This window comes from Pinus tabuliformis, chromosome X, assembly GCF_031772625.1.
Source record: "Pinus tabuliformis cultivar Carrire ecotype Pingquan chromosome X, CPIR1, whole genome shotgun sequence".
Lineage (NCBI taxonomy): Eukaryota > Viridiplantae > Streptophyta > Pinopsida > Pinales > Pinaceae > Pinus > Pinus tabuliformis.
Genome location: NC_142308.1, coordinates 1000497646 through 1000569734, shown reverse-complemented (window position 1 = coordinate 1000569734; position 72089 = coordinate 1000497646). Strand labels below are relative to the sequence as shown.

The window sequence follows — 72089 nt, the reverse complement described above, 5'->3', positions numbered from 1 at the left end:
ATACATATTATCAATGGTTAGGATTCCACCCTACTCACAAGTCTGGTAATGCATTCAAACAACGCGGGGAAAGTACAAACCATTCAAGAAATACAGTATAGTGGAAACCCTCTTGGGGTTTTAAGTTCTAACAAAATTAAAACTACTAGCTACAAAGGGAAAGACCCTACCCTTTTCACATAGGGGAGTCTTGGGCTTCGAAGACAACAAGGAGTCACCTAGGTTCCAAACCTGCAACCACGAAAAAATACCCAAGTCAGAAAGCCACAGGAGAATGCAATTGATAAACATAACTGGAAGGAGAGTAAGCGAAGGATTGTGTTGATATTTTATCTGGAGAGACAAGCCATCGAACCAAAAGGTGGGAAGACAGAACAAGCACAAACAGGACTCCATCACAGTAAGGTCACCAAAGGGTTTAACCTGCTCACAAAGGAGCCAAGAGATCAGTAAGACTAAAACAAAACTTGAAGGAAAGAACTGGAACGAAAACCTACCTGTGCGTGACAAAGCCAAGTTGCCCAGGAGCGAAGCCGAAGACTGTTGAACATGCAAAAAAACAATCATAAAAATTACATACAGGACTATGAAAATCTAAGCAAAAGTCGAAGGATAATAATACAAAAAGAATAGTGTACCAAGCATGTGTGTCTCATGAAGACAGAGACCCTGCAAGAGAAGAAGCCGAAGCCATTTCACACAGACAGAGAACCTTCACAAATCACCAGCGGTCACAGGGACGAAACCCTTACCCTCCTATTTTGCTTAGGCCTTACAAAAATAAGGAGGAAGTGACAAATAACCCTAAGGACGAAAGACAAGTGACTTTTAACCGGAGAGATAAGCCCATGGATTCAGCCCGAGATCGCATGAGGGTGACCGCCTAGGGAGGAGTGTAGGTAGGTAGAGTTAAATTCACAAATTAATTATAAGGTCCTTGATATACCAAATCAACTGTATTTCAATTATTGACATTGAAGTTTGCGTCCTCGAGAATCCCCACCAATCAGAGCAAGTTTCTCTTCTTTAGTGAAGATGGATGTAGGAAGAAGAGGTCGGGGCAGAGCCATTATAGGAGTAGTAGATGAAGGGCTACAAGAAGAGATCAGAACTTTGTCTGCACGTTTGGCAGGAGTGGAAGCAGGAAGGCACAGAGATCCTGAAGGTGGAGATGACAGTGAGGAAGAAAATGCAACAACGACAGATGGGTCGGATGAAGAGGGACCATAGATCAAACTGTTGAAATATGTTTTGATGGCTAGCAATAAGCCAAGACCAGAGCTTTATAACTATGATGGCAGCTTATCCATAGAGGCATTTTTGGACTGGATAAGTGAGTTAGATAAATATTTCTAATATGAAGAAATCAGTGAAGATAGGAAGATTAGCTACGTTGTTACCAAGTTGAAAGGACACAGAGCACTGTGGCGGGACAATGTTGATGCAAGAAGGAGAAGATTGAACAAACCATTGATCAAAAAATTGGACAAAATGATTGCAAAGATGAAAATCGAATTTCAACCTAAATCTTATGAAATTTCCCTTTACAGATAGGTGCAAAACCTAAGGTAAAGAATGATGACTGTAAAGGAATATACTGAACAATTTTATAAAATAAATCTAAGAGCTGGGTATGTTGAAGATATCCCCGAGGAGACATCGAGATTTTTAAATGGTCTATGGATGGATATCCTAGATGAGATTAATATTCTTTCCCCTAAGACTATAGAGGAGGCATATCAGAGTGCTTTGAAAGTAGAAGAGAAGATTACCAGGAAACAAAATGCAAAGATAGGAGGTGGTTCCGGCAGAGGAAGATGACAGTCCTTTGGGAGAGGTAGAACTGCCAATAGCAATGAAGAGCGTAGCAGTTCGAAGACTTCGGGACAGAGCAAGACGAATGTGGAAGAGGTAATGGCATAGGCAGAGGAAATACCTATCAATGTTACAAATGGGGACACATGCCTTTTGAATGTCCTGAAAATGAGCAAGCTGGACAGAGGGGAGCTTATGTTGCTCAACCTGATGTAGCAGAGGCACCACCACAAGAGGTGGAAAATGTGCCCGAAACAGGAGAAGCCTTGGTGTTGAACAAGGTTTTACTAAATCCAGCTAAGGAAGTAGCTGATCTGACACAGAGGAAAGCATTGTTCTGGACTGTGTGTAGGTCGCATGGGAAATGCTACAAATTAATTATAGACAACAGAAGTACAGATAGCCTCGTAGCTACTGAAATGGTAGAAAAATTAACTTTGAAGAAGTTGAAGCACCCAACTCCATATAAGGTGTCTTAGCTGTAGAAAGGACACCAACTGTTGGTTGGTGAGCAGTGCGAGGTGGAGTTTCATATTGGCAAGTACAAGGACAAGGTGACTTGCAATATTATGCCTATGGACGTGTGCCATATTCTGCTAGGTAGACCATGGAAATATGACAGGAAGGTCATCCATGATGGGGAGAAGAATTGTTACAGATTTGTTAAGGATGGGATAAAGCATATGCTAGTTCCCATGAAAGAAGAAAATACTACAGAAACTAGTGGAACAAAAGCATTTCTGATAGGTAGAAAGAAGTTTCTACGACAGATTAAAGGTAATGAGGTAAACTATGCAATTGTGCAGAGACCAACAAAAGTATTGATACATACTAAAATTACTAACTTGCCTCAGGAAATACAGGACATGTTGTAAGAGTTTAGTGATATTGTGGTAGATGATCTACCTGGTAAATTACCACCCAAGCAGATCATTAGTCACCATATTGATTTCATTCCAGGAGCTAGTTTGCCAAAAAAGGTTTCTTACTAGTTGAGTCCGAAAGACAATGAGGAGATCAGGAAGCAAGTATAGGAGTTGCGGGATAAACGGCTGATTCAGGAGAGTATGATCCCTTGTGTTGTTTTGACTGTTTTAGCTCCCAGGAAAGGAGGTGAGTCGCCGATGTGCACCGATAACGAGGCGATAAGCAAGATTACTATTATATACAAGTTTCCTTTACCACGGATGGATGATATGATGGATTGTCTCAGTGGAGCAACATCCTTTTCAAAGATAGATCTGAAAAATGGCTATCACTAGATCGGGATTGGAGAAGGTGATGAGTGGACGACAACTTTCAAGACCAATGAAGGCTTATATGAATGGCTCGTCATGCCATTTGGATTGATCAATGCTCCCAGTACATTAATGTGTTTGATGAATGAGATGCTGAAAGAATTCATTGGAAAATTTGTGATCATATATCTAGATGATATACTTATATTCAACAAGATGAAGGAAGAACATTTTTGACATGTCAGGTACATACTAGAAAAATTGCAGCAAAATAAATTGCTGATAAATTTTAAAAAATGTTTTTCTTTCAAGAAAGAGTTGATTTATTTGGGATTTGTGATTTCTAAGAATGAGTTGAAGATGGATCCGAGGAAGGTTGCAGCCATAGTTAGCTGGCCATCTCCTGAAAGTTTGTTTGAAGTGAGAAGTTTTCATGGACTAGAGAGTTTCTATCAGAAGTTTATTAAGAACTTCAGTGGAATTTGTGCACCTATGGTGGACACCATTAAGAAGGCAAATCAACCTTTTCATTGGACAGAGTCGGCTGAGAGGAGTTTTCAGCTGCTGAAAAAGAAAATCACTGAAAAAGCAGTTCTAGGATTACCATATTTTAACAAACATTTTCAAGTTCATTGTGATGCCAGTGGGATAGCCATTGGTGTAGTACTTAGCCAAGAAGATAAGCCAGTAGCCTATGTCAGCAAGAAGTTAAATGAAAGTAGGCAGAAGTACATGTCTTATGATAAAGAATTTTATGCAGTCATCCAAGCACTGAAGCATTGGAGACATTATTTACTGGCTAATGAATTTGTCTTGTTTTTAGACAATTATGTGTTACAGTACATCATGTAGCAGCATAAGTTGAATCATAAACATGTAAAGTGGGTGGAGTACTTGCAGAGTTTTACGTTTGTTTTGAAACACATCAGTGGTCAAGCCAACAAAGTGGTAGATGCATTAAGCAGGAGAAGTTTGATCCTACAAGAAAACGTAGTACAAGTATTAGGATTTGAACATCTTAAGGACTTGTATGAAACAGATGTAGATTTTAAAGAAGCTTATGAAGCTTGCCAAAATCCACTATTGAGGGACAATAGTCCATGGTTGGACTATAATATGTAGGAGGGGTTGTTGTTCAAAGTAGGACAGTTGTGTATTCCAGAATGTTCTATGAGAGAGAACTTGATCTAGGAAAATCACAGTTGAGGTTTGGCCATAAATTTTGGCATATACAAGACTTTGGATTAGTTGAACCACTTTTACTATTGGCCGAGGATGAGAAGAGAAATGCAAAGATTCATGGTCAAATGCAGAGTGTGTCAGCATGGAAAGTGTCGTAACCAAAATACAGGGTTGTATACACCCTTGCCCATTTTGAACAGACCATGGGACTCAGTCAGGTTGGACTTTGTCTTAGGTCTGCCGAGGACACAACAGGGATTTGAATCCATCATGGTGGTGGTGGATCGTTTCACCAAGATGACACATTTCATTCCATGCAGAAAAACCAGTGATGCCACACATATAGCACACTTGTTCTTCATAGAGATAATCAGATTACATGGCTTGCCGAAGTCCATCATCTTAGACAGGGATGTAAAGTTCACAGTCCATTTCTGGTGAACCTTGTGGAAGAAATTAGACACTAATTTGAACTTCAGCTCAGCTTATCACCCGCAGATAGATAGGGAAATTGAAGTTGTGAACCGAAGTCTTGGAAATCTGTTGAGGAGTCAAGTTAGTGAAAATTCCAAATAGTGGGATCATGTGCTTGTACAAAGGGAGTTTGCTTATAGTGACTTGCCCAACATAAGCATGTGAAGAAGCCCTTTCCAAATCCTATATGGAATGCACCCACATGGAATATATGAGTTGCGGGATTTGGGTCAATTAGAGCGCAAGAGTGTTGATGGTGAAGATTTTGTGAAGGAAATCAATGGTCTACATGAACAGGTAAATTGAAGCTACATGACAATAGCCAAAAATACAAACAGAAAGAAGATTTGAAAAGGTGGGAGGGACAGTTCAAAGTAGGAAACCTGGTACAAGCACACTTATGCAAGGAGAAGTTTCCAAAAGGCAAATACAACAAATTATAAATGAAAAATATTGGGCCTTTACAGAATCCTTTAGAAGTTTTCTGCTAACACTTATGAGTTGCATTTACAGGTATAGGAATCTCACCCTTTTTTAATGTGGCATATCTATACTCTTACATTGTTGTTGATGCGAAAGACAATTCAGAGAGATGAACACGGGACACCCAGAATGAGGAAGAATCGTGGATTAGACAAATGCCTCCAGCAAAGCCTTTGGAGATTGAACAGATTTTAGATACACAGGTGGCCACGAAGACTCGAAAGAAGGAATATTTATAGTATCTGGTTAACTGGAAGGACCGTCCTATTGAGGACTGTTCCTGGTTGGACATTGCCCAAATTCAAAGCGCTGGGTACTCTATTGAAGAACACATGGACAAGAGCCATGAGTTTAATTTACCCTGGGAGCCTGATGCAGTAACATCCAACTGAAAGGTGTCAGTTGGAATTGACTTGTTCTACTGGACAGAAGAAGAAGTTTTTGAATTTTATTTCATTTTATTTTTAAGTTAAATTTGGGCTCACACAGTTATTGTAATTTGAAATTAAAAGAACAGTTATATTACGATTAGTTAAATGTTAGGAATTAGTTTCAAGAAATTGTTCTGTAACTAAAAGACAATTTCTCAACCATGTGGAAATCCTAGAAATGCATAAAAATCAAACAAAATCCACATTGTGGGGGCTTGCCATCTTACAAAAGAATAATAATCAGAATTAATTGATTTGATAAACTATGTGTGTGAAGTATTTTATTATCATAAATTTCTTGTAATTATATGTGATGTTTTCAACTTAAAGCTAGATAGATTGTTAACTATAGTTTGAGCTCTGTTTGATTAACAAACCAATAGCACAGAAACTAGGACAATTAACCAAAACACACCCGAATTAACAAGGAGGAACAACAACTTATATCACAGTCAAATTGAACCAGGAAGGAACAACGTGCTTCAAATCAAGACTATAGAAGAAACAAACTGAGTGAGAACAACATTATAAAGGAGAAACCACAGGTACATTTCTAAAAAAATTCTTTGGTAAACAAAATTTAAATTTATTTCATTTCAAAGAGTCCAGAATATACATTGAATAAGCTCCAAACAGTGTCGAACAATAACCCAGCAAGGGTTATAAAAGATTATACATATTATCAAACGGCTAGGGTTCCACCCTACTCACAAGTCTGGTAATGCATTCAAACAACGCGGGGCAAGTACAAACCATTCAAGAAATATAGTATAGCAGAAACCCTCTTGGGGTTTTAAGTTCTAACGAAATTAAAACTACCAGCTACAAAGGGAAAGACCCTACCCTTTTCGCATAGGGGATTCTTGTGCTTCGAAGACAACGAGTTACCTAGGTTCCAAACCTTCAACCATGAAAAAATACCAAAGTCAGAAAGCCATAGGAGAATGCAATTGTTAAACATAACTGGAAGGAGAGTAAGTGAAGGATTGCGTTGATATTTTATCTAGAGAGACAAGCCATCGAACCAAAAGGTGAGAAGACAGAACAAGCACGAACAAGACTCCATCACAGTAAGGTCACCAAAGGGTTTAACCTTCTCACAAAGGAGCCAAAATATCATTAAGACTAAAGCAAAACTTGAAGGAAAGAACTGGAATGAAAACCTACCTGTGCGTGACGAATCCAAGTTGCCCAAGAGTGAAGTGGAAGACTGTTGAACACGCGGAAATACAATCATAAAAATTATATACAAGACTATGAAAATCTGAGTGTAAGTAAAAGGATGATAATACAAAAAGAACATTGTATCAATAATGTGTGTCTTGTGAAGACAGACCTTGCAAGAGAAGAAGCCAAAGTCATTTCACACAAACAGAGAACCTTCAAAAATCACCAGCGGTCACATGGACAAAACCCTTACCCTCCTATTTCTCTCAGGCCTTGCAACAATAAGCAAGAAGTGAAAAATAACCATAAGGACAAAATACAAGTGTCTTTTAACCGGAGAGATAAGCCTAGGGATTCAGCCCGAGATCGCATCAGGGTGACCGACTAGGGAGGACTATAGGTAGGTAAAGTTAAACTCACAAATTAATTATAAGGTCCTTGATATACCAAATCAATCGTATTTCAATTATTGACATTGAAGTTTGCATCCTCAAGAATCCCCACAATTTAAGCTACTGAGTTAGATAAAGAATGTTATCTATTCTATAAATAGTAAATTAAAAATATAGTATCAACAATAATTTTATATAGTTGTTGTATGAGTTTAGTAAAACAATTATGTATTAAATTACAAATGGTTATTAATTTATTATATAAATTATCAAATTTAATCATAAAAATATAAAAAAATATAAGTGTAAATTATTTAAAAGTTAAACAAAGGTTATGTGTCTTTCATAGAATGTTAGGAAATTTATAAATAAATATCAACTAATAATGCATTTAAAAGAAAATTTATATATATAAAAATATGTACTTTACCAAAAAAAATAACTCAGTAAACATGATAGTAATCATGATAAAATGAAAAAATGAGAACTGAGTAAACATGATAGTATTCATGATAATGTATTTTGCATGTAAAGTAAAAATGGATTAAAATGTCTAATCCATTGCAATGAAAGTATTTTGATTCAAAAAATCTTGTTCATCCTCATTCTTCTCACTCTCCTTCTTATCGACTTATAATTGCACTTCCTTTTAATTCCATAACTGTAATGTTTAAAATCAAAATCAAGGCAAGATAATATATATATATATATATATATATATATATATATATTACAAAATTTTCATATCAAAATGTATACTATTATAAAATTTTCATATCAAAATGTAAGTATACATTTTTGGTAAAATCTTCTTGAAAACACTATTTCCAGATGCATGATTGAAAACTGTTAATCGAGTTCAAAAAATTCAAACATATACTATTTTATATTAAAAAATAAAAAATAAATTAATATAGGAAGAAAAATATTTTTTTTACATAAAATTGAAAGAAATTTAAAAAAAAAACCAAACTATATATTTAAACATATAAATATAAACCATAATTTTAAAAATTTAAACTCTAAAATTCCAACTTATTTAAATATTAAAAATTATAATATTTTATTATTTTTAAGTATTCAACTATTTATAAAAATCAACCAATTCTTATACTATTCGATACATTAGTCTAGATAAAAAAAATTAGTAATTGGGGATTCAAAATACAAATTAGTGTATAATTATTTTCCTATAGAGGCCAATATCAATTCTAATAAGCATGGAATATAACGAAAAAATAAAATATATAATTAAGATGGTTTAATTGAAGCTATATAAAGGTGGTTTAATTATTGTTTGATGTTCATATTCAAGAGTGACTAATGCAAAGAATTTTGGTGAAATATATGTATATAACCTTTTTCTTATTACCATATTGGAATCCAATACTTTCTACCACAACATTACCAAAATCAATTTAATTTTAGAAAAGTTTTATTTGGAATTGAATTTATTTACAGAATTAAAAAACATCTTCGAAAAAACATGGAACTAATGGAATTAGTGTTTAATGTGATAATAAAATGAAACCCACCTACATTATATAAAACCCGTAAATCATGGAACTAATGGAAATAGTGTTTAATGTGATAATGAAATGAAACCCACCTGTATTATATAAAACAAGTAAATCGACATTTTTTCCATTGAAATCGACACATTTTCAATTGTGTTGCCAGTTTGCATAAAAATAAACATTATTTGAGCAGTTTGATAAAATTAAACAACTACAAAATATTGACTACTATTATTATATTAAATACAAATATTGCAATAGTTACAACAATATTCCAAAAACTTCAACCTACAACTCTATTAAACCAAATTATTTACCATGGGAGACTAAAATCTTTTAACATTACTAGATATAAAATAATTTATGATAAAAAATCAAATAAATTAATATTATCTATTAATTGTTTCATTCTTTTATCTACAAACAAAATTAAACTCCATTTAAAAATATATTTTAAGAAATAACTCTAGGACATTAATCTAAATATCAACGCAAGATACCCATATCCATAACTTTATCATGTAAGGATGTTGGGGATTATTAATTGGTAAATGCAAAAATTAAATTACATGCATAATTATATTTTTAATAAATAATATTTTTGTGAGATCATGACAAGACTGGTTTGACAACATATCCATAGTGTACAACCAAATGTCTTATAATTTGAAATGTGTCATAAAATAGATTTTCCAGATTATATTCCATATAAAATAAATAAAATTCAAGTAAAAAGAATATTAATTGTAAGAGTAATGGGTATAAGACTACAACAAAGTTTAGGATCAGCAGTGACATAACCAAAAGTTTAGGGAACCTGCTAATTTTCAAATTCACAAGATGTTACATGTTCGGATGGAAACCCTACGGAATTCTTTTGCATTATTGTACCATTTTGAAAGCATTTATGTATTAAAAAATTAGGCTAAGAAATCTAGTATAAATGCAAGTACAAATGTAAGCTTGATTTCTAAATTATGCTCCTACTTGAATCCAGTTAAAGCTCTGCAACAAAATCCAACATTACAGAATGATAACTATCCATACAAATAAGTTAGGTTTGCAACAAAATCCAACATTATAAAATGATAACTATCCATAAAAATTAACATAAAGAATTGAAAAAAAGTTACATTAAAAAAGCTCTGTAACCTTATGATGAAATTGTATTAATAATTTCATTCATTTCTAGGTAACATGATTATAATTTTTCTTAAATGTGATTTACTCATTAATTTAGTTTTATTTCATTTAGCTTTACTTTTAGTTTTTAGTTTATTTTTGGTTACTTTAGCTTTTTTAATAATTTAGTTAAGTGTAACTTCATAAGTTTATTTTGATTCTTAATTAATATACTTTTATATTATTACAAATTTAGTTTAGTTTGGTTACTTCAATTTTTATAATAATTTAGTTTAATTTAACTTCATAACTTTATCTTGATTATTTTTTTTTTGCTGAAGCAAGAGACTGTCCTTCTATTCCATTATACCAAAAGTAATGTTACAATATATACAAAAAATTTGACTTTGTCATGGACTTCGGAAAAAACAAGGGCATTCTTTCGTAGAAAAGGCCCTCCACTGACTAAAGGCTAAGCTAACCACTCAAAAGATACCCTTGGTTAATCGTTAACCCATAGTCAAACTCCACGATCCTAACCATCATTACTGCGCTTAGCGGGAAAGTACATGCGGCCCCACAAAAAAAAATTGCCAAATCTGATCGTCGAATCCCTCTATAGAAATGGACGCCTCGGAGAAAAATCGGGAAGCCAAGCTGCTTGAGATTTAAGGTGCGATGGAGGGTGGTATTACGTACTGCACTCTCACCACGTGTTGAGATCCTAGTTAGATCGCTCTCAAAAAACCCAAACCGCTTACCATTCAAAAGCTCATCGATCAACTAGAAACCACTTAAAGCCTGGTATTTCAATCCGTAAGAGGATTGCAGGAGAAATTCTGTCACTGGAGAGATCCCGCTTGCCTTCTTGCGGAGGCTAACTTCGTGACTCTTAACAGAAACAGCCACCGACTGTAAATTAAACCCTACGTTGCAACTCGAAGGAGAAAGGCGCCTGGTTAACTTACACCAAATGAGAATGTAATCGCTCAAACTTTTCCCTTTTTCAAGATTCCAACTGAAGTACTATGTTTGAACTTGCATAACAAGCTTCATTTCATGTCTTTCCCTCTGGCCCAATGTCTAAAAATTTCTCTGTCCTCTATCGCTTGTTCATTGCAGTGAGCTCTTAATCTGCTCTGAGGTGAATCCTACCACTTCATCTCAATCCTGCATTCTGAATTAATCACTCGGTTGGCTAGTAAATCCACCAATTCATTGGCTTTCTGACGTACATGATTGAAGCTAACTGTTCGAAGACTCCGGAGATGATTTTTAATTGTTTGGTACACTTGAATTAGTTTCTAGTGTTTTGAGACCCTTTATAGCACTGTTCCATAGCTGATTCTCTTTACCACATTTATAGATATCTTTGAGTCTACTTCGATAATGAAATTTGAGCTGTGATTTAGTTTGAGAAGATCTAGACAATGTTCCAATGCCATTAGTTCAGCGCTGTTGTTGGTGGCTATGCCTAAATGTCAGTGGAAAGTAAAGATTATAGTTCCTTGTTCATCTCTTAACACCCCACCGTAACCTGCTATTCCAGGGTTGCTTTTTGAAGCACCATCAATATTTCATTTCAGGTAACCTTTCAGTGGAGGATGCCAGAACTCCTTTTCTGTTTCCAAATCTCTTTCCTTTCTGCTAAGTCCATGGTGAATGATCTCTTGCATGCCCAAATGCCTGAGAGTTCTCAATTCATTCGCCGTGGGAGGATTCTTGGGATAACTGCGCACAGTGGTGGAAACTGTCTCCTTAATCTGTTTCAAGATCAGATCCATCAGGCGAAGAGGAGTAGTTTTTTCATCCTTGAAAATTCTTTTATTTCTTTCTTTCCAAACGTTATAGATAATGAAGCTTGGCATAAAGGTCCAGGCCAGATTAAGGATCTCATACTCCGAAAAGTTTTTTCTCCACCTGTTCAGGGTATTAATGATGCTACCTTTATCTCTGTCTATCTGTTGAAACATGGTGTCAAAAGAATCCCACAGCCAGGTGGTGTAGGTGCAGCTGTTAAGAATATGCTCCATTGTCTCCTCTTGTACTTCGCATAACTAACATCTAGAAGGCCCAATAACCCCTCTTTTCCTAATATTATCCCAAGTTAATATTTTCTTGTGATGAACTAACCACATGAAAAGCTTTTTCTTCATCCATCCTTGGTGGCTCCAAAGTTGTTGCCAGGATTTTGCCAAAACATAGGGATCTAGGTTCAGGATAATTCTTTTTTCTTCCTTGATATTAAAGGTACCTTCTTTATTGAGGCCCCATCTTAGCTGATCCTGCCCCTCTATTACCAAGATCTTTCTTTTTTTTAACATGCTCATGAGTTCCTCTGCTTTTGTTTTTATGGGGCTGTCCTCTCTGCAGTCTATTTTCCTCTAGTTTCTCCACTTCCCGGAATCATGAGGAAGATTCCAAAAATATTTAACTTTTATTAATCCTTGGGAATCTGTTTCTTGCTTGAGGCTTATAAAGTCCTCTCTTATCAGCGTTGGTTCTTGTTGCCATTTGTCTTCCCAGAAGAGAGCTAGATCTCCTGCTCTAATTTCCCAAAAACTGTTGTTTTGTACTAGGCTTCTATTTTCCCAGGCTTTATTCCAGATGTAAGAGCCTTTTATGTGTCCAGACATTCTTATAAGATCACTTGTTTGCCAGGCACTTGCATATTTTTCTTTCCAGAGTTTAGCCCATTGAGCCCCTGGTTCTTTAACCCACCTCCACCAGAGCTTGGCTCCTAAAACATTACTCAGAATCTCCTGATCATCTAAGCCTAGACCTCCGTGACATTTGGGTTTACAAATTTTATCCCAAGAAACAAGGGCCCATTTCTTCCTTGTTTCCTCCTTGCCCCAAAGGAAGTCTCTCTGGATATTCCTAAATTGTTGTAAGACCCCTTTGGGAGCTGGAAGGGCTGATAAAAAGAAAATAGGGATAGATTGTAGAACAACCTTTGTCAGAATCAACCTTCTAGCTAGGTTCAATAATCTAAAAGTCCATTTTTTGACTTTGTCATGCATCTTGTTGAGCACTGGTTGCCAAATACTTTTATCCAATGGTTTAGCTGTTAGGGGAATTCCCAAGCACTTTGAAGGGAGGGAATCCCTTTGAAAGCCCAGAATTCTAGAGATATTCCTCTGAATTGCAATGTTAGTATTTAAGAAAAAAAAATTGATTAACTTCCATACCTGTATCCAAGGCAAATTCATTTAGGATTTGTTTGTATGCTAAAGCTTCTTTGACTGTGGGACTGTGGGGATACCCTGCAACATGGTGTCATCCAAAATTTTTTGGTGAGCCATTGCTTGACCATTCTCCATTAATTAGAGGCCCTTGATATTTCCTAAGACTTTGGCTTGATTAATGGATCTGCCCAGACCTTCCATCATGAGGATAAAGAGAAAGGGAGAGAGTGGGTCTCCCTACCTGAGGCCTCTAGAAGGACTGAAGATCTCTGAGGGTGAACCATTCACCAGAATTGAAAAGCTGGAAGAAGTAACCAGAGCCATAACCCATCTGACCCAATTGTGATCAAACCCAAAAGCAATAAGGACCTTCTTGATGTAAATCAAGTTCACCTTCTCATACGCTTTTGCAATATCCAATTGCATGATCATACCAGCCTTCATATTGCTGGTAAGCATATGAACTACCTCGTGGGCTTGAATAATGTTGTTTATAATTTGTCTTCCTTCCACATAACCAGATTGTTCCCCTGAAATTAAATATGGAAGAAGAGGTTTGAGTTTGCTACCAAAAATCTTGGAAATAATTTTGTAAACAACATTGCATAAAGCAATGGGTCTGAACTTATCAAGAGTTAGGGTTGAGTCCTGTTTGGGGATCAGGGAGATGAAGGAGGTGTTGAGGGCTTTCAGAATGGTCCTGTTTCTTCTGGAGTGCTCTACAACATTCAGAATATCCTGTTTGACAACATTCCAGTAGGCCTTGAAAAAGTCCACATTAAAACCATCTAGACCTAGAGCTTTGCCATTCTGCATATCTTTGATAAGCTCACTGACTTCTTCTTCAGTTACTGGTTTATTCAGGTTAAAATTATCCTCTCTAGACACCATTTTAGTGATACTTTTTGTAATTTCCTTAATGCATTGTTCTCTGTCTAGATTATTTTCCTTTGTGATTCCTTTGAAATGTTGTACCAGCATAGCTTCAATATTCTTATGAGAGGTCTAAAGCTCCCCATTCTCATTCATTATCGAAGAGATTCTATTGTGCGCTCTGTTGGCCATGGTAGATCTATGGAAAAATTTGGTGTTTCGTTCACCTTCTCTGAGCCATTGAACTCTAGACTTTTGTCTCCAAAAGATTTCCTCTTGTTTGCATAAATTCTCCCATTGTTGATTGTGTTTATCAGCTTGTTCACATTTTACTTTATCAAAACCATCTATGATCAATGCTTGGTTTAGTTCCTTTAGTTTAATTTCCACTGATTTTTTGTCTACGAAAATATTACCAAACTCCTTGTTCCATTCTTTGAGTCTGAGGTTTATGTGCTTTAGTCTTTTATGAAGGAGGAACAATTTGGTACCCTAGATCTGCAGATGTTCTGATCAACATTTTTCAATGTTGCTGATGAAATCTCGGTGGTAGAGCCCGATGTTCTCAAATTTGAAGGGTCTATTCCTGGGAGAATCGATCCCTTTGATCTCTAATTGAATTAGCCAGTGACCAGAGCCTCCAAATGGGAGAACACTGGCAGTTATTTCTTTATTAGTGAGCATCAACTCCTCTAAGATCAAAAATCTGTCTAACTTGGAGGTGACCTAGGCATCACCTCCTCTTTTGTTATTCCAAGTAAAAAGGTCGTTTTGGATTTAAGAGTCAACTAGTTTCATATCTTCTGTGAATGATTGGAACACTACGAAATCTTTGCTTAGCATTTTGGTACCTCATTTTTTTTTTTTTTTCTGAAAGATATTTAATCATGTTGAAATCTCCTCCCATGACCCAAGGGATTTCTTCATGTCTACTTCTGAGATCAACCAGGGAGTCAAGAAATTTGAGTTTCTCATCTATTCGTTGAGGACCATAAACATTCGTAACCAGGAAGGTGTTTGACATCCCCACTGGTTGAATGATAATGATAAATAATTTCTTGATGCCTCCACATCTATTATGCTAACTTTTTGGGGGTTCCTTAGAGTGAGAATGCCCCCAGCCATGTTCTCTACTTTAACTTCTAGAAACTCAAATCTATTAAGCCATTTGCTATGGATTTGTTTTAATTTCTGAATGGACCATTTTGTTTCTTGAATGAAGATTATGTCTGGCATTGCTAGTTTCATTCTGTTACTTAACATTCTTTGTTTTCTTTTACTTCCTAGACCTCTGATATTCCAAGATATGAACTTCATAATTAACTATTTGTAAAGGAGTAATTGGTTAGATCTTTTATCTTACCGGAATCTATCATTAGCTTTCCACACTCCATCAAGAGCTCATTTTGCCTTTTCCTGCCCCTCTTCTTTCTTGGATTTCTAGTAGCTAATCCTGGAGTTGATTTCATTGTTTTCACCCCTCTGTGCTCCTGTTTGTGAATATTTTTACCTTTATCTAGCCCTCTTTCTTGAGTTTTCCATAAAAACAACTGTTGTATCCTGTTGCATTCTTCTTGAGGTAGTGAATCTATTCCTCCTTTGGTTCCTTGCATCAGGAATCCTTCCAGATCCAGGTTTTCCTTGTCGAGAATTTCTTGTAGTTCATGATCTTCCAGATTTGTTTCACTTTGGGTCATTTCCTAGTCCATCTCCATTTCTGTTTCACTTATCATCACTTCTTTTTGAGAACCAATCTCTTGAGATTGTTTTTTTCCTCTTATTTTTCTTTTTTATTGGTACCTTCCTCCGGATATTGGTTTTCTCTTGTGATTTCTTCATTCTCTTCTAGCACTTGAAACTTGTTCTGATTGACCTTTTCCCCTCGTTATATTGATGCTTAAGCCCATTTTTTCCTCCTTTTCCTCTACTTGCCACTTTCTGAAAGCCTTTTGTGTCCTTTGTTGTATTAAGTTTATCTTTGTTGTCTGCTTTACTGAGAGGGCAGTCTCTAAATAGATGTCCATGTTCATGGCACCTATGGCATCTGAAAGGGATATGCTCGTAGTCCACTGTCTGCACCCACTCCTCATCAAAAACTTCCAGGATAACTTCATCTGGAAGCGCTCCTGATAGATCCATTTCCACACATATCCTTGCAAAGGAGGTATATTTTCCTCTTCTTGTGGCTTCAGAAGCTTTGACAAAACGTCCTAGTTTATTTCCAATGGCAGCTAGTGATTCAGTTTGCCAATAATCAAGAGGTAGAGAATAGAGCCTTACCCACACTGGAACCAAAGAGAAAGTCTCCCGCTCTGGGACAAAGTTCATCCTCCATGGCCTCATATAGAGACCAGCTGCTGCAAAAAAGTAGGGTCCTCCTTTGAATATTCTGTCTTTGTCTTCGATGTTTGAGAATACCACTATGAATAATCCCTTTGACCCAAGATGTAGGTCAATTCTTCCTTTGGGTTTCCAGTGATACTTGATCCACGTCTGTAAATCTTTTTTAGTGGGCCATAGTCCCATGAATTTACAGATAATGGCGTAGGTCCCCATGTGTTCCCTGTGTGCTTGCAGAGTAGTATCATTTAATATTACTCTAGGAGAGATTTCTGCTTTTGGTTTGCAAGGTCCTTTTTGTTTTTTGTCTCTTGAACCCTGACTTTTGTATTCTTCGTCTTTGTCCTTTGTGCAACTGTTTTCCTTAGTTTTGGTTCCATCTACTTCCTTTTCATTATCCTTGTTCCTTTCATTCGCACAACCTTTGCTATTCCCCATCGGTGATTTACTTCTTCTGGAAACAACGTCTTTGTAGGAGGGAGCCGAGCTCCCTCCTCTGCTGCCCTCCATTGGAGATGAACTCTGCTGATTTATGTAACCCTATTCACTTCGCTTTGGCTCTCCCACATTTTTTTCCCTTCTTCCGCCCTAAACCAACTTTATCTTGATTATTAGTTAATATATTTTTATCTTATTATTTTTGGTTTGTAGTTGAGTTTGAATTACTGATTTTTTTACCTTATTTTTTCTTTGGTTGTATTAATAATACATTTTTTATATCATTACATTTTAATTTGTAGTTTACTTTGAATGATTCATTTTTACTTTATTTTTTAGTTTGGTTGTGTTATTAATTTCATTGTTTTAGTTAATAGGATTATAATTTATACTTTTAGTGGTTTTCATTTAGTTATAAATGTTGTTTATAAGTTATTTCTTCAATAATTATAATAATTTAGATTAGTTTAACTTCATAATTTTATTTTGATTTTTAGTTAATATATTTTTATATTATCACTTTTTATTTTGTACTTTAGATTGAATTATTGATTTTTTTAAATTTACTTTTTACTTTGGGTGTATTATTAATTTCATTGAGTTTTAGGAAATATAATTATAATTTACTTAAATATAGTTCTAGTTTCAGTTCTATTTTGATTAATAGATACTAACCATGATTCCCATCAAAATTGGTGAATTTTCAAGGTGATCAAATTTTCATGGTTGGTATGGGACACATGTCAAAAACATTATTTTTGAATTAAAATAAAAGGGATAATGTAATGATTTAAAAAGTTAAACATTAGAAATTGTCATGGCCAATGCTAAACTATTATTGGTCAACAAGAAAATAGATTGGTATATTCCGGCCTTGGGAAGTCAAGGACTAATAAGGGTGCCTGTTCCATTTCGATAGGGGATTCTTGAAGTATATGTCCAACTTATGATGAAATAGCATAAAAAATCCTAATATTTTGTTTCATAAATGTTTTAATTTAATTTATGATATTGTAGAGTAATTTGCTACTTTGTTCTTTTGAAAATTGAGCTTAATCTAGATATACATGCTGATATTTTATTTCACATATTTATATTTTATTATTTAAAATATTTTTTTCCCTTTTCAAATTATATTAGTTTTTATATTAGTTTGATTTTATCAAATCTTGATAACAAATGCAACGATGACTAATAAAAAATGATGTGATAAGATAGACTTGTGATAATAATATCCTTGTTAAATAGCATGATAGATGCGAAGTATGTTAACATTGCAAGAACTATTTAAGATTGCTAATGATTGGTTAGATGTGATATCCTTTATTTTATTTAGTCTGGTTAAATAGCATGATAGATGCGAAGTAGGTTAACATTGCAAGGACTATTTAAGATTGCTAATGATTCATGAGATGTGATATGCTTTATTTTATTAAGTATTTGTTAACAATAGGATAAATGCTTATGGAAAATGATGCGAGGAGATAACCTACTGATATTTAAGATTGCTAATGATTCATGAGATGTGATATGCTTTATTTTATTAAGTATTTGTTAACAATAGGAGAAATGCTTATGGAAAATGATGCGAGGAGATAACCTACTGATATTTAAGATTGCTAATGATTCATGAGATGTGATATGCTTTATTTTATTAAGTATTTGTTAACAATAGGAGAAATGCTTATGGAAAATGATGCGAGGAGATAACCTACTGATATTTAAGATTGCTAATGATTCATGAGATGTGATATGCTTTATTTTATTAAGTATTTGTTAACAGTGGGAGAAATGCTTATGGAAAATGATGCGATGAGATAACTTACTAATGATTCATGAGATGTGATATGACTTATTTTATTAAATATTTGTTAACAATGGGAGAAATGCTTATGGAAAATGATGCGATGAGATAACTTAGTGATAGTAAGATCCTTGCTCAATAAAATGATAGATTTCTAGTACATTAATATTTAAAATAATTATTTAACTTACTTTTTTATTGATAAAGTGTATTGTGTTTTATTTTATGCAATTTATTTCATAAAGCAAGATAAGAATTAAAGTTACAAGATAAATCATATTATAAATAATCTAATCTAATTCTGCATATTGTATTTTCATTTCACAACTTTACAAATTCTAAAATAATAATAAAATGTTACACAATTTCTCTAAATAAATATCTGTGGCTCTAGATCACTGGTCTCTTTCCTTCAGTGAAAAAAATGGTATGTAGGTTGAGTTATCTTCAGTGTTCTTGTATGAGTCGCTATTTACGTTCCCGTCTACTGTCGTTTCACTAACATTAGTGTTTGGATTCTTCTGCAAACATGGCCTAATGATGTTACTTGGCACATTTCAATTAGTATGAACAACTTCGGTTTTCGTATGAATTTTGTGATTCCCAACTCTTCTTTGCGTTGGCTTCTAGTGGATCGGTTTGTGGTAGATCACTAGGGGCATCCTACTTGTGGATTTTAGTGTGACTAATTTTCGTATTCATTATGAAAAATAATAATTCTTATTTTTTAATAATTCTTCTTAAATTAAAGGCCTTGTCGAATTTTTCTAATTTGACAAGGAACTAGGGTCTAAAATTACTGTTACTCTAGTTATTCTCATCTAATTAAAAAATTAGTCCAAAGGGTTGAAGAAGAGGTTAATAGTCAGAAGAGAATTTAAGGAATTGCAACAATTCATTTTTATAGATAATTTTGTTAGTGCTTATATCTTTTTTACCCTAATTCTAATATAATTCCTCTCATTATGAAGTGTGTGGTCCTTAAATGAGTATAAAAGTTCAAGTATATACTTCTCTACCAAAGCAGTATAGTAGAGATTTGTAATGTTTGTTTAATATTTTTATTCAGTCAAATTATATAACATAAAAAAAATACGTAAAATAGTTAATTTAAGGTTGATAAATTTTGAATATAATATGTATAATATAATGTAATGTAAATATTTTGACTCATTTAAAATAAAATTAAAATTAAAATTAAAATATGGTAAATATGTGTAACTTAGTGTAAGGTAATGTAATTTAAACACTTTAACATGGTGAAAATAAAATAAAAATAACCCTACAAAAATTAAATAATTAGAAAATAGAAAGGACCAATGATATTCAACCAGGGTGTTAAGAATCACTCGCATTGATCCAGGGTATTCATGTGGAATATAACTTATTTAAGGGAGAAAATAAACTAGCTTAGATGCATCTTAGTTTCATGTTATATTTTATGAGTTTCAAGTTATATTGAGATAAATAACTAGCTTTAGAAAATCATGGCATTGAATCCATGTAGCCTGTAAAGGTAAAACTTTTTTTTTATGGATATGTAGTTGTTGGAAAATTATTTGAATATGTTCAATCCTCCTACATCTTTTTTATGCTTTCTTTCTATTATTGAATGAATGAATACATAATGTGTAATATATATGTCTATAAGCTTCAAATCTATGCATTTTATTCCTTGGTTAGGTCCCTTCCCCTAAGTCGCTTAGAATTCTTCATTCTAATGGCTTCTTTTCTTCTTCATTCTAATGGGTTCTTTGATAATCATGTTAATAGAGTAACTGTAATATATTCTTCTAATTTATTTATAATAATAATTCTATAGAGCTTTGATGGATCTACAATGGTAGGATTAGAAGTGAATACCCTTAACTATGCAAGTGACCTTGGGTGAGGGGAGGAGGTATGGGAAATATTATAAAAAATGTAATTATTACATTTTACTTAATATTTTTTCCTATCTCCATTGAATCTTTACGAGGTTTATTGGGTAAAATATAATACAATAATATTACATTTGACCAAGTATCTCTCTCAACTAGTCCACTTATTGTATTTTTTGTAATTTTTCATGATATTTGAACTTTAAAAGTAAATAGACTCAATTATAAAATCATGGATTAGGCTAAATACTGAGCAAAATGTAATATTTAGGTTGGGGTGATTGGCATATTAGGTAAAATATAATAATATTACATTTTAATTAGTTTTTTCACCCTACTTGACAAATAAATATTGGGAAACCTCCAATATTATATTCTATCTATGATTTCCCTTCCTCCTATCGATTTTTTATTACAAATTTTCTTTATATTTGAGGTTTATAGGTAAACTTGACTTCTATATGATCCAAGTATGGTAGAGATGTTGTAATCCTTAACATTTTGATTTGATAAAAATAAATTAAAATTAAAATTAGTAAAATAAAATTAAAAAATATAAAATATAAAACTAATAATTATAATTATATTTATATTTATAATTAAAATGAAAAGATATTTGTTTCTTCCTCGAGTGAAGATTGAGTCGGTGTTATTAAAAGTTTGTTATGGAATTAGGAAGCCTATTATGGAATTAGACATTTTGAATAACTCAAGAGTGATAACGCGCTGTAATGTTACATGTTCAAACACAAAAAATTTTAATACAATTTTTTTTGTTATAATTTATTAAAACAGAAAAAATGATATGTGTGTGTGTGATATAAATTGAATGGATGATAAATACTAATAGGGATCAATTCGTAAGAAGTATCAAAATAATTACTAAATCGTACATCTCAAAATAATTACTATATGGTACATCTCATATCACACAAAAAATTAAAAAAATTATAATTTTATTTTAAATTAGTATTATTATTATTAATGGTAGAAATAATTGATATAAGTATTAAATATTTATACATTTAAAAAAACATGGAACAAGATTATTGACTATAGAGATTTACAATATTATTGGGGAATATCATGGTTTATCAATACTACATCATACAATACTATTGGGCAATATCATGACTTATCAATACCACATCCCAAAAAAAATATAAGTAACTTCACATGACACTGGTTGGAGTAACATTTTTTTTAATTAATCAATTTAATTAACAAAAATTGAAAAAACAACCACTTTATATATGAATATCAACTTTTGATTTGTGTATATTAATATGAATAATATATTCTAAAATATTTTGTTTAATCTAAATTTCTATAAAATTATTAATTATTACATTAAAATTTTAATATTATAAAACATATAAGACATTTAAATTAAATATACAATTAAAAAAATAATATTCGCATTCTAATTGTGTTTCTAAACTTTTAAAAAATAACATTCACATTTTTGTTGTGTTTTTTAAATTTAAAAAAATAATATTCACAATCTAATTGTGTTTCTAGATTCTAATATACTTAATGTCAAACCATTGACTTAGATTCTTATCCACTTGATGGCTAATAACCGGCTGCTATTATTTTCCAATACCGACTATGGCCTGACCAAATCATGGAACCACTGTTATGAAGATTTTCATTAAACAATCGAGGTATTGATAAACCAAAATTCTGATTTGACTTGAACACCTAAACACTGTTATCAAGATTACCATTGAACAGCTGAGCGATTGATGCTCGACCAACCAACAAGGAAACACTGTTATTAAGATTAACGTGTGTTTAATTCATAATACCGGCGGTGGCCACGGAACTGCACAATGTATTTCCAAAATTTAAAAAAAGTATATTCACATTCTAATTGTGTTTATAAAAATTTAAAATATAATATTCACAATCTAATTGTGTTTTTCTAGATTATTATATACTTAAGGTCAAACAATTGAATTGGATTCTTATCCACTTGATGTAAAATAATTGGCTGCTATTATTTTCTAATACCGAGTATGGCCTGACCAAATCAGGGAACCACTGTTATGAAGATTTCCATTAAACAAGCGAGTTATTGATAAAACAAAATTCTGATTTGACTTGAATACCTAAACACTGTTATCAAGATTACCATTGAACAGCTGAGCGATTAATGCTCGACCAACGAACAAGGAAACACTGTTATTAAGATTACCATTGAACAAATGTTTAATACATAATACGGGCGGTTGACCACGGGACTGTAAAGTAGATTTGACAAATTCAACGACCTTCTCAATTGACCGAAAGAAGCACACACTGTTATCAAGTTTACTGTTAAGATTACCATTGAACAAGTGTTCTATTGATAATAAGACCAGTGGGCACGGTACTGTAAAATAGATTTGACAAATTCAGCGACCTTCTCCGTTGAACAAAAAAGGAAACTCTGTTATTAAGATTACCGTTGAACAACTGAGCGATTGATTTAAAAGAAAAGCCCGGAGGAGAAAAATATTCAACAGAGTGATTTGAAAAAAAAAAAACTGTTGTTACGAGAATACGCATGCCAATTACTAGCGTTCCGCCTCGATATTTATTTCGCAGTCAGCTATTGAAGACCCTAGCATTCCCCTTTTCGTGGCAACACCAGCATCAACACCAAATTATTAAAGCTGGAAATGAACATGAACGAGTGATTCAATCTTCTGAAAGCCCCGTGAAGTTTGAACTAGTAAAATCACCGACTGATTTTTTTCCTGGACATTATTATCACCCGGGCCTCTTTTTGCGCAAATCATGTGACCCGCCCATGATAAGGGTTGTTCTATTATAAGACTGTTTGGACCATCCTATCATAAGCCAGCCTTTACTCTTTTATTCCATAAAACGACGGGTCATCTATTTCATTGTGATCGTGCTTATTTGCGTCGTTGTAGGTTTGTCTTCAATTATAGACTTCTTGCACGATAACTATGTAAATGAAAATGTCTTCGTGATAGGAAGATAATAAATTTATCTAACTCGATATATTTTACGGAAAGTTATGTTGTTGTCCTTGTTTGCAGATTGCGTACACCATTCTACAGCATGTTAGAAGAATTTCCAATTTCCAATTTTACTTTATTATATATGTGTTATTTTATATAGTATTTATTTTAATAAAAAATAAAATAATTAATATAAATATTGCTTAATTTGAAATTTATAAAGTTGAAAAGTAGATTGTGCTATTATTTAAAATAAATTTTATTTTATTTTATTTAATATGTTCTAAAATTTATCTGATTTTAATTAGTAAAAATATAGTTGTAATTATTATTTAAAAAATAATATGTATATGATAATAATATTTTATATAATTATCATATTCAGAATATATATTTATGATATGAAGACAATTTATTAATAAAATATTAAAAAATTAAGTGATTTATTATATTTACTAAAAAAATTTCTTTTTATTTGTTGCTTTTCTTTTTAAAATTATAGTAATATAAAGCTAAAAGTTTACATAAAAAGGATTGAGAGGACCAAAATGAGAGAGCCCATAAACCAATAGACAAATATGATTAGCATGCATCCTCTAGTCATTATCCATCAAAAAAGGTTATTGATGTAAGGTTAGCTAAGTTAAAACATGGGGTGATTATGCGAATTTACACTCAATGTGCAAATCCATATGCTCCAAACATGCATCCAGGCGGTTCATGTGAGCCTCCAAACAAACTAGATTGTCCTGCATCAGGCACTGGTTTCTTGGCAAATCATTAAGGAATGAAATAATTTCGCTACCGTCATCGTCTTTTTTCTTGAGGACTTGTCCCATCAAAATCTTGAGCTACCAGTGTAAGGTGATCAAATGGTTGTATTGATATCTTCTCCCCCTAGTGTGGCCAGGGTCTAGTAACCAGTTAGGTTCTTCTCCAATAACTTCAAAATCAAAGAGAGATTGGGTGTCCCTGTTCATTGTTCAATCTAGTCTCTGAATATCAACCTGGGTGCCAAGAAAGGTTATGGTATAAAAACCAACACCTACCTCGTAGGCTTGAACCTCATCTCGAGATATACTAGATTGGTTGTAGCTAGATTGCCCATGTTCCCCCCTACTTAGCGACAACGACCTCGTTGACTAGTCATTTTGGTCAAATCGATAAACAAACCTCTAAGCGTGGTATGGTTTCACTCATGACGTAGGTTAAGAGGGGAATTCACTGCAACATTCGTAAATCCTCACTGAGGTTAATTCTTTCAGTAACACTTGTAACTCCAAGTGTCCATCCAACCCCTAGAAAAGAGAGCCCCTCTTGGAAGATGACTACCTAGTGGAAAGAATAAAATTTTGCCCATTTCTCTAGAGGCTAACCCATCCCTACTGAACTAAGTGGATAGCCTCTATTGGAGCTATACACCCTAAAACAAAGGTTGGAGACAAAGGCTTATGATAGATAAACCCCAGTTGAAATTCCAATGAATACCAGAAGAATAGCAGAGCAAAAGACAATGGCACGATCAATGGGTGCACACAAGAAGAGCCAAGCAGATAGAATTACCTCATGAGAGATATGAAACTGCCCTGAGCATTCTGCCAAGGTTGTAGTGTTAAGTGCCCACTAACCTCCCAAAGCAATGAAACCATGATTTCGATGTTTCCTAATAGTCGCTGTATGAGAGCAGGCCCTCTCCCCCCTCCAGTTGAGACTGCACAACAATATGAGCCAAAAAAATCCTTCCTCGAGGTTTTGCCACCCAGAAATCTCCCAACCACGTAATTCCACCACAAACTCCTTCAAAACCAACCAGGGACCATATTGAAAGAAGAAAGCTAGAATCACAGAGACACTAGCCCATAGTCCCAGCAACTAGTCCAGTGCAACACCTTCATCAAAAAAGAATGAGTTAATTTGACAGACTACACCATGTATGAACAATAATCTTACATTTATATGTACATGTGGGAGGTGTGCGACGCCATCCCCCACCTTAGTCATTATGGGAGTTCGTGGGGTGGTGGGCACTCTCACCCTACCCACCATAGATGCCTTCCTCTCCACTCATCTGCCCCCATTAGGGATTTATGTCTTATACCAAAAAGCTACTTAAAAGGTGTTCTAAGAAGAGACATCAAAAATTAAAAATCAATATTTTGATAAGTATTTAAATATGACATTTTTTTTTAAATGATATTTTCTATGTTTTATCTATATCTATATATATCTATATATATATATATATATATATATATATATATATATATATATATATATATATATATATATATATATATATATATATATATATATATATATATACCTGAAATGAATGTATGGGAAACCAACGTACTCCCCCATATTTAGTGAATGGTAAACCAAGTAAACCATTGGCCCAGGATTTTCCATACGGGAATCGAATAGACTCAAACCCATGATCAACAACAACTAGCAATAATATAAAATAACATCCTATCTAGTTCTATATCATTGTACGAAAACATATCATAACTTTGTTTTCAAATCAATAGTGACAATCGTGATTACTTGCAGCTTACAACGAATGCAGACTAACTCATCATCAATGTTCAGGGAAAGCCATGCCACCTAGAATTATTTGCTATTGTTCCATAAGGGGGCAAGATTTCACTCTTTCCATATACCTTTGGGTATTGGGTCTTGGGAAATTAACCTATTTCCTTAAGAGCTAGGGACAAAGCCTCTAAGTCTTATATCTTAGGTCACTAACCTATGTCCTTAAGTCTAAAAAACATGAGTTCTTAACTAAACAAAAATGGTTTTACACATACTATATATATATATATATATATTTTATATATATATATATTTTCCTTCACAACAATTTTAATATTAAGCAAATATTTTTTGTAGTAATCACATAGGAAAAAGATTTGCTGACGCGTTTTGAACCGTCTAGTGTGGTTTCCATTTATATCAAAATTAACTTCTATATATAAAAATATTAAAATTTACCATTTCTTTTTGGTAGGATTTGAACCAGTGACCTATCATAAGGAGTGCCTTAACAGTGCACCCATTCATCGTCAATCCACAGCCCCATGGGCTATATATAAAAATATTAAAATTTAGCATTATTATTGAGTGTAAATCACATTCCTTTAAAACCAGATATGTGAAAACAACATATCTAGTTTAACAAAATATGTACTAAGCAAAGCCTTTTGGTAGGAATCACATAAGAGAAATTTTTGGCCTATGCATTTGGAACCAACAAATGTGGTTCATCATCAGGACCAAATGAAGAGGCAGACCATGGCAAGGGCTTAAATAGAGAGCAATGTAGAGACATAATTTCAAGTAACGGATATATTTGAAAAATAATATTTAAATTATGATATCATTTACTAATATATTAAAAACAAATATTTATGTCTCTACATTTCTCTATATTTAAGCCTTTGTCATGATCTCCCTCTTCATCTAGTGCTGATGATGAACCACACTTGTTGGTTCCAAAGGCGTCCGCCAAAAATTTCTCTTATGTGATTTCTACCAAAAGACTTTGTTTAATTCATTATAGATCACAAAAGCCTGAATACAAAAACATATGTATTATGATGGATTCTATATAATAAATTAAAATTAATAAAAAAATATGGATAACAATGATAAGTATTGGATAAACATTATTATTTTATTTTTATTATTATAAGCTAGCATTATTTTAAAAATATCAAATTAAAATAATAAGTTATAAAATTAAGAATTAATATTTTAAAATTAAAAAAATAATATTAATATAATTTTATTTTATTTTTAAATAATAATTAAAATAATTATTAATTATTTTTACTAATATTTATATATATATATAATTAATTTTCTATATATATAAAATTAATTTTCTTTCCATCAATGTATGTACCACTTATAATTTTTTCTATCATATATATAACAATACAGGTAAGTCCGACGGTATTTGAACACAAATCAACCATGCTACACATCGTCAATTATCTATTTTCAAGGCTTTAATTAAATTTATAGTTTTTCAAGGCTTTAACTTTCAAGTGAGTAGGTGTTTATACCAAGTGTAATTTAAAAGATTTAAAGTTGGGCTAATGTTAACTTCAAAATAAAATGTAGCTTACATAGCCATGATATCGAGTAACCCATGTTTGTAGTGTAATTACGCCGTAAGGCGTTTCCCTCTGAGATCCATCCCCGATTTTGCCTACGTGTCCTCCTCTGACGCCGTACGATGAGATGTTAGACGATTACAAACACCACAACCGTCGATCAAAAATGTCACTGAGGCGGTCCGGGTAATGAAGAGCGCGGAGTGCCAATCGCCGGTCCGGGTAATGAAGAGCGCGGAGTGCCAATCGCCATTCCAGAGGTAGGGTTTCTCCAATGGTGTTCTCCAGGCGGGCGTCAGGACTTGCCTCCTCTGGATCCCTCAGGACTTGCCTCCCCTGCATCCCTCCACGCCGCTGTGGATCCCTCTGAATCATCCATGCAATATCCCTCTCAATCATCCATGCGTTGTATTGCAGAGGTTGGCAACATACCCTTGCGTAGTGCCTTTGTTTGGAAAACCAGTAGGTCTAGATGCAGCCGCTGAACATACGACAATTGAATTAACACAGAGAAGCTAAAACGGTGGTGTCAATGGGATTCACTCACACAGAAAGGCGGCTTTATCAATTGATGTTTTCTGACCGTGACTATGATAAACTCGGTGGAACTGGAGACAGGGCATCTCTTTCTCTCAAGGACAGCGACAACGCCAAGCCTCTTGTGACTGTTGACAACTGTTTGGAGAGGGGGTATTCTGTGGTGACTGTTCAGTGTAAAGACAGACCTAAGCTTCTCTTTGATATTGTTTGCAGCTTGACAGATATGGAGTATGATAAACCTGGTCTAAAGCAGATGCTTTCAAATAGAATTTGATAATAAACAACCGGATCCTATTATCTTATGGTTTTCACATGCCGACCTGCAGCCTGATTTACATGGTTAATATGCCCGTGTGCGCGGTGGATTTGTGGCATATTCATACGAACAACTTTTTGGATGTTTTGATATTAGCAAAATCAGGTAATAAACTTCCGTTACAGGCTTCCTTTGCTCAATGTTTTTTTTCAGATCGAATGTGAGGTCACCTAACTAAGTGCAGGAAAATCCACTGTAGGTAGTATTTCTTGTTGCGTTTAAATACATTTTGGGAAAAATCAACATGTACTGCTGCTTTCACCAACCATTTTCTGTTCTTTGAAACCGCTATCAAAAAAGAGTATGTCCTGTTGAAGTTACACCGTGCAGGGTAGAGAACTTCTGTAGATTCATTTTGTGGTTTTCAATGTCTGAGCTAAATAATAATTCTTTTCAGTACTGCTTGTTTTTAAACTGGTTTAAGGATAACCCTGTTCTATGACGCCATACACCTTTTTTTTTCAGATGAAAAAAGCGATATATTTATCAGTATAGAATTTACATATGATGCAAAATCTGCAGCACAAAGGTGCATATCAGAGTATTTCGTGGCAATGTTGATTTGTTCTTTCTGATTTATAAGATTTCTGTTGTTATTTCACGGGAGGTTGCTATGCGCTGTATCATGTCTCGAGTGTTGGACGTGCAAGGAGCCAAAACAGAACTAGAAAAGCAGTTTCACCTCCTTTTTTCACTTCCAGCCACAGGAAAATGCTCTAATATTGTGTAGGTGATTGTGTAGGTAAAGAAGAATGAAGGAGGTGAAATTGTCGTTTCTCCAATTTTAGTGTTCTTCTTTTATACCACAAAGGTCACAGGAAAAAGGGAAGAACGTCAATTTTGGTGTTCATCCCCTTATCCAAGTCCATCTACCGCTGTCACTATTCTGTCTGCTCGAGGAAAAGCTGTCGGCACTCTAAACCACTTTGCTATAGGAGAAGCTGCCGGCACTGCAAACCACTTTGCTATAACAAGACACCAAGCTCAAGAAAGAACATATCCACCGTATCTGCTATCTGCTCTACTTTGTATTTTGCCATTGGCATGTCTACCTGTAATATTAGTGTCTATGTAATACATTGTGATTTCGATGACATCAAGGGACTCAATGAGAAAGCTGTAGTTCTAACTCCTAAACTACTATTTTATGTGTGTTGATTCTTGAATACTCCAATTTCTTGTATGTTTGATGTAGGAATTAGTTGCATCAATATTAATATTTTGTAAATGTTCTAAATTTTTGAATATATATATATCCTTGTCACATTTTGAATGTTGTTGTGTCCTGTGTTGGACGCTCGTATCCACGTCTCTTGCATGTCCCAAGTCCTGGTGTTGTGCGACCTAGAATCCCATGATGAATTGAATCACGGATCCATTTTTAATTTCAAATCAGTAGAATTGAAAGAACATTTGATGTTGAGTCTCTCCAAGTTGTTTGAATCAGTTGTTTTCTTTTGATGCATTGTATACTTGAGATTCAAAGTACTTGAATAAGTTTAAAAAATTTATATGCAGAAATCTTCCAAACTCATCTCTTAAAGGGGTTCTAGCACCAGAATTGGCCCTTCTAGCTTCGCTGCAGACACTGTAAATGCCTATTACTCAAATGAAGCTTGCACATGAGCCAAGTTTTTGTACAGTTATAAGTTAGTGTAGAAATATGAATATGTTTGCCGAACTGTTGACATGAACAACCTCGAGCAAATTGGTATCTTATGCAAGAACCTTCGTGCAAACAATATACTGGGTACCATACCGAGAGAACTTGGTCAACTAAAGAATCTACAGAATTTGGATCTGGCTTTGAATTGGCTTAGTGGTGCCATTCCCAATGAAATTGGAAATTTGTCAAACATTGCCATAATGTAAGATAAATCCAATCTGGTGCACTTTGATCGAGCCCGACGCTGGATATTATTAACAAATGCATTAGCATGTCTCCCTTTTGATTATTTTAAATGCACTCGCATAAGTATATACCTTCTTGTGCAGATCCCTGGAGGGAAATAATTTGGCAGGCACCATACCTCCAGAACAACAGTTGACTCGGTTTTGGGTGCCAATTCCAACAACTTGGGTAAAAGTGAGCTTACAGTTAGCCATTTGAACAAGCTGTTCCCATGGCCAGATTACACAATTTGAAAACTTAATGTGTACAAGATCAAAATTCATTCAGTAAATAGCAACTTTGAGCATTGAAATAGATAATAAGAGCAAGAATTGAGGTGGGGTGTGAAAATCCCATAACTTCAAGCCATAGAGCTATTGGCTCTGAGCACCATGGATCCCTCAATTATGAAAAGTATGGAAGTAAAGTTAGATAAACTACCCAGCAAAGAAATTTTTCAGGCTCCTGATCTGCGCAAAGCATTCCAAGTAAGTATGCTTTTCTACCCTTGGTACAGACTCCAGAGTAGAACATTGGAGATCTTCAATTTCAAATTTCAATCCCAATGATTTAAGTATTATTTACTGGACCGAGTAGAGAGAATTTCATACTAAACCCACCGCAGTAAAATTTACTTGAAGAAAATGTTGATCCTCCGACTGCTCTGTCTCTTTATATTGATATGGGAATCCCAATTTCTCTCACCTATTAATCTTGATATGCATGCAGACTTTATTCAAAGGCAGATCATTTAGAGAGTTTACCAGTGGAGCTTTGTCCAGGGCCAAGGCTAAAACTGCAGTGGGTCCTTTGGAAACTATCTGGTAACTTTTCTTCATTCATTCTTCGTTTTATTCAGAGACAAGATGAAATGTTTTTAATCTTTTTATTGGAAATTTCAAGTTGCATTATGCAGACAGCATGGTGCTTACTCTATAAAGTCCAAGATCCTACTGGAAGTTACTGCTTAGTAATGGGAAAAATGGAAAGAAAACTCTTTTCTTTTTTTTCAATATCTATTATTCTTAGTATCCATTTAGGGGTTGGGGGTGATGGGAGGAGGGTTCGGTTCCAGACATTTTTTTTCTTCATGTTCTTACTATTTTTTAGGTCTTGGGCTTCCTGAAATTTATAAAGCCTTTATCTTTTGGCAGGAGAAAAGCCATCATTCAAATTAAGTGTGGCTGATTACAAGGAACTAACTAGAGATGATGCAACGCGGAAATGGTCATTTTCTGATGGGGTTGTTAACAGCTTGGACTGCTCAAAATGTAAACGTTAGAAATACTGATCGAATCCTCTTGAAACAGAAGTTCCAGCTGGCTACGAGAATCCTTGGGTCTGGGAAACCGTGGGTTGTCAGATGAAAGCAAGGGAATTTGGATGGTGGAGGATGAATGCTGGGACGAAAATTACCCACTGTCTCTTCCACAGTGCTATCTCGCTTGACCTCTTCTCAATGTTCATGGGATGCTGCAACCATGGTGGGGTGGTGATGATGCTTCTGCATCATTGAACTTGGTGGGAAAAGGTGCTTTTGAAGTAATCTGACTGTTGACATCCACTTTGAATTTGAAGTCAATATCTCTAAACGTTGTATGCATGGCATTGGATAAAGGTGACAGTTACTTGGAGGCTAATTCTCATTTTATCGGTGTTTTTTATTACTTGGAATTTTCTGAATTGGTTGGCCTTGGGAATCACTCCTGCTCAGTTAATTTTCTTCTACACTTGTCTCCATAACCCACAGAATTCAAGGCACTACAGTCACAAACAAAATTTTAAGAGTTTCTCATCATTGTTTTTGGAGATTTACATGTGGGTCTGCAGATTTGAGGTGTTTGAGAGCAGATTTGCACAAAGAATTTTAGCAAATTAATGATTATAAGAGTTGATCTGAACATTAGCTTGATGTCCCATCAATTTCTCAGCAGAATTTAGGTGTAACAATTGAATTACAGTAAACTAATTTTCTGATACCAAGTGTCTTTGTTGGTCAAAGTCATTTTTTTTGCACTTTAGATCACATAAGGATCTCTCCTGAGGGCAGAAAAGCACTAGCCCAAAGTGCAGAGGGAGTATACAATAGGTGACAATGTACCCTCCCTAGTTCCCTTTTAATTGGATGGCTTCTAAGCGTTAATTGTACAGAGAACTTGGAACTTGGGAATGTATGGCTTTGTATATGCAACCATTTGCCCTATGAAGCTCTATAGTTGGATCTTCTATGCCTGGCTTCAACCTTGTAAAATTTTGGGCAATCCAATTATTTATCAGGAAAATAACACTTCTCAAACTACATTTCTCTAAAGTTTGTTTACAGAATTTGCAAATCTTATTGCACTCCGAAGTTGCAGGATGCTTTTTTTGCTTTTTTCAAACCTACAAAGCGCACAAAAATTTCGACCATGTTTTGGCAGGTGCCTAGAACTCACCCACTATGTCACTCTTAAATTGGTGAAAGTCAGTTTGTGTTTCCAGGGAACCTTGATTTTCCCTGGAAAAATGAGGGCAATCAGATGATCATTGTATCTAGTTGCATTGATAATAGAGAGTCAATTTAGAACACAAAAAATAGTGTGCACATTCTAGAGCAGATGTAATGTTATGTTGTGCTTTTATTACTTTAAAAAGGACAATTTTTTTCAAAAGCAACATCAACAACAATTGAATGGTTATCATGGTTGTAATATAGTTAATATGGATTCAGAATAGCCAAGAATTGTATAGTGTGAGGCCATGTTATATGTATCTCCTAAGAGGCCAGAGACATCCCCCAGGGTCTGCATGTCTGTATCCCATGTCTCAAATACATGACACACTTAGGCATGTGTTGGACATGAGTTTGACACATTTCCTAAAAAAAACAAGACACGTGGAAAACTTGATTCTGACACATGACCTATCATGTCTCGAGTGTTGGACGTGCAAGGAACCAAAACAGAACTAGTAAAGCAGTTTCACCTCCTTTTTTCACTTCCAGCCACAGGAAAATGCTCTAATATTGTGTAGGTGATTGTGTAGGTAAAGAAGAATGAAGGAGGTGAAATTGTCGTTTCTCCAATTTTAGTGTTCTTCTTTTATACCACAAAGGTCACAGGAAAAAGGGAAGAACGTCAATTTTGGTGTTCATCCCCTTCTCCAAGTCCATCTACCGCTGTCACTATTCTGTCTGCTCGAGGAAAAGCTGTCGGCACTCTAAACCACTTTGCTATAGGAGAAGCTGCCGGCACTGCAAACCACTTTGCTATAACAAGACACCAAGCTCAAGAAAGAACATATCCACCGTATCTGCTATCTGCTCTACTTTGTATTTTGCCATTGGCATGTCTACCTGTAATATTAGTGTCTATGTAATACATTGTGATTTCGATGACATCAAGGGACTCAATGAGAAAGCTGTAGTTCTAACTCCTAAACTACTATTTTATGTGTGTTGATTCTTGAATACTCCAATTTCTTGTATGTTTGATGTAGGAATTAGTTGCATCAATATTAATATTTTGTAAATGTTCTAAATTTTTGAATATATATATATCCTTGTCACATTTCGAATGTTGTTGTGTCCTGTGTTGGACGCTCGTATCCACGTCTCTTGCATGTCCCAAGTCCTGGTGTTGTGCGACCTAGAATCCCATGATGAATTGAATCACAGATCCATTTTTAATTTCAAATCAGTAGAATTGAAAGAACATTTGATGTTGAGTCTCTCCAAGTTGTTTGAATCAGTTGTTTTCTTTTGATGCATTGTATACTTGAGATTCAAAGTACTTGAATAAGTTTAAAAAATTTATATGCAGAAATCTTCCAAACTCATCTCTTAAAGGGGTTCTAGCACCAGAATTGGCCCTTCTAGCTTCGGTGCAGACCTGTAAGTGCCTATTACTCAAATGAAGCTTGCGCATGAGCCAAGTTTTTGTACAATTATAAGTTAGTCTAGAAATATGAATATGTTTGTCGAACTGTTGACATGAACAACCTCGAGCAAATTGGTATCTTATGCAGGAACCTTCGTGCAAACAATATACTGGGTACCATACCGAGAGAACTTGGTCAACTAAAGAATCTACAGAATTTGGATCTGGCTTTGAATTGGCTTAGTGGTGCCATTCCCAATGAAATTGGAAATTTGTCAAACATTGCCATAATGTAAGATAAATCCAATCTGGTGCGCTTTGATCGAGCCCGACGCTGGATATTATTAACAAATGCATTAGCATGTCTCCCTTTTGATTATTTTAAATGCACTCGCATAAGTATATACCTTCTTGTGCAGATCCCTGGAGGGCAATAATTTGGCAGGCACCATACCTCCAGAACAGCAGTTGACTCGGTTTTGGGTGCCAATTCCAACAACTTGGGTAAAAGTGAGCTTACAGTTAGCCATTTGAACAAGCTGTTCCCATGGCCAGATTACACAATTTGAAAACTTAATGTGTACAAGATCAAAATTCATTCAGTAAATAGCAACTTTGAGCATTGAAATAGATAATAAGAGCAAGAATTCCCATAGCTGACCAATCTCATAGACAATCAGTGAAACCGGTGCAACCAGGACCTCCCTCAAGCCAAAGAAGAAGTGGATCATTTGCTGGATTACTTTCTGACTTCACAGAATAGTAGAAAAGTTCTCTTCCATTGGCCTCACTAACTGTCACATACCTGCATGAATATGAAGAAAACACAAAGACTTTCATGCAGTTAATTGTTCATCCAATAGAATATAAGAGTGGTAGAATCACATCTGTAAGCACTCCATATAACAATTTTCGCTCCTAGTCTTTTACATATTTTGAACTCTCCATGCAACAATTTTGACTTTAATATTTTTTAGCTTCAATTGTCACCAAATTTATTAAGTATCCATAGAAATTAAACTCTGTTCAAACATATTCGCAGTCTGTGCATAACAATTAGATATCTGTATATCTTTTATGTTTTTCTGTCTTTCTTTGTCATATAAGCATGCACTCTACAAGCTATGAACATTCTACAAGCTATGAACTCTTTGGTTATGTTCTTAATCTTTGCATAAGTACACAGCTAATTGTTTATTTACAAACAGGGGCAAATTCATGCATGCTATTTTTGAAAATTTTTGAAAATGACTGTGTTAATGAATAAATATTCTTTCCAGTGAAAAATCTGGCACTTTGAATTTGTTACTTTCAATTATTGTTACATTTGAACATGAACTTTATTCATGAATAAATATACTTTACCTTGGATAGATATGGCACTTACCCAGCATATATCTCATAACTAATATTGCCATGATATCCTGGAAAGGACTCCACTCTGGCATTTGCAGGTGCTGCCTTGCATTTCAGCTGAAGTGAGGTGATAATCAGAGATATAATTACATGGGTAGTGAATAAATTAACCACAAATTGCATGGACTTCGTCAGGGAAGACATTGTTATGGAAATACACCCAACCTCACTTCAATTAAAAAGAAAACCGTGTGTCTATACATATATATTTCTCGAGTGCACTTCTAATAGCCCTCGAAATGTTTTGATATATATGGACAGTTCATTAAAGACAACGATAATTCTTATTTAAAATGATTCAGTTATTTTCATGACTCATTTGAGCATTTAAATATTATGTCAAATCGTACGTATCTCTATCAGTGTGAATATCCTCAGGCTAAGTCAACAGAATATTTTCTACATTGCCCCTTCAAGATGATCAAACGTTATCTTCTCTACCTGCCATTCATTTCAGCCCGCCAGCCGGTGTAAAGACTTCTTGTATCCATGTAATGCCTGGAAAATAGCATCCACGTCCATATCCTGGAGCTTATCTGATTGCCGATTTTCTGAATATTTGGCAATTGGATGGACAACGATATGGGCACGGTTAAAAATTTCACGGTTTTTATGTCCGCCTGATTATTAAATATTTGGGGACTCTGCAATCCAGATAAAACACTTAGTCAAAAATTTAACTGCGCCTCCAAATATTTGGGGATTCTGTAATCGAAATAAAAAATGCTGTCAAATATTTAACTGCTCCCCTAAATATTTGGGGAATCTGCAATCAAGATACCATACAAGGCTGTACCCAAATCCAAAAGTGAGAAGACTAATTAAGTTGTTGGAAAGAGGATCCATAGTTGGATATTTATGCCATGGGATGTTAGGCAAGCTACATAATTTCTGATAACCAGTTCCTCATTTTTCAGATTTCATAGTTGGAAATCATGTTTTGTCTTTGTATCGAAATGAATGGCACTGAGTGCTATGAATTTCACCTAGAGTACTCAGAAGCATTTTGAATACATTGGTGTTTCATCTAGAGTGTAAGTACTCGGTACAAGTAAAGTTAGCTTCATGTTCTCACCCATAATGTTTGCCTGGTTCGTGACCAACATCATGATAGGATAGTATAATATTGTGAAATATTATCCTAGAGCATTCAAGGCATTCAACCCATATTATATAGCAAAGTACTCTGTACAATTAACGTTAGCTTCATGTTCTCACCCATAATGTTTGCCTGGTTCGTGACCAACATCATGATAGGATAGTATAATATTGTGAAATATTATCCTAGAGCATTCAAGGCATTCAACCCATATTATATATACTATTACTTTCATGAATATCACTAATAAGGATGGGTGATGCTTGTAGGTTTAGTCTTATGTATAACAGGTATTGATTATTCGCATGATGATATGTGTCTCATTTTATCATATAGTATACTTGGAACTGTTTTCTAACTGAATTGATAAATCCATACCAATGATTTTCTCAAACAAAATTCGTAACTTCATCCCAATTATTTATGTTAAAGCTATACAAATAGAAACACTAACATCAGTGCTTTGTTCTGGCTGGATCCAGTGCGGAGGCCATGTTTGCAGACTTGGGCCATTTCAACAGGAAATCAATCCAGGTCCAAGCTATATGTCAAGGACATAATTATTAGTATTTCATCATACCTGCGTGCTTCACCCTCAAGTTTTAGTACCATAATGAGAAATTTGGGTTTTTCGTTGCAGCTTGCTTTCTGTGTGTTGGTTTACCCATCTCTGCTTATCACATATACGAGACAAGTGACTTATTTGATAGAAAACCCAGGGGACATAGGCTCTACATTTTACAAAGCAATACTACAGCCCGTGTATTGGTTAATGTTCATTGTTGCCACTTTAGCAGCCATTGTAGCCAGTCAAGTTTTGATAGCGTTTTCAATTTACTTCAGTTTTGACAGTGGATATGTGAGCTTGGCTATATGGAGATAATTAGAGCTATTTAATACTACTCATTGTTTGGTGAATTTGAGATTCAAAGTTTTTCTACCAAATGTTTTACAGCAAATTGACAACATTGGCTAGCTTGCTGCTTGAATTCGCATCAGCTCTTGAAATGTCACCACTTATGAATTACCAACGGAGAATAATAGCATATATATGGTTAGATATTTTATTTTTCTTACTTACATTGTTACTGGTCTTGATGGTGTTGTTTTGTTTGTGGCGAATTTTAAGAAGAATTGATCACGCTCCTTTGGAAGTGCCAGCGCTTGATGCTCAGTTGTGATGTAAAATACAGGAAGATAGAAACCTTTGCATTGTTGTATTGATAATATGTTGTTTTTATTGACTTTTGGGGCTTGGAAAAACTTGTTTCCTTCACTGGTGAGAATATTAGAAGGATAATCTATGACAAATAGTGCACGGGACATCGTTTACACAAAATATTTTGCTTATACTACCCTTCACTCTGTTTTTTGCTATCTCTGAAGGCGTTTATCTATCATCTATATTGAATAAGGTACCACAGGGAGGTTGGTGTCCCTTCCTAATTGCAACAATTTTTCTGACCATAATGTTCTCTTAGAACTATGGAAGGCAGAAAAGTATAAATATTTAGCACGGAGAAAACTCAGCATAGAAGGTTTGAATGGATTGCTTGCGAGGGTGAATTCATGTGTACCAGGAATTTGTTTCTTTTGCAGTAACCTTATTTTTGGCATGTTGCTATTCTTCCACACACTACTATTACTTACCCATATTCAAAACACACATCACTAATAGTTTCAAGTGTAACTCAATATCATCCACCCTTGCATTCAACAATGTCCATTCACATGTCATTATTCTTCTACACACTATTATTTATAAAATATCTATATTCAACATACACATAACTAACAATTTCAATTGCAACTCTTTATCATCCACCCTTGCTTTCAACAATGCCCATTCACATGTCCCTATTCTTCCACACTTTATGCCTTACGGCGTTTCCTTTGCAACATCAGGTGCAAATGCTAGTAATATTTGTTATGAGTCTTTTTATGTATTTACATTATTATCACCATCCGAAGTAGGTCTTTGTATGACCATCTCCATGCTACGTATTTTTTACATTACAATATAGGTTTGTAATTTTAATATAAGTACACATTAAAATTTTGAAGGTTGGAAATTAATATATATTATATATTAAAATAAGTAAATTAAAGTTTTGAATTTATATATCTATGTATCTATATATATAAAAGTTATAGATAATTATTGTTATAAATATTGTTTATAGGTTTTGGATAGATCGAATGATCTATTAAGTCACTTTTTAAAACTAAAATGGTCCATAACACTAGATTTTTATGGACCTTTCCAATTCAGCTTCCTCATGGGGTTATAAAAAAATATTATTATAAAAAAATATCATTAATTTTTATTTCTATTTTCTTTAGAAAAACTTATATATATGATTTCATTTTACACATGTAACAATAAAATTAATCTTGATTGTGTAGAGAGACTCATTCTACAACCTAATATGAAGAGAATGTATAATTTATTTCCAGCTCAATTTCAAGATGACAAATTTGCCATTTAAAATAAAAATAAATAATACAATGTCACTATAGCAAAAATAAAAAAATGAATAAACATATTTGTCTAGATTTAATTAAACACTTTATAAAAAATTAATAATTCCATTCTCACTTAACTTAATTGTAAGCAGATGTGACAAAGATATTTCACTATCACTCTTAACCTTACCGAAAATATTTAGGTGCCTAAGTGAAATAACATATTTTATATTAATTTTAAAGAGAAATAAAATAATTAAAAAAAAAGTCTTCTATTTTCAGCTTTTAATTTGAGAAAGATGTATAATTTTTATTGTTTTTAAAAATATTTCAATACAAGGCTTAAATAAACTATTTTAAGATTCATTTATCCAATTATTTTAGTATATATGAAAAAGGGAACTTAAAGAAAGTTAAATTTTATATTTTAATGTTGACTACGATAAAATATTTCAATGTATAAAGAAAAAAATTCAATTAATTTTTAATAGGAATAATAAGAGGGAAATGTGACATCCATTCAATTCTGAATATTTTAAGGGGCACCCAAGTTTCACTAAAGGTGATAACCATCCAATTGTGGATTGATCATACTTCTTCCATCCAATAAGTAGGTTGACCTAGCTCAACTTAGTTTGGAAAAAGATGTGTTATTTAAGAAAAATTAATGATATTCAAATTATTCAATATAGATTATGAATAAAATATTTAAATATATATATTAAGTAATATTGACGTGTATTAAATAGTATATTAATAAAAATCATTTTAATTTGTATAATATTGTTCATCAACCAAATATTTCAATGATCATATTAAGTAAAATATTTTAATGTGAAATAAGTATATATTATATATGGTTAAGAAATATACATCTATATATATATATATATATATATATATATATATATATATATATATATATGAACTAATTGAAAAGAATAAATTCTTATATTAAATCATTTTAAGTAGTTTTAGTATTTAACATTTGGACATTTTTCATGTATATATTTGGTTAATTTTGTTTGAAATCCAACAAAAAAATTGCTAGAATTATTGTGTAGTTTTTTTCAGGAAGAAAAAAGCGGGATTGTATTATATTGATCCAGAATAATACAGTAACAAAATAGTAACATATCAGTACATGAACCGGGGGAGATGTTCAGTGCCAAAAAACTATACAATAAGCTCAGATAAGAAATGGACATTGGCAGAAATATCTTCAGCATCCCGCAAGGAGCGTGCAACAGCGGTGGAGTCGATCATATGAGACCATATTCGAGAAAAAAACAAAAAAGGATACAGACCATAAGCATGAACATTGAATCCATAGGAAAAGTTTAGAAGCCCGGGATACAGAAATCCTGTATAAAGTAAGACTCCCCATATGCCAATACCTGTAGAGACCAGATACCTGTACCAAGTAGAAGACCTTGCTTAGACAGACAGTCGGCAACCTGATTCCGAGACCTGTAGATGTGCTGAATAGAGCTGCCCACCATAAGGCTCCAAAAGAACATGACCCTCTCCAACCAGCCAGTAAGGTGAGGGCATCTGATGAAACATTTACCGCTAACATGATCTACCAATAACTTGGAATCCCCAAAAATGGAAATGGAGTGAATGTCGAAATAAATGTAGAAAGCGAGCAAGCCCGCAAGGGCCATCATCTCCGCCAAGATATTTGTCCCATTACCAGCATTCCACGCCAGTCTGTAGTGGATATGCTCACTGATGATTATATAAACCCCACAGCCACAAGAATTGCGTTGGGCTGCTCCATCAAAAAAGGCCGTTGGGGGACTAAAGAGAGGAACAGACAATCCAATCCTGTTGGACTTTTTCTTTTTGGGACTCTCGTTGGGGGCAGAGCCAAGGTGGTAAGAAATGTTTTGTATAATGTCCACAAGAGGCACTCTTGCATCGTTGAATATTTTGTTGTTCCGCCAGCTCCAGATACACCATAAAACAGTCAGAACAATCGGCCTCCATGTTTCACGTTGTTTGCCCCACCAGATGAAAGCAGCTTGAGTAGAAATGTGAGAAGCAAGGGGAAATCCATATAGAAAGGCCAGTTCCTGCCAAATCCATTGAATGGAGATGCACTGAAAGAACATATGAAAATTTGTTTCCTCTGCCGATTCACAAATTTGGCATCTGCTCGGGCCATGCCAATTTCTTTTTCGCAGGTTCTCCCAGAACATATGAGAATTATTGCGTAGTTTACACAATTCAAGTGTTTAAGAAATTTTTGAAATTTTTTCTTTTATGTATTCAAAAATACTACTTAAACAATAAAAAATTATTTGTGTGAATGTGTGTGTGTGTGTATATATATATATATATATATATATATATATATCAAATATAAAAAAATCAAATCTCTAAAATTAAAAATATTATTTTAAATTTTACATATATTTACATTTTAAATTTTGATCAATGATAACACATCAACTTATAGTGACTAATATATAATAACAAGCCACAATAGTGAAATTCAGATTGAACCTCATAAGTATTGTAACATCTAAACTAAAAATTTTAATAAAAGAAAAATTGATATACGATGCATTGTCCGACACCATTAAATGTTGTACGTGTACATATATATATTTAAATGGGGGTTTATACAACGGATTATATGGTGCCCTGACATCTGCATACATATATTTGAATGTAATTAAACGTTAATTAACTATTAGGTATGGAGATCCGACTTGGGATACCCTTGGATAAATGTGCACATGAATTTACGTTTTTCTATGTTGTGTTGGCCCTCGTCCGTAGCTCCACGTGGTCGGCATCTGCTCCATGGGACAGTACCTTGGGGTGATCATGCCATCTGTTATGGCTTCCCGTCGTTGATCTCCTCTCTACGATCTGACGGTAGAGATTGGATAGGGTTTAACATAACCAGCTCCCCGCACCAAATCCCAAAGTTCTCTTTGTTGTTTTCATTCCTCTATGCTGTGCTGCTCTGCGAGGGTTCTGGTTATGGCGCTCTGTGGGGCTCTAGTTATGGTGTTCTACGAGAAATGAGAGTAGGGAAGGTCATGATGCACACTGAAGAAGGTAACCCTTCACAGTGCCATTCTGAAACTTTGCTTACTTGAGAAGAAAGATAGATATTAAATTGGTAATTACTTTAAGACCAGTTTAAGGGTTTCTCATCGCTATACAGGGATGACTTATGGAGTTTCGGAGATGGAGGAAGGTTTAAAGTGCCCCAAATCATCTGCAATATATAAGTAATTGCTATAATAGGATTTAAAGTAGATTATTTAAACTCAGTTCTTGATTTTTAAGGGCATTTCACCATAGATTTCTTTTATGATGCAATCCAGTTATGAAGCTGAGCTTTAACCTCCTTTTACAGGTGGGTGACTCATCAAAGCCGTGCCCTTAACTCAGGTAAGGTACTTCTTGTTTAAATCTGATTTTATATGTGTGAGCAGCAAGTTATCGCCTCCGTTGACAATGACTATTTCACCTTCTTTGAAATGCAGGTATGCCACATTCAGGACAATTTAGTACTCAAAATTGTGACTTATAAATGACAAAGAACTTATGGTGTGCCCATTGCTTTTCAGGTTGGAACTAAGTCTCTAGTCTCTGGTCATAATTAAGTTATTAAGGGTTTTACGGAGAGGGTTTATCTTTGATAGCACATTAGGGTTATTATGCTTAGACACAGACTTTTCTTAACCTTTATTTTGGTAAGTTATTTGACCAGCTATAGATATCAATCATTTCCAATATTTTAAATGTAACTCTTGATGAATTTAAAGGAATTCGAGTTGTTTCGCTTGTTTTGGAAGAATGCATGTAGTGACTATTGATCAGTTCCACTTGAGAGAGGGTCAAGAATGTTGTCATTCGACTATTCCGATGGCATAGTTTCAATGTCTATTTGCTATACTTATTCAACAATATATTATTTTGTTTTGGTTTAACTGTGGGATCAAAATGAATTATTAAGTTTCTCCGTTTCCCACATATGGGTATTCTGATGTGAAGGATTTAGGAACTAGTTTTATTAAACTGTGCTTGTTCTATGGAGAAAGGCTATTATAACATTATCTTTGGTTTTGATACACAACTACTTATTCATGATGTTGACGCTTGATGCTGCAAAACCTTGATATTGTTTACTACATGATGATTATTAGCATTTATCGAGATGGTTGTTAAACTTTCCTTTTCTTTCATGCTTATAATTTATGTAGTTCGACTATTGGTGTATTCATATTTTGTTGAGTATTGAGTAACTCTCTGAATATTAATTCAATACTTTAGTCTCCTGCTTTATATACTTGTAATTCGAATATTAACAGCTACAGTTTAATATTTTGTTAATCTATACTATAGATATTAATAACTATTGTATATTATCATATTCGCAGTTCAACAATAAATCTTAAAAAAAAAGAAGTTTGCTACCTCAATTATCTGTTAACCTATCAAGTAGACACTAATAGCTACTGTACAATAATCATATTTACAGTTCAACAATAAATCTTTAAAAATCTTTCTACCTCAGTTATCTGTTAACCTGTAAAATAAATATATTCGAAAGGTCTCTCCTCCCAGCCACGAGTCTGGTAATGACGTCCAAAATCTTCCCCTAGCACCTTCTGAATATTTTATGCTAGATCTAGTCTAGTTATAGTCAGTACTATGGGCCTCAGGACTCCAGTCCAGCCTCAATCTCTGTACTCTCTTATTGACTGTGTTGAGCAAGTTTTTCCCACTGGTTTATTCCACACAGCTCTAGGAACCCTTTTCTACTCCTCTCCCCTCTCTATATCACCCTTCTCAAGTAGAGGGTAACTATTTCTAGGCAACCATTTCTTTTAAATAAACAAAATAGTGTTATTTTTTTTGTTAAAGTATTACTACCTATAAGTTAGGTAATTACAACATATTTGTTTCATCACCCTTCAGCCTATATCAGTTAACATTTCTCATAAATATATAATAACATTTAACATACATTTTAGTAAAACAAATTCACTTAATGATATTAGTAATATTTATGCAACCTGGGGTGTTACATCTCCCCCCCCCCCCCCCCCATATGAGGAACACCGTCCCCGATGTTCTCTTCCTTTTCAGAAAACAATGTTGGATAAGCCTTTCACATGAATTCTTCCTCTTCCCAGGTGGCCTCATCTGGTCCAAAGTCCTTCCACTGCACTTAAACCTGGGTGATGGCTCACTTCCGCAAGTTGGTTTCCCACTGATCGAGAATATGAAGAGGTTTTGCCAGGAACTCTACTTCCAGTTCGACCTGCGCCATAAAATAATTCTTAATTACTGTCGTGTGTGTGTGTGTGTGTGTGTGTATATATATATATATATATATATATATATATATATATCTATATCTATATATATATATATATATATATATATATATATATATATATATATATATCCAGTCTTATACCCATTAAACCGTTTACCTGAATATTTTCCCAATCAATAATGTGTTGAGGGTTATACACATATTTCTTGGTTATACACATATTTCTTTAGTAAATATACATGAAATGCATTGTTGACCCAAATGTGGCTTGGTAGTGCAAGCTTATAGGCCACTGGTCCAATTCTTTCCAAGACTTGAAAGGGCTCGCAGTATCGGGGTGCTAATTTAGCACAACCCCGCCACTGTAAGGAACTTTTCTGAGGCTTCACTCTCAGGTAAACATGATATTTGGGTTGAAATTCCCTGTATGACCTATTTTTATCTGCATACACCTTCTGTCTATCCTGGGCCACCCTCAAATTTTGTCGAACTTTCTTAATAACCTCCTCCATTTCTGCTAGCATGTCAGGACCCAGTGCTAGCTTATTCACCAGATTATTCCAATCTATGGGTACTTTGCATTTTCTTCCATACAACACCTTGAAAGGGCTCATTCCTAGTGGTTTGTGATGTCTATTATTATATGAAAATTCCACTAGATGGAGTTTGTCCTCCCACTTGCGTGGTTGCTAGATCACGAACATCCGTAGCACGTATTCTAACACCTTATTTACCCGATCATTTTATCCATTCGTTTGAGGATGGTAGGCAGTACTAAACTGGATTTGAGTACCTAATCCTACAAAGAGAGTCTTCCAGAAGGTGGATGTAAATTTCACATCCCTATCTGAAATCACTACCTTGGGTATCCCATGTAAGCGAAATATCTCCTTCATAAATATTTCTGTAATTTCCACTGTTTTAAATGTGGATTTCACAGGTATGAAGTGAGTTGTTTTACTCAATTTTTCTACCACCACCATAATTGAATCATGTTTCTTCCTTGTGCGGGGTAAACCAATGATGAAATCTAAGGATATGGTCTCCCATTTCCATTCTGGAATGGGCAATGGTTGTAACAATCAGGCGGGATGTTGGTGTTCCGCTTTCACCAGTTGACACTCCAAACATTTGGACAAATAATCTGGAATATTATTCCTCTATATGGGCAAAAAGTACTGTTTTTTGATGGCTGAAAACATTTTCTGATAACCTGGGTGGCCAACACAAGGTTTCTTATGAAACTCATCTAATATCAATAGTTTAATCGAATTTTGGTTTGGAATGTAAATTTTGTCTTTAAAAGTAAGGATATTATTAGGATTTATTCCAAATTCTGATTCTTCCTTTTTCAACAGCGCTTCTTTAGTCTGTTGCCAAATGAAAGTATACTCTGGATCTCTGCTAGCTACTTCCTTTATGATTTCAAGAATATTTGAACTTATTTGGCTCATTCAAACCTCATAGATAGAGTGTAATTTTCTTCTCAGTGCGTCAGCCACACGATTTTCTTTCCCTTTTAAATGATTCATCTCAAAGTTAAATTTTCTTAAGAAATATGTCCATCTGGACTTTCAAGTGTTTAATCTAGATTGAGTGAAGAAGTTGGTAAGACTGCTATGATGTATTAGCAACAAAAATTTCTTCCCTGGTTAGTAATGCCACCACATTTTAAGTGCATGCACAACTGCTATCAATTCAAGGTCATAAGTTGAATATCCTTGCTCATACTCCAACTTTTGAGATTCATAAGTAATCACTTTTCCATCCTATGTCAGCACCCCACCAACACCCTCTTTGCTTGCATCCGTGCAAACCATGAAATACTTTTCTAGATCCATTACTTTTAGTACTAGTGTGGTGGTGAGCAGATTCTTTAGTTTTTCTAAGCTTTGCTAACATTCAGTCGTCCATTGAAAAGTGTGTCCCTATTTCTATAAAGAGGTAATTGGAAAGGCAATCTTTGAAAACCCCTTAATGAATCTACAATAATACCCGACTAATCCCAAGAATGATATGATATCAGCGACATTCTTTGGGGCTATCCATGCCATTATCATTTTGATCTTTTTCGGGTCTAGTGCAAAGCCTTTTGCTGATATAACGTGACCGAAATATTGAATTTGATTCTTGAAGAAGTCACACTTGCTGAATTTGACATACAACTTATTTTCCCTTAATGTCTGCAATACTGTTTTCAATTGTTCTTTATGCTCCTCTTGGTTCTTAGAATATATTAAAATATCATCTATTAAAATCAACACATATTTATCCAGTTAAGGTTGGAAAATACCATGCATTAGACTCATAAAGGTGGTTGGGGTGTTTATGAGGCCAAATGGAAATACCACGAACTTGTAATGACCATAACGAGTACGAAAGGCTATTTTGTAAATATCCTCATCTTTTATTCTTATTTGGTGGTAACTGGATCTTAGATCGATTTTCGAGAATACCTTAGCTCCTTGTACCTGATCAAATAGATCATCAATACATGGTAAAGGGTACTTATTTTTAATAGTTAGTTTGTTTAGTTGTCAATAATTGATGCATAATTTGAGGGTCCCATCCTTCTTCCATACAAATAATATGGGAGCTCCCCAAGGGAACACAGTGGGACGGATATATTTCTTATCTAGAAACTCATGTAGTTGCATTTTGAGTTCTGTTAATTCAGGTATGCTCATGCAATAAGGAGCTCTGGATATGGGGGCTGCACCCGGAATTAACTCAATGGTGAAGTCAATATCTCGCTTTGGTGGTAAACCGGGAATGTTTTCTGGAAAAACATCCACAAAGTCCTGAATTACAGGAATACTTTCTAGCGAAGTCATCTTATTTTTAGAGTTTGTAAATCCCACCTGCACAGCATATATTTGACACCCTTTTCTAATGCATTTTCCTAACTGACTGGCAGTAATAGGACGTAGCTTGGTACTGGTTTTTATTCCTTGTAGTTCTTTCCTTTGACCTGATTCTGAAATAAAACTTACAATTTTTTGTTTACAGTCTACTAGGGACCAACATTTTTCCAACCAGTCCATCCCAATTAAGATATCATAAGAACCCAAAGGAAGTATATTAAGATCAACATAAATAGGCTACCCAGAAATGGTTATGGGACAATGTTCTATCTTGGCATTAACCCTTCTCTTTGTACCAGTGGCTAATTGAACTAGCCAAGGTTTTGAAATTTTTCTGCTTGATAACTAACACTTTTCAACCACTTTAGGACTAACATAGCTTAAGCTAGCACCTGGATCAAATAAAATAGAGACAAGTTACTTAGAAATCATACCTTCACATTTGATCATTGTGGGCTAGAATTCAGCCTGATGATCATCCAAGACGACGTTTATACGGGGTATGCTCCTTTCCACTTCCCCAATTGTGGATGCTTCTTGCATATTTGATAACTATTCTGTTCTAGCTTGTTCTGGAAATTTTTGTAATAATGTGGTTCTTCAAATCCCTATCATTGTAGCAACGATTTTGATTGTTGATCATTGACAAATTGTGTGACTCCATCTGCTGGTCTGTTCTCAGAGTATGCAGGTCTAGGTTGATTTCTGGCTGGAAACTTGTTGAATGTCTTTTGCTGTGCATTCCTATGGTTAGCAAATTTTGGGTGTCTGTTTGGAATCAGGCTTATACCCTTCTTGTTTAATCCCCTTTTGGCGCTTCACAAAAATATAGTAAAGATAGTTGAACGCCTTAGAATTCAGCCTCTTCGAGGGGGCAACCTCCTTTACATTACATAAATGAACAATTCTTGGATGATTTAAATGACAAAACCTCCATTCTATATATAGGAGTCTAAGGAGTCACAATATAACCCAACCGACCTAACAATAATAATATAAAGCCACAAAAATAACAATAGAGGGATTCTATGGGGCACAATAATAAAAATATGGGGACAATAGTGGTGCAACAATATTAATAAGGGATACAACTACAACAGTAATGGGGTAATCCCTAGTATTATAGGGACCTAACATTCCCCTCTCCTTCAAAAAAGTGTTGTCATCAATGCTTGAGTAGTTCTAGATGCTTCCATATAAAATTCTCATCCTCCCATGTGGAATCTTTAGCAGATAAGTTCTTCCACTTGATGAGATACTCTGAAATTGATCCATTTCGTAGCTGTTGAGTTCTTGTTTCTGTGACTGCTTCTGGTTCCAATATAATTTTTCCTTCCTCCTCAAGTTCTGGCAATATTGTTTGAACTCGGAGCTTTTCACCTATAACCTTCTTTAAACATGAAACATGGAAAACTAGGTGCACTCGAGACACTGCAGGAAGCTCCAATTTTTATGCCATAGTACCAATCTTTTGCAACACGTTGTATGGACCATAATATTTGGCAATAATTTATTATTCTTCTTAGCTTGCTTGAGGGACATTTGTTTATATGGTTGTAGTCGTAGGAATACCCAATCACCTACATCAAAACTTCTTTTGCTGTGATGTTGATCTACCTGTTATTTCATTCTATTATGTGCCAACATGAGGTTATCCTTTAAGAGTTCGATGTGATGTTCCACTACTTGAACCTTAGAATTTTCTCTTAAATATGATGTGACGGATGGTGGTTCATATCCATAAAGTTCCATAAATGGGGTCATTTTTGTTGTTTTATGGAAGGAAGTGTTATACCACCATTCAGCCAGAGGCAACCATTTGACCCATTGTGTCTGTTTATTAGATACAAAGCAACGAAGATATCCTTCCAAACATTTGTTTACTATCTCAGTTTGCCCATTAGATTGAGGATGATAAGATGAGCTATGAGCTAACTGAGTACCAAGACAAGAAAATAATTCTGTCTAAAAATTTCCAGGGAAAATGGGATCTCTGTCACTTACAATAATCTTTGGGTTTCCATGTAGCTTTTGAATTGTTTCCGTAAATGCAGTAGAAACTGTACTTGCTTTAAATGGATGTGATAATGCACAAAAGTGTGCATACTTGGTAAGTCTGTCAACTACCACCATGATGAAACTCTTTCCCTCAGACTTGGGTAAACCTGTGACAAAATCCATTGAAACCTCCTCCCAACGTTGGCTTGGAATGGATAAAGGTTGTAATAGACCCGAGGTCTTAATTGTTTCAACTTTATTTTGTTGGCAAACCAAACATTCCGCCACAAACTTTTGAATATCTAATTTAAGGCCATCCCAAAAAAATTCCTTCTTAACCCTGTGCTAAGTTTTTAAAAATCATGAGTGCCCTCCGTAGGGAGAAGTGTGCAATTCCATAAGAATCTTTTGTTTGAGTTGCGAATTCTTACAAAGGTATAATTGATCTTTGTACCATAACGAATCATTTTTCCAACTAAATGTATCAGATGTACTGGAATCTTGTTGTAACTTTTGAATAAGTGCCCACACTTCTTCATCATTCTTCCATTCCTCCCTTGCTTCGTTTCTCCAATCTGGTTGGATAATAGTAATGGCACACAACAATGCTTCCAAATCCTCATCCTTTCTTGAGAGTGCATCTGCCACCACATTTTGCTTCCCTTTCTTGTAGATGATTTCAAAGTCATAACCCAACATCTTTGTGACCCAGTTTTGTTGCTCTTCAAAGGATAATCTTTGTTCTAAAAAGTATTTAAGGCTATCATGATCCATTTTTACCTTGAAGTGTCATCCCATTAGGTAGGGTCATCATTTCTTAAGTGCATGTAGTATTGCCAACATTTCATTCTCATAAATAGCCTTGTGTAAAAACTTTCCCTTGATTGGACGACTTTCAAAAGCAATCGGTCTTTCATTTTGCACTAAAACAGCACCAATTCCATTTCTTGAAGCATCACATTCCACAATAAAGGTTTTTGGGAAGTTTGGTGTAGCTAAGACCGGTCCTTGGCACATTGCCTCTTTAAGATTTTCGAAGGCCTTTATTGCTTCTAGAGTCCATGAAAATGCATCTTTCTTCAATAATTTTGTTATACGTGCTGCTATTCTCCCATAATTCTTAATAAACTTGCGATAATACTCTGTTAGCCCGAGAAATCCTCGCAGATGCTTTATGGATGTGGGGATTTTCCATTCCTTAGTGGCTTTAATTTTGCTAGGGTCTACCTTAACTCCTTCATGGGATACAATATGACCCAGATATTCCACCTCTTGTACTCCAAAGAAACATTTGGATCTTTTTGCATATAATTGTTTCTCCTCCGATAGTTGTAGCACCTTGTCAACATGTTCAACATGATCCTTCCAAGACTTTTTGTAGACTAGTATATCATCAAAAAATACTAACACAAATTTTCTAAGTAAGGGTTTGAAAATGGAATTCATCAAACCTTGAAATGTAGAAGGTGCATTGGTAAGGCCAAAAGGCATGACCAAAAATTCATAATGACGCTCATGAGTTCTAAATGTTGTTTGCGGAATGTCTTCAGTCTTCATTCTGATTTGATGATATCCTATACGAAGATCCAACTTGATGAAGTAAATTGATCCATGCAATTCATCCAGTAATTCATCAATGACAGGAATGGGAAACTTATCTTTAATAGTGAGCTTGTTGAGCTCCCTATAATCTGGACACATGCACCATGATCCATCCTTCTTGTGCACCAATAGTATTAGAGCAGAGAAAGAACTTTGACTAGGTTGAATTATACCATCCTCTAGCATTTCTACAACCATACGTTCAATTTCACTCTTTTGGGCATAGGGATATCTGTATGGCTTGGTGTTTGGAGGAACACTTCCTGGAATCAGATGAATAGCATGATCATGATCAGGAATAGGTGGGAGACCTTTGGGAGTCTCAAATAACTTGGAATGATTGTCCAAGACTTTTTGGAGATCCGGAGAAATAGATGATTCTGATGTGGAAACATCTAGCGAACATAATTATGCAATTACACCTCTTTGTTCCTTTTTTAGAAGCTTTGTCATATCGTTAGAGCTGATTATCTTTCCCAGTTTCCATGCAATACCCCTTAATTCAACTTCCTTTTCTTCTGCAGAAAATTTCATGAAAAGTTCTTGAAAATTAAAAACTATTGTACCCAAGGGTTGTAAGCATTGGACTCCAGTACAACATCAGCACCTCCCATTGGAATGGAAAGCATTGGGCTCGTCAATACATATTATTCCATGGATAGCTTGATATTATGCCACTTTCCAGAGCAATTTATCATTCCTCCATTTGCAACCATCACTTGACACTCTGGTGCTGGATATAGGAAGCAATTCAATTATTTTGCTACCTCAAAATGAATAAAATTGTGGGTACTTCCTGAATCAATCAACACTATTACCTTTTTCTTCTTGATTTATCCTTTTGTCTTGATGGTTTGAGGAGTGGTAATTTCAGCCAATGCATTACAAAATATGGTCGGATTCATTTCTTCTTTATCTAGGCTTTGTTCCTGGAGCATATCCTCTTCTTTTGACCTTTCTTGCTCCTTTTCTTCTTCCTTTTCACAATCTATGTAGAATAATTTCTTCTCAGCACACTTATGACCTTTAGTGTATTTGCTATCACAACTATAACAAGGCCCTTTTGCTCTTTTTTCTTCCAATTGTTGTGGTGTCAACCTTATAGGTTGTGGAAGGCTAGGGGTAACAACACTTCCATCTTTATAGTTGTCAGTGGTATGCTGCCTGGTTGCCATAATTTTGCTTTCCATTTTTCTTGCTAACCTGGATGCCTTCTCTAATGAATCAAGTTCCTACAGGTGAACATCATGTTGGATATTATCCTTTAAAGTCCCTATGAACACATCAATCCTATGCTACTCTAGAATATTTTTTACTCTTATGTTCAATTTTTGGAACTCCTCAATGTGCTCCATTATTGAACCATTTTGTTTGAGACTTATCAATTGGCTAAAAAAAGTGTTTCTTTTTGTGTCCTCATAATGTGTTGTCAATTCTTCCATAAAAATTGCCCAAGTGATAATTTGTTTATGAGAGCAAATCCACTGATACCATATAAACTGATTTGGTTCCAAATATAAAGTTACAATACGTACCTTTTGTGTGTTTTGCACATTATTGAGATCGAAAAATTGCTCAGTCTGTAATATCCATGTTGTGGGGTCCTTGCCATCAAACTTCCTCATATCGATTTTTGGAATATGGTGGGTCTTCGATCCAACATTAGAGTCTGTGGAATCATGATTAACATTTCTTTTGTTCTCATCATGAGTTTCATTTACTACCCTTTCACCATTAGTGACCATTTCTTGTAGCAACTTATTCATATCTATCTTCAATTATTCCATGCCTGTCTTCAAATCTGTCTTCAAATCGTCCATCTTAGCTTCCATGCCATTCATCTTAGATTCCACACCCTTTATCTTAGATTCCATGCCATTTATCTTAGCTTATGTTAGCTTTTGTGAGAGTGACATTTGTTGGACTTGGTCTTGTAATTTTGATATATCATGTAGCATTTCTTCCTCTTCTTCATGAGTCATGCTAGCGCTTTCAGGTTTCTTACTAGGTGTTTGCATTTTCTTTCCTCGGGGCATCAATTACTGATAAAAATGCTCTACTATGCCTTTTTAATTCTTCAAAATAATTTTTCAAACCAAGCTTAAGAAAAGATTTAAAAAATCTACAAACGTTTTTTCACTTTGAAGGAGCTTGATATTGCCTCTGATATATCTATGTAATTTTGGATCATCTAGTTCTGAAATTTTGATCTGTAGTAGCCCGATGTGTCCTCTTTCCAATGCCACCAGTCTGATCCAAGTTGGATTCTCCAAGGAAGAGTTATGCCAAATCTCCCACAGTGACTTGATTATAAAGTACTTTAGTAGAGCGAACTTGTACGACATGCCACGTGTCTGTGTTTCTACCTTTGGATCTAAGAAATATATACAAGAAGATACAGTTCGACCTCTTTCTGTAGGTTCTTAGAAAACTTCAATTTGATGCCCAGAGATAAAGTTATGATGATTTTCCCTAGGTCACCTGTTTGGAATGTAATTCAAGAGTCTGCAACAAGACCAACTTCCTCAGATCATATCTCCACAAATATAGCATGAAAAGCTCTGAAATTCATATCCGAGGTTCAGTGCGATTTCTCCTCAAATGGGTTTCTTTTTCACTTCTAAATTGTCGCAGAAAAAAGGTTACAGTGAAAATTCCACGATGACCTATTTGGAGCAGCGAAACCCTAGAATCCAAAGCTCTAATACCAAATGTTATGAAACCAGCTCACAAAAAGATAGAAAGGATAGTTGAACGCCTTAGAATTTAGCCTCTTTGAGGGGGAAACCTCCTTTACATTACACAAATGAACAATTCTTGGATGATTCAAATGAAGAAACCTCCTTTCTATATATAGGAGTCTAAGGAGTCACAATATAACCCAGCTTACCTAACAATAATAATGTAAAGCCACAAAAATAACAATAGAGGGATTTTATGGGGCACAATAATAAAAATATGGGGACAATAGGGGTGCAACAATATTAATAAGGGATACAACTACAATAGTAATGGGGTAATCACTAGTATTATAGGGACCTAACAGAAAGCGATCTATTTTTGCATTAACCCTTCTCTTTGTACCAGTGGCTAATTGAACTAGCCAAGGTTTTGAAAATTTTCTGCTTGATAACTAACACTTTTCAACCACTTTAGGACTGGCATAGCATTAGCTAGAACCTGGATCAAATAAAACAGAGACAAGTTGCTTAGAAATCATACCTTCACATTCGATCATTGTGGGCTAGAATTCGGCTTGATGATCATCCAAGATGGTGTTTATACAGGGTATTCTCCTTGCCACTTCCCCAACTGTGGATGCTTCTTGCATATTTGATAACTGTTCTATTTTATCTTGTTGTGCCAATTTTTGTAATAATGAGGTTCTTCGAATCCCCAACATTGTAACGACGATTTTGATTGCTAATCATTGACAGATTTTGTGACTCCCTCTGCTGGTCTGTTCTCAGAGTATGCAGTTCTGGGTTGATTTCTGGTTGGAAACTTGTTGAATGTCTTTTGCTATGCATTCCTATGGTTAGCAAATTTTGGGTGTCTGTTTGGAATCAGGCTTCTACCCTTCTTGTTTAATCCCCCTTTTGGCCCTTCATTCTTCTGTTTCATTTGATGATAGAAAATGCGGGCCTTTCACACAACATCATCCATTGTCTTAGGGTAGTCAAATTCTAGTTTTTCCTTCATAAAGTCTAGTAAACTACTAATGAAACACTGAAATTTGGCCTTTTTCGCTTGCATGTAATGTACTTAGCATAGTAATGATGTGAATCTGGTCACGCATTCATCCATGATTAAGGTTCCTAATATTAACTCGTGGAATTCATTCGCTTTTTCATCATAATATTGTTCAGTTAGATATTTTTCCTTGAAATGTTTTTGAAATTCATTCCATGTAACTAGTTCTTCGTCAATTTTCCTTACCGTCCTTATTTCCTCCCACCAGAGAGTGGCTTTTCCCCTTAACTGACAAACAACCAATCATGCCTTTAGTTTTTTAGTGTACTCATAAATTTGAAAGTACTTGCCCATATCGATTAACTAGGCTTCTACAACCTCTTCAGACTCTCCCTCAAAGAGTGAAGGGTTAATTTTCTTAAATTTTCCGTGTAGTTTTGAATTTTGTTCTGACTTTTGGTTCTTGGTTTTATGCTTGTTGGAAACATTATCTGAGCGTCCCTCCTCATGCTCTCTATATCTTTTAGTTGACTCAGTGTTTTCTTCTCCATGTTAAGTGGTTAGGGTCTTTTCTTGATCTTCTGCAGTTGGGTCGGGGTGGTGCTGATTTTGTCAATTGAACAAACTTCTTAGGATTCTTTCCTATTATAAACACAGTTGTTCATTATATGTTCTCAAATTGGTCATTTCCGCATGCAACTGTTGTACAGTTTCAAGTAACATTGCATTAGCTTGCCAGGATTCCTCGACCAGCTGTATCCAAATATCCGGGTTAGCATTCACATAAGTTACTCCGAGTGATTCAGGCGGTCCTGAGTTCCTCTGCATGATGAACTTTATTTTACTTTTATGGTGTGATATTTTCTATTATCTGTCTTCACACATAAGTTTATTTAGTTAAAAAACACAAGCGCATGGTTCTTGTACATAGCTGATCCCAAAGCCTCCCAGGATATGAACCTGACTTCCGATTCCATTTCTAACATCTAAAATAGAAACTTTAATAAAAAAAATGATATATGTTGCATTGTCCGACATCATTAAATGTTGTATATATATATATGTATATATATGTATATATATGTATATATATATATACATATATATATATACATATATATATATATATATATATATATATATATATATATATATATACATATATATATATATATGTATATATATATATATATATATGGGGGTTTATACCACAGATTATACGACGCCCTAACTTCTGCGTACATATCTTTGAATGTAATTAAACACTAATTAACTAGCAGGTATGGAGATCTGACTTGGGATACTCTTGGATAAATGTTCACATGACTTTATGCTTTTCTATGTTGTGTTAACCCTCATCCGTAGCTCCATGCGCCGGGCATCTGCTCCATGGAACATTACCTTAGGGTGATCATGCCATCTATTATGGCTTCTCGTCATTGATCTCCTCTCTCTGATCCGACAATAGAGATTTGATAGTGTTTAACCTAACTAAATCCCCTCGCCGAACCCCGATTGTCTCATTGTTGTTGTCAATCCTCTGCGCCATGCTTCTCTGTGAGGGTTCTAGTTATGGTGCTCTATGACGCTCTGGCTATGGTGTTATGTAAGAAATGAGAGTAGGGGAGGTCGTTATGCACACCGACGTAGGTAATCCTTCGCTATGCCATTCTAAAACTTCACTTACTTGAGAAGAAAGACTGATATTAAATTGGTAATTACTTTAAGACCGGTCTAAGGGTTTCTCACCACTGTGCAGGGATGAATCATGGAGTTTCAGAGATGGCGAAAGGCTGCAAGTACCCCAGATCATCTGCAACGGGTAAGTAAGTGTTATAATAGGATCTAAAGTAGACTATTTGAACTCAATTCTCGATTTTTAAGGGAATTTCACCATAGATTTCTTTTGTTATGCAATCCGGTTATGAAGCTGAGCTTTAACCTACTTTTACAGGTGGGCGACTCATCGAAGCCGAGCCCTCAACTTAGGTAAGGTACTTCTCGTTTAAAGTTGAGTTTTTATGTGTGAGCAACAATTTATCACCTCCGTTAACATTGAATATTTCACCTTCTCAGAAATTTAGGTATGCCACATTTAGGAGGCTTTAGTACTGTTATGAAACCAGCTCAAGAAAAGATAGAAAAGATAAATCCACGCCTTAGAATTCAGCCTCTTCGAGGGGGCAACCTCCTTTACATTACATAAATGAACAATTCTTCGATGATACAAATGACAAAACCTCCTTTCTATATATAGGAGTCTAAGGAGTCACAATATAATCCAGCCGACCTAACAATAATAATATAAAGCCAAAAAAATAACAATAGAGGGATTCTATGGGGCACAGAAATAACAATATGGGGGTAATAGGGGCACAACAATATAAATAAGGGGTATAACTACAATAGTAATGGGGTAATCACTAGTATTATAGGGACCCAACATGCCCCTCTCCTTCAAAAAAGTGTTGTCCTCAACGCTTGAGTAGTTCTGGATACTTCTGCATAAAATTCTCATCCTCCCATGTGGAATCTTCAGCGGATAAGTTCTTCCACTTGATAAGATACTCTGAAATTGATCGATTTCGTAGCTGTCGAGTTCTTGTTTCTGTGACTGCTTCCGGTTCCAATATAATTTTTCCTTCCTCGTCAAGTTCTGGCAATATTGTTTGAACTGGGAGCTTGTCGCCTATAACCTTCTTTAAACATGAAACATGGAAAACTGGGTGCAATCGAGAAGCTGCAGGAAGCTCCAATTTGTATGCCATAGTACCAATCTTTTGCAACACCTTGTATGGACCATAATACTTTGGTGATAATTTATTATCCTTCTTAGCTTGCTTTAGGGACATTTGCTTATATGGTTGTAGCCGTAGGAATACCCAATCACCTACATCAAAACTTCTTTCACTGCGATGTTGATCTGCCTGTTGTTTCATTCTATTTTGTGCCAACACGAGGTTATCCTTTAAGAGTTGGAGGACTTGTTGTTGATGTTCGATGTGATGTTCCACTGCCTGAACCTTAGAATTTTCTCTTAAATATGATGTGATGGATGGTGGTTGATACCCATAAAGTGCCATAAATGGGGTCATTTTTGTTGCTGTATGGAAGGAAGTGTTATACCACCATTCAGCCAGAGGCAACCATTTGACCCATTGTGTCTGTTTATCAGATACAAAGCAACGAAGATATCCTTCCAAACATTTGTTTACTATCTCAGTTTGCCCATCAGATTGAGGATGATAAGATGAGCTATGAGCTAACTGAGTACCAAGACAAGAAAATAATTCTGTCCAAAAATTTCCAGTGAAAATGGGATCTCTGTCACTTACAATAATCTTTGGGTTTCCATGTAGCTTTTGAATTGTTTCCATAAATGCAGTAGAAACTGTACTGGCTTTAAATGGATGTGATAATGCACAAAAGTGTGCATACTTGGTAAGTCTGTCAACTACCACCATGATGACACTCTTTCCCTCAGACTTGGGTAAACCTGTGATAAAATCCATTGAAACCTCCTCCCAACGTTGGCTTGGAATGGATAAAGGTTGTAATAGACCCGGTGTCTTAATTGTTTCAACTTTATTTTGTTGGCAAACCAAACATTCCGCCACAAACTTTTGAATATCTGATTTAAGGCCATCCCAAAAAAATTCCTTCTTAACCCTGTGGTAAGTTTTTAAAAATCCTGAGTGCCCTCCTAAGGGAGAAGTGTGCAATTCCATAAGAATCTTTTGTTTTAGCTGGGAATTCTTACAGAGGTATAAGCGATCTTTGTACCATAACGAATCATTTTGCCAGCTAAATGTATCAGAAGTACTGGAATCTTGTTGTAGCTTTCGAATAAGTGCCCACACTTCTTCGTCATTCTTCCATTCCTCCCTTGCTTCGTTTATCCAATCTGGTTGGATAATAGAAATGGCACACAACAATGCTTCCACATCCTCATCCTTTCTTGAGAGTGCATCTGCCACCACATTTTGCTTCCCTTTTTTGTAGATGATTTCAAAGTCATAACCCAACATCTTTGTGACCCACTTTTGTTGCTCTTCAGAGGATAATCTTTGTTCTAAAAAGTATTTAAGGCTATCATGATCCGTTTTTACCTTGAAGTGTCTTCCCATTAGGTAGGGTCGCCATTTCTTAAGTGCATGGAGTATTGCCAACATTTCCTTCTCATAAATAGCTTTGCTTAAAAACTTTCCCTTGATTGGACGACTTTCAAAAGCAATGGGTCTTTCATCTTGCATTAGAACAGCACCAATTCCATTTCCTGAAGCATCACATTCCACAATAAAGGTTTTTGTGAAGTCCGGTGTAGCTAAGACCGGTGCTTGGCACATTGCCTCTTTAAGATGTTCAAAGGCCTTTGTTGCTTCCGGAGTCCATGAAAATGAATCTTTCTTCAATAATGTTGTTAGAGGTGCTGCTATTCTCCCATAATTCTTAACAAACTTGCGATAATACCCTGTCAACCCAAGAAATCCTCGCAGATGCTTTATGGATGTGGGGATTTTCCATTCCTTAATGGCTTTAATTTTGCTAGGGTCTACCTTAACTCCTTCATGAGATACAATATGACCCAAATATTCCACCTCCTGGACTCCAAAGAAACATTTGGATCTTTTTGCATATAATTGTTTCTCCTCCAATAGTTGTAGCACCCTGTCAACATGTTCAACATGATCCTTCCAAGACTTGCTGTAGATTAGTATATCATCAAAAAATACTAACACAAATTTTCTAAGGAATGGTTTGAAAATTGAATTCATCAAACCTTGAAATGTTGAAGGTGCATTGGTAAGGCCAAAAGGCATGACCAAAAATTCATAATGACCCTCATGAGTTCTAAATGCCGTTTTCGGAATGTCTTCAATCTTCATTCTGATTTGATGATATCCCGAACGAAGATCCAACTTGGTGAAGTAAATTGATCCATGCAATTCATCCAGTAATTCATCAATGACAGGAATGGGGAACTTATCTTTAATAGTGAGCTTGTTGAGCTCCCTATAATCTGGACACATGCGCCATGATCCATCCTTCTTGTGCACCAATACTACTGGAGCTGAGAAAGAACTTTGACTCGGTTGAATTATACCAGCCTCTAGCATTTCTGCAACCATACGTTCAATTTCACTTTTTTGGACATAGGGATATCTGTACGGCCTGATGTTTGGAGGAACACTTCCTGGAATCAGATGAATAGCATGATCATGATCACGCATAGGTGGGAGACCTTTGGGAGTCTCAAATACCTTGGAATGATTGTCCAGGACTTTTTGGAGATCTGGAGAAATAGATGATTCCAATGTGGAAACATCTAGCGAACATAATTGTGCAATTACACCTCTTTGCTCCTTTTTTAGAAGCTTTGTCATGCCATTAGAGCTGATTATCTTTCCTGGTTTCCCTGCAATACCCCTTAATTCAACTTCCTTTCCTTCCACAGAAAATTTCATGAAAAGTTCTTGAAAATTAAAAGCTATTGTACCCAAGGATTGTAGCCATTGGACTCCTAGTACAACATCAACACCTCCCATTGGAATGGAAAGCATTGGGCTAGTCAATACATATTCTCCCATGGATAGCTTGATATTATGGCACTTTCCAGAACAATTTATTGTTCCTCCATTTGCAATCATCACTTGACACTCTGGTGCTGGATATAGGAAGCAATTCAATTCTTTTGCTACCCTACAATGAATAAAATTGTGGGTGCTTCCTGAATCAATCAACACTATTACCTTTTTCTTCTTGATTTGTCCTTCTATCTTGATGGTTTGAGGAGTGGTAATTCCCGCCAATGCATTACAAGATATGGTCGGATTTATTTGTTCTTCATCTAGGCTTTGTTCCTGGAATATATCCTCTTCTTTTGACCTTTCTTGCTCCTTTTCTTCTTCCTCTTCACAATCTATGTAGAATAATTTCTTCTCAGCACACTTATGACCTTTTGTGTATTTGCTATCACAATTGTAACAAAGCCCTTTTTCTCTTTTTTCTTCCAATTGTTGTGGTGTCAACCTTGTAGGTTGTGGAAGACTATGGGCAACAACACTTCCGTCTTTATAGTTGTGAATGGTATGCTTCCTAGTTGCCATAATTTTGCTTTCCATTTTTCTTGCTAACCTGAATGCCTTCTCTAATGAATCAGGTTCCCAAAGGCGCACATCATGTTGGATATTATCCTTTAAAGACCCTATGAACACATCAATCCTATGCTCCTCTGGAATATCTTTTACCCTTATGTTCAATTTTTGGAACTCCTCAATGTGCTCCATTATTGAACCCTTTTGTTTGAGACTTATCAATTGGCTAAAAAAAGTGTTGCTTTTTGTATCCTCATAATGTGCTATCAATTCTTCCGTAAAAATTGCCCAAGTGATAAATTGTTTATGAGAACAAAGCCATTGATACCATACAAACTGATTTGGTTCCAAATATAAAGTTGCCATATGTACCTTTTGTGTGTTTTGCACATTATTGAGATCGAAGAATTGCTCCATCTGTAATATCCATGTGGCGGGATCCTTTCCATCAAACTTCCTCATATCAATCTTTGGAACATGGTGAGTCTTCGATCCAACATTAGCATCTATGGTATCATGATTAACATTTCTTTTGTTCTCATCATGAGTTTCCTTTACCACCATTTCACCATTAGTGACACTTTCTTGTAGCAACTTCTTCAATTCTTCCATATCTGTCTTCAAATCCATCTTCAAATCTGCCATGTCTCTCTTCAAATCTGTCTTCGAATCATCCATCTTAGCTTCCATGCCCTTTATCTTAGATTCCACGCCACTTATCTTAGCTTCTGTTAGCTTTTGTGAGCGTGACATTTGTTGCACTTGTTCTTGTAATTTTGATATATCATGTAGCATTTCTTCTTCTTCTTCATGAGTCATGCTAGAGCTTTCAGGTTCCTTACTAGGCGTTTGCATTTTCTTTCCTCAGGGCATCAGTTACCGATAATAATGCTTTACTATGCCCTTTGAATTCCGTTAAACCAAGCTTACATAAACAAAAAAAAAAAAAAAAACTACACACCTTTTTTCACTTTATAGAAGCCTGATATTGAATCTGATGTATCTCTGTAATTTCAAATCATCTAGTTCTGAAATTGCTACCTGCATTATTCTTCTGTGTCCTCTTTCCAATGCCACAATTCTGAGTCAAATTGGATTCTCCAAGGAAGAGTTATGTGAAATCTCCCACAGTGACTTGCTTTTAGACTGGTTCAGTAGAGCGAACTTGTACGACATGCCACTAGTCACTGTTTCAACCTTTGAATCTGAAACACACATACACAAAACTACAGTCCGTCCTCTTTCTGTACCTTTTCACGAAATTTCAATCCGATCCTTAGAGAGAGAGTTATGACGATTTTCCCTAGGTCACCTGTTTTAAATGTAATTCAGGAGTCTGCAAAAAGGCCAACTTCCTCAGATCATATCTCCGAAAATATCGCACAAAAAGCTCTAAAATTCGGATCCAAGGTTCAGTGCCAATTCTTCTCAAATGGGTTTTTTTTGCGACTTCTGAAACATCACAGAAAAAACGTTATAGCGAAAATTCCACGATGACCTGTTTGGAGCAGCGAAACCCTAGAATCCAAAACTCTGATACCAAATGTTATGAAACCAGCTCAAGAAAAGATAGAAAAGATAAATCCACGCTTTAGAATTCAGCCTCTTCGAGGGGGCAACCTCCTTTACATTACATAAATGAACAATTCTTCGATGATACAAATGACAAAACCTCCTTTCTATATATAGGAGTCTAAGGAGTCACAATATAATCCAGCCGACCTAACAATAATAATATAAAGCCACAAAAATAACAATAGAGGGATTCTAAGGGGCATAGAAATAACAATATGGGGGTAATAGGGGCACAACAATATAAATAAGGGGTATAACTACAATAGTAATGGGGTACTCACTAGTATTATAGGGACCCAACAAGTACTCAAAATCGCGACTTATAATTGCAAAAGAGCTTACGACATGCCCATTTCTTTTTAGGTTGGAGCTAAGTCCTTGGTCTCTATTCGAAATTAAGTTATTAAGGGTTTTACGGAGAGGGTTTATCTCTGATAGCACATTAGGGTTGTAATGCTTATACACAGGCTTTTCTTAACCTTTATTTTGCTAAGTTATTTGACCAGCTACGACTGTCGATCATTTCCAAGATTTGAAATGTAACTTTTGATGAATTTAAAGGACTTCGAGTTGTTATGCATGCTTCTTTTGAAAGAATGCATGTAGTAACTGTTGATTAATTCCGCTTGAGAGAGGGTCAAGAATGTCGTCATTTGGCTATTCCGATGGCATAGTTTCAATGTTTGTCTGCTATATTTATTCAACAGTATATTATTTTTGTTGGTTTAACTATGGGATGAGAATGACTTATTATGATTCTCCCTTTCCCGTGTATGGTTATTCTAATGTGAAAGATATAGGAACTAGTTTTATTAAACTATGCTAGTTCTATAAAGAAAGGCTCTTATAGCATTATCTATGGTTTTGATACACAATTTTATTCATGACGCTGACTCTTGATGCTGCCAAACCCTGATACTATTTACTACACTTTCAATTTTGTTAGACATCATGATTATTGACATATTTATTGAGATGGTTGTTAAACTTTCCTTTTCTTTCATGCTTATAGTTCGAATGTTGGTGTATTCATATTTTGTTGAGTATCGAGTAGCTCTCTAGTTATTAATGCAATAGTTTAGTCTCCTACTTTATATACTTGTAATTCAAATATTAACAGCTACAGTTCAATATTTTGTTAATCTATACTATAGATATTAATAACTACTCTATATGATTGCAGTTAAACAATAAATATTTAAAAAAAAAATTTGCTACCTCAGTTATCTGTTAACCTATAAAGTAGACACTAATAGCTACTGTACAATAATCATATTTATCGTTCAATAATAAATCATTAGAAAAAAAACTTGCTACTTCAGTTATCTGTTAACTTGTAGAATAAATATATTTGAAAGGCCTCTCCTCCCAGCCACGATTCTGGCAATCACATCCAGATTCTCCACTGAGCACCTTCTATCTTTTATGCTGAATTTAGTCCAATTACAGTTAGTACTATGGGCCTCAGGACTTCGGTCCAGCCTCAGTCTCTGTACTCTCTTATCGACTGTGCTGAGCAAGTTTTTCTCACTAGTTTATTCCACCTAGCTCTAGGAACCCTTTTCTTCTCCTCTCCCCTCTCTATATCACCCTTCTCAGGCAGAGGGTAACTGTTTCTTGGAAACCATTTCTTTTAAATAAACAAAACAATTTTATTTATTTTGTTAAAGTATTACTACCTATAATTTAGGTAATTACAACATATATGTTTCTTGGCCCTTCAGCCTATATCAGTTAACATTTCTCATCAAAATATAATAACATTTAAAATATCTTTTAGTAAAACAAATTCACTTAATGATCTCAGTAATCTTTATGCAACTTGGGGTGTTAAAGTATATGATTAATTCTACAATTAATACTATCATCACTACTACATGCAAATGCTTGCAATGAACTTGAGACATCCAAAAATACCAATAATGATTCAAGATTAACTTGCTGACGTAATCATGTTCTACAATCAATTGCGAAGGAGCACTATTTGCATATACACAAGAGATTTTAAGGTCATTTTATATAGTTTCAAAAATTTAGATAATTAACTATTATTCTAAAGCGAGTCAAATATTTAAAAAAAATAATAAACAAATTAATAATTTTTTTATTTTTATTTTATTTTTAAAATAGAGATTTATTAAATTTGTGAATTTAAAAATATTTTTTAAAACAATAATTTTAAATTTAATTTAAAAAATAGATGATGAATTTAAGTTATTTTAATTAAGTTATTTAATATTTTTATCTTAGACTAAACTTTTAGAATTTTAATTTAATAATCAATAATTATTAGGTGGATGGTGATAATTTAATATCCATAGAATATTTTAGAATATTCATAATAGTGTACATAAATGAAAGGATGACATTTATCTCCAAATTACTAAAGCTCTTTTTATCTGTTTAATTAAATTGACTAATTAAAAAATAAATATCATATGAACCAATGGCATATGAAGTGAGTTAAGGTATCTTGGACATGTGATATTCATAACCCGTGGTCTTTACCCATAACGTTATGACAAAATCTATTTATAGATTAAGATTCTCCATGTTAAAATACAAGGTAAACCTCCATACTTAAAATCTTGTTCCATGGTTTTTTTAAATGTATATGTGTTTAAGTTATATATATATATATATATATATATATATATATATATTTAATATAATAATAATAATATCAATAATTTAAGAAAAAGTTATCATTTAGTTAGTTTTTATGATTCATTTAATTTTAACAACTTGAAATCTATAATAAAATAAGTATTTTGATATTTATTATAGATTAATACTTATAGACATTTACCAATGATTTAATTTACATAAGTACATTAACAATATACATAACTAATTATATTTTAATTCACATTATTTTTATATTCATTTATCTCTATTCAACTTTGTCAAGAATCCACAATTAAATAAGCTAAGTTACAATTTTTTTTATAACAAATTACTGCATAGATAAACATGGTACATATATATATTTGATAGAACTGTAATGATTAATTCCTTGTTATTTGTTTGATACACTAAGGAATTACAATAGGGCCCTTAGCATATATTTCCATCATAATCCTTTTTTCAAGGTTCTCGTGTCAGAATTTAATGGATTTCATAATGATTAGGGTTTTGGAAGTACAAAAGGGCTCACTGGCCACATTGATGTCACTTTAATTATGAGATGTCCTACTCGGCTTAAGCCTGGAATTTACATGCTGACTCTGATTTGATTCACCAACAGTTCATTATTGTGTTGTTAGCCCCATCCAGCCTCCATTATTTTTGATTTATTGTCGGCTGTTGTGGTGGCCTAGATAATAGGAATGATCGTCTGGTGACTTAAATGTTGGACAACGCCATCATCATCCTTGGGTTCTGCTCCACATCTACGGCCTCCAACTATGGCATTGATCTAACAATGGGTACAATCTTTAGGTTCCTTTTCCTTGAATGTCATTATGATTTTCGCTCATTGTCTCTCCTCTTGGAAAGAGGCCTTCAGTCCGCTCTGCAAGAGGGTTTTCCATGCACAGGCATCTTCAGTCTCCTGCATGTGGTTGGGGTTGATAGGAGCTGAATCTACTTTTATGTGCCATGATGGAACTTACTGTTAGTTTATGGGTTCTCTGATAGTCAAACCAGATTCCAAGCTTCAGAAGTTCAACAATAATGGGGACTTTTATTTACAGCTGGCTACAGGTAGTTTGAACGTTAAACTTTCATTACTAGGTTCAATCTCCAATTTATACTTGTTTAAGTGATTCAAATGCAAGATTCTAATTTGTTTTAGTCCTTCCAGTTAGGATGGAGGCTTTGCAAGAATTGTAGATTCCCAGTCGAAGAGTTGGAGGAAACCCTTACTCGACCCGTCATGCACAATGACGAATGTCCAGCCCATTATCGGCTACTTCAACTAGTATAGGGTTTTCTATATGGGTTTTTACGACTAATATGAGTTTCGACTCCAAGGAAAGACTTAGTTTGTAGATACTGTTAAATATTTGTCATTTTATTCTTCTTTTGGTTGTAAAGATAGCCAACCTTAACGATGGTATGCATTTGAGTTAAGGAAGACAATGCAAGGTCGAGACCTGCTCGACTCTATTCCTTTTTAATGGACTTAGGGTGACCTTGCTCAACTTTTGTGGAAATTCTCTAATGGGTAGTCTTTAGACTCTATGTCATCATGACTCTGAGTGGCTATTTTGAGTTATTACAAAGATTTATTAGTAATTTATTTTGGTAACCCCCTCAAGATTTTTCAAGTGAATTTGTATTGTTTTAGCTCTATGCCGCAACTATAAACTCTCTTCTTCTGAGTATTGTAAAGATATTTGTTTTCCAACCCTACCTGCGAGGGTATGGTTTTTTATATGCATGAGTGAAGGATAACTTTGTGGAATGTCTATTGGAGACTCTGAGATTTTGGGAAATTGTCGTGCTATAGTTTTTCTAACATTCTGAGTTAATTTTAGGCATTTTTGTTCAATATTTCCTTCTGGTTTTTGCATTACAATGATTGATTAAACTAATTTTAATTTCTGAAGAATACTCGTCTTAGTTTGTTTACCCCTGGTCTCATGGTTTCACCACTGTCTAATGAAAGGTTCTAGTGTGCGGTTTCTTGTATATCTAATATCATACAGTGAATGCTTTCAGCTAGTTATATATGTATATATGTATGTATGTATATATATATATATATATATATATATATATATCTATATATATATATATATATATATATATATATATATATATATATATATATATATATATATATGTATGTATATATGTGTGTGTGTGTGTGTGTGTGTGTGTGATTGTTCTACTCTGACCCTGCTACTCAGGGTTTGGTTACCCCAGCCAGGTTTTTAGCATTTAATGTTTATAAAAAATAGGTTCTAAGTAGTAAGTCATTGATCTTCATCACCTGACATTGTTTTCAATACTGAAATTACACTTCTTTAACTTGGATTCTAATACTAGAATATACTCTGTTAACTTATTTTCCAATGCTAAAATATACTTCTTTAACTTGTTTTTCAATACGGGGATTTACTTGTTCAATCTTTGTCTTTTATTTACTATTATTTTTTCAAAGACTTCTCATTCTTAATGGTACCTTTACTAGTACCTAGATAATCTTCTATTCATCTGTTTTCATAAAAGATAATTGCAGACTACCTTTACTCATTCTTAGGCTAATCCGTCAATTCCTATAGTCTAATAGCATTTGACATGTACATATATACACACATAATTCCTATAGTCGAATATCATTTGACAAGTAGTAATATACATTATAAAGATACATAACAGATTTCTAAATTACTTTGCAAGGTAATTTCACTTATCTCCCCTCAAGTTGTTCCTGTATCCAGGAAAATTTTCTTCTTTTCTATGACAAGATCTTAATATCTCCAATAGCTATGTGGTCCCAGCTAGAGATAGCTACTGAACTTTGCCTGACATCTCATCACAGACTTTCTTTTAATTCACTTTTTTTCCTGATCTTCGATACCTCTGTCCTCTTGATCTTTCTTGAGTAAATACTCAAGAAATTAGTTAGGGCAAATAATTGTTTCCCTAAATAATTAACAAGTAAAAACAATATTTACAAGTAACTATTAACTTACTTTTGTATAATTAATTCAAGAATAATTTTATAATTAAAGTAACAACAAATTGTTTGGTTTGTAGTAAATTAAATATTTACATAATTTGGGGATATCACATCTTCCCCCTCTAAGATGTAACACTGTCCCAATGTTTTCCTTCTGAAAATGAATCTGGAAACGTTTCCTTCATAGATTGCTCATATTACTAGGTATCCTCCTCCAGAGCATAGTCCTGCCATTGCACTTTAACCTGGGTGATAACTCGTTTCCGCAGTGTTACTTCTCTCCTATCGAGTATAACCAGGGTCTCGACCATGAATTCGCCTTCTGGTTTGACATATACTAAGCAATAAAATACTTTAGATCGTCAATCAACTTGTTTAATAAACCCGAACTCAAATAATATGCTTATTATATACTTTACCTAATTTTTTTTCCAATTGATTATGTGGTTAGCATCATAAATGTATTTCTTAAGTAGAGAAATGTCAAATACATTATGCACATGAATATGGTTGGGTAAGGCAGGATGGAAAGCCACTTATCCGATTCGAGCTAAAATTTGGAAAGGGCCACAAAATCGGGGTGCTAGTTTAGCACATCTGGTCCACTGCAAGGTTCTTTTCTTGGCTCGTACCCGAATGTAAACATGATCTCCCACTTGGAATTCACGGAAGGTCCTCTTCCGATCAGCAAAGTTGTTTTTTCGCTCCTGAGTAGCTTTCAAATTGCCTCGTACCCTTTTTACCATCTCCTCCATTTCTTCTAACATATCAGGTCCTAGCATCAACTTGTCCTTTGGGCCACTCCAACTCAAAGGTGTCCTGCACTTACACCCATATAACACCTCAAAGGGACTCATCTGTAAGGATGTATGGTACCCATTGTTATAGGAAAACTCTACCAAGTGTAGGTAGTCCTCCCACTTATATGGCTATTGCATTACGTAAGTTCGTAACATGTCTTTGACTACTTGATTTAATCGCTCTATTTTTCCATCCGTTTGAGGATGATATGTAGTACTGAAGTGTAGTTGTGTGCCCAATCCTTCAAAAAGGGCCTTCCAGAAAGCTGATGTAAATTTCACATCCCGGTCGGAGATGATCATCTTGGGTATTCCATGTAATTTAAAAATGTTTTGCATAAAAATGTTAGCAATTTGTACCACTTTATAAGTTGATTGGATTGTTACGAAATGAGCATATTTTCTCAATTTGTCTACTACCACCATGATAGAGTCATTTTACCTTTTAGACTTAGGCAGTCCGGTAATGAAATCGATGGATATGGTTTCCCATTTCCATTCAGGAATATGCAGTGGGGGGAGTAGTCCTGTTGGGTGTTGGTGCTCCAACTATACTTGATGGCATTCCAGACAACAACCTAAATATTCTGCTACCTCCTTCATACCAGGCCATAAAAATTATTTTCTAAGGATAGAAATCATTTTCTGGTATCTTAGGTTCCATGCATAAGGACTCTTATGATATTCATCTAAAATTAAATTTTTAAGAATTTTTTGGTTAGGCACATATAACCTTTTCCTATAAATAAAAAATTCATTTGAATCTACTTCATATCCCAACTGTTGTTCATGGTTGTTCAACATTTTTGCTTGATGCCACAAATTTTTATATACTAGATCTTGCATCGACATTTCACGAATCTACTCATAGAAAGTAGCTCGTGATTCACTAAAATAATTTCATATAAGAAATTTACCTTCCAACTTAAGGAATCCACAACCCAATTCTCTTTTCCCTTCAAATGTCGGATCTCAAAATCAAATTCGTTAGGAAATCATCCCAATGGGCTTGCCTAACATTTAAAGTGGGTTGTTTGAAATAGTTTGTCAAACTATGATGGTCTATCATTAACAGAAATTTCTTGCCCATCAAGTAATGTTGCCACATCTTCAAGGCATGAATCACTATTGTCATTTCCAAGTCTTATGTTGAATACATTTTCTCGTATTCTTTAATATTTCTTGACTCATAGGAAGCAACCTTGCCTTCTTGCATTAATACACCACCTACACCTTCCTTGCTAGCATCCGTACAAACCACATATACGTTATTGGGATCAACAATGCTCAAACTAGGTGCGGTGGTGAGTAGATGTTTGAGTGGATCAAAGCTCCTTTGATAGTCGGGGGTCCATCGAAAGGATTTACCTTTATTTTATGGAGAGGTAATAAGATATGACACCCTAGAAAAGCCTTCTACAAATTGTCTATAATATCATGCTAGACCCATGAATGATCTTATGTCAGCTACATCTTTTGGTACTAGCCCCTCCATGATAGTCCTTATTTTCTCTAGATCCACGAAAATTCCATTCTTGGTGATGATATGTCCCAAGTACTGGATTTTCTCCTTAAAGAAATAACATTTGTTGTGCTTAGCGTACAACTAGTGTTCTCTTAGAACTTTTAGACAAATATAGAGATGCTCCTTATGTTCTTCTACGTTTCGGGAGTAGATCAGTATGTCATCAATAAATATTAACATGAACTTGTCTAGGAATTGGTGGAATATACCATTCATGAGGCACGTGAAGGTCGCAGGGGCAGTAGTTAGCCCGAATGGCAAAACTACAAAATCATAATGTCCATAACGAGTCCTGAATGTAGTCTTTGCTATATCTTTCTCTTTTATTCTGATCTGATGATAGCCCGAGTGGAGATTGATCTTTGAGAAAATGGTTGCACCTTTCACCTGATAAAATAACTCATCTATATGGGGAAGGGGGTATTTTTTCTTAATCATTAGCTTATTCAATTGACTGTAATCCATGCACATTCGCAGGGTTTCATCCTTGTTTTTAACAAATAATATTGGAGCTCCCCAAGGGAACACACTGGGATGGATATACTTTTTATCCAGTAACTCTTTAAGTTGCATCTTTTATTATGTTAGCTCTGGTGTTAGTATGCTCATTTGGTAAGGGGCTTGGGAAACTGGGGTAGCTCCCAGAATTAAATCAATGGTGAAGTCTACATCCCTTTTTAGGGGTAGACCCAGAATTTCCTCAGGAAATACATCTGGAAAATTTTGTACCATAGGTATATTCTCTAATAAATTTTTTTTATCTTTAGAGTCAGCATACCCTACTTGTATTTCATAAAATTGGCAGCCTTTTTTGATGCATTTTTCTAATTCAGAGGCGGTTAGAGGTCTTAATTGCAGAGGTTTTTGAATACCTTGAATTTCCTTCCTTTCCCCTTTCTCATCTTGGTAATTAATATTTTTGGTTTTACAATTAATGAGGGACCATTGTTTCTCCAACCAATCCATACCTATAAGGATATCGTATGACCCTAGGGGTAACACATTCAGATATGCCATGATAGACTAATTAGCTAATATTATAGGGAAATTACTGACTTTGGCTAAAACTCTTCTTTTTACTCCTGCGGCTAGTTGTACTAAATAGGGGTTTTTAAACTTAACAACTTGTAATTTAATTGTTCCACTATCTTGGGGCTAATATAACTCAAGGTAGCCCCAGGATCAATTAAAATAGATATGGCTTGGTTAAAAACTTTACCTTCAAATTCGACCATGGTTGGCTTAAATTGTGCTTGGTGGTCTCCAAGAGTAGCATTAATTTTAGGAATGCTGCTAGCCACCTCTCCCACAATATATGCTTCTTGTATTTGTGAGATCTGATCGACTCCTTTGTGGTGTGGGCAGTTTTTGGACATAATGCGGGCCTCCACATCCCCAACACTATATAGGTAGTCTGTTAGTTAATTATGCTTCAGTTCTACCAGATTCCTCATTCATCCTGGTCTCGCCTGGTACTTTAAATCTGGGCTGATTTCTATTCATATTTCGGTTAATTGACCTTTAAACAATCCTTTGTTTCATGTGCTCTTATTCCCCTTGTGGCTGGGAACAAATTTACTTCCCTTTTTGTCAACCCACCTCTTTCCCATATCTCCCTTTGGTTTGTTTTGCTCGTAGAAAATATGTGCCTTACGAATAATTTTATCCATGGTTTTTGGGTTGTCAAACTCTAGCCGTTCTTTCATGAACAATGGAAGACTGCTTATAAATCACTGCACTTTGTCTTTTTATTCACTTATGTAAGGGACATACTGAAGTAATGATGTAAATTTTGTTATGAACTCATCCATAAACATTTGGCCCAATCGGATATCATGAAACTCTTTTGCTTTTTCATCATAAAATATTTTTGTCAAATATTTTTCCTTAAAATATCTCTAAAATATTTCCTAGGTGATGCTTTGTTCATTTACTCCTCGAAGTGTTTTTACTTCCTCCCACCATAGGG

General features: G+C 34.8%; 1 long non-coding RNA gene across 1 annotated transcript; it reads left to right on the top strand.

Moving 5' to 3' along the window:
* The first annotated feature begins 34171 nt into the window (after positions 1-34171).
* LOC149143100 (uncharacterized) lies at positions 34172-34975 on the top strand. Its single transcript, XR_016264863.1, has 2 exons — positions 34172-34336; positions 34464-34975. It is a non-coding gene; the product is annotated as an uncharacterized LOC149143100 (long non-coding RNA).
* Positions 34976-72089: the final 37114 nt, after the last annotated feature.